Source organism: Oncorhynchus gorbuscha, linkage group LG09 (genome assembly GCF_021184085.1).
Source record: "Oncorhynchus gorbuscha isolate QuinsamMale2020 ecotype Even-year linkage group LG09, OgorEven_v1.0, whole genome shotgun sequence".
NCBI classification, from domain to species: Eukaryota; Metazoa; Chordata; class Actinopteri; order Salmoniformes; family Salmonidae; genus Oncorhynchus; species Oncorhynchus gorbuscha.
This window is the reverse complement of record NC_060181.1, coordinates 7,513,631-7,585,719: the sequence shown is the minus strand read 5'-3', so window position 1 is coordinate 7,585,719 and position 72,089 is coordinate 7,513,631. Positions and strand designations below refer to the sequence as shown.

At 45.0% G+C, this 72,089-nt stretch overlaps 1 protein-coding gene across 3 annotated transcripts; it reads right to left on the bottom strand.

Moving 5' to 3' along the window:
* Positions 1-30,209: 30,209 nt before the first annotated feature.
* LOC124043139 (KH domain-containing, RNA-binding, signal transduction-associated protein 1-like) lies at positions 30,210-68,895 on the bottom strand. Of its 3 annotated transcripts, XR_006840275.1 has the most exons (11): positions 68,553-68,895; positions 65,835-65,959; positions 56,962-57,078; positions 55,732-55,878; positions 43,677-43,828; positions 43,312-43,552; positions 38,262-38,329; positions 37,662-37,720; positions 37,215-37,412; positions 34,856-34,960; positions 30,210-31,068 (listed from the first exon to the last, which is right to left on the bottom strand). XR_006840275.1 is itself a non-coding variant. In XM_046361370.1 (9 exons), exons 1-9 carry the CDS (start codon positions 68,647-68,649, stop codon positions 37,306-37,308), a joined length of 1,113 nt encoding a protein of 370 aa, XP_046217326.1. In that variant the 5' UTR covers positions 68,650-68,895; the 3' UTR covers positions 36,010-37,305. The 3 variants fall into 3 exon arrangements, 2 of the variants coding, with proteins under 2 accessions (XP_046217326.1, XP_046217327.1); XM_046361370.1 differs by lacking the exons at positions 30,210-31,068; positions 34,856-34,960 and having other exon boundaries at positions 36,010-37,412; XM_046361371.1 differs by lacking the exons at positions 30,210-31,068; positions 34,856-34,960; positions 38,262-38,329 and having other exon boundaries at positions 36,010-37,412.
* Between the last annotated feature and the right edge of the window lie 3,194 nt (positions 68,896-72,089).

Sequence of the window (72,089 nt, the reverse complement as noted above, 5' to 3'; positions counted from 1 at the left end):
TGAGCTTTAACCCTACAGCATGAACTGATCAATGGACTGCTGAATGTATAATTATTGATCTTGCATTTTTTTTCTTCTCTTTTCCATATTATGTCTATATCTGATAAGCTACACAGGAAGGACTTGAGTCCATATTAATATAGGCAGCCTTAGAAATAAGGTTCATGAAATTAATAACTAGCTAACATCAGATAACATTCATATATTAGCCATTTCTGAGACTCACTTTAGATAATTAATTTGATGATACAGCAGTAGCAATACAAGGATATAACATCTATAGAATAGACACAAACGCTTATGGGGGAGGTGTTGTTGTATATATTCAGAGCCGTATCCCTGTAATGCTTAGATGAGATCTCATGTCAAGTGTTATTTGTGGTTGTAGGTTCACTTGGCACATCTAAAGCCTGTTCTTTTGCGGTGTTGCTGTAGTCCGTCAAGTGCTAACAGTCAGTATCTTATTAATATGTGTGAAATGCTTGATAGTGTATGTGAAGTAAACTGAGAGGTCAAGTTTCTTGGGGACTTGATAATTGACTGGTTTTCAATCAAGCTGTCCGCTCAAGAGGAAGCTTCTTACTGTAACCAGTGCCTGTAATCTGGTTCAGGTTACTAATCAACCTACCAGGGTGTTTACAAACACTAATTATACCCTGATGAAGACAGCTTGGCTGTCAAAACGTTGGTAATTACATTTTTGCATCTGAGCTCCTAGAGTGTGCGGCTCTCTTTTATTTACAAACACTACAGGAACAAGATCATCCACATGTATTGGTCACATGTTTACTAATACTGTAGAACTTTGTTCTATAGCTGTATCCGTACTCATGTTTACTAATACTGTAGAACTTTGTTCTATAGCTGTATCCGTACTCATGTTTACTAATACTGTAGAACTTTGTTCTATAGCTGTATCCGTACTCATGTTTACTAATACTGTAGAACTTTGTTCTATAGCTGTATCCGTACTCATGTTTAGTAATACTGTAGAACTTTGTTCTATAGCTGTATCCGTACTCATGTTTACTAATACTGTAGAACTTTGTTCTAAAGCTGTATCCGCACCCATTGGATGCAGGGATCACAATGTAGTGGATATATACAGGAGAGCCAAAGTTCCAACAGCTGGGCCTTAAATAATGTATAAGAGATCAAAACATTTAGCTGTGACTCTTATGTGGATGAAGTCAAACATATTTGTCGGTCTGATGTGATTAATGAGGAGCATCCAGATGCTGCACTTTATGAATTTATGAAATTGCTTCTTCCAATTATTGATAAACCTGTTAAGAAACTGACTGTTAGATCTGTTAAGGCTCCATGGATTGATGAGTGATTGACTAAATGTATGGTGATGTCTGGTTGAAAGAGACGGGGTAAAAGGAGTGGCTGATAAGTCTGGCTGCACATCTGACTGGCTGACTTACTGCAAATTGAGAAATGATGTGACTAAACTCAACAACAAAAATAAGAAGAAACTATATTATGATCAATGATATAAAGAATGTTGGAAAGTTAACTTTGGATGATGATGGGCAGAAAAACAAATTCAACTCTTTCATCTAATCAGATCATCAGATGGCTTATTCATCACAAAAACATTTGATGTTGCCAATTATTTTAATGACTACTTCATTGGCAAAGTGGGCAAAATTAGGCAGGAAATGCCAACAGCGAACAGTGAGCCATAGTATTCATACATAAAAAACATAGAATGAAAGAAAAGCATTGCAAGTTTGACTTTTGTAAAGTTAGTGTGGGAGAGGTAGAAAAAGGATTATTATCGATCAATAATGACAAGCCTCCAGGCATTGACAACTTAGATGGAAATCTACTGAGGATGGTAGCTGACTCTATAGTCACTCCTATCTGTCATATCTTTAATCTGAGCCTAGAGGAAAGTCTTTATCCTCAGGCCTGGAGGGAAGCCAAAGTCATTCCGCTACCCAAGAGCCTTTACTGGTTCTAACAGCAGACCTATCAGCTTGCTGCCAGCTCTTAGCAAACTGTTGGAAAAAATAGTGTCTGACCAAATACAACGCTATTACTCTATAAAAAATGAACAACAGACTTTCAGCATGATGTTAGAGGACACTCAACATGTACTGAAACTGACACAAATGACTGATGATTGGTTGAAAGAAATTGAAAATAAGAATATTGTGAGAATACTGTTATATTTCAGTGCATCCTTTGATATTATTGACCATAACCTATTGTTGATAAAACATACAGTACTCTGAAAAAGTTTTAGGCAGGTGTGAAAAAATGCTGTAAAGTAAGAATGCTTTAAACAATAGACATGTTAATAGATTATATTTATCAATTAACTAAATGCAAAGTGGGTGAACAGAAGAAACATCTAAATCAAATCCATATTTGGTGACCCTTTGCCTTCAAAACAGCATCTATTCTTGTAGGTCCACTTGCACAATGTCAGGGCTTTTGTAGGCATGTAGTCAGGTAAATGACTAAACAATTACACCAAACAGGTGCTAATGATCATCAATTCAATATGTAGGTTGAAACACAATCATTTAGAAGAAAACTAAATGCACAACTATTTAGGCTCGGTGCTGGCTAGCGGAGTAGAAAACTTGTAAATAAAGGAGAGCCGCACACTCTAGGAGGTCAGATGCAAACATTTAATACCAACGTTTCGACAGCCAAGCTGTCTTCATCCGGGTATAATCACAAACACTGCGGGATGACTCGTTTATATAGTGTCAAAAGACACAGGTGTCTGTAATCATGGCCAAGAGTGGCCTAATATCATTGGTTAATAAACAAATATTAAAATGGCATACAAAGAACAGCATACAAACAACAAATGGATAGCATACGATCATAGATTAATTTGACTACACAAGCTTACAAACAATTACAATGGCAAAGTCACAATAATCACAAGAATGGCTTCAGATCAAAGTCTACGTTGAGACCGAAGGGCGCAAGGGTCTTTAAATTAAAGATCCAGGCAGCCTCTCGTTTTAACAATAAATTATCAAGGTCACCCCCTCTCCTAGGGAGGGTTACATGTTCAATGCCAATGTAACGCAGAGACGAAATCGGGTGGCCTGCCTCTAAGAAGTGGGCCGCAACTGGATAAGTAAAGTTTTTACACCACATCATTTTTAGCACAAGGATAAGTTATAAGATAAATAACTGCCTTAGTGGAGCACGTAATAACACCTTTTATTGGGATCTGTTTCCCTGTTTGTGGGTGTTTGAAGGATCTACATTTATAAGTGCCATTGCATTGAGCACAGCCATTACATTTGTAATTTCCTGCCAGTAGGGTGCAAATAGACGTTGTTCAGGAATATCTTGGGGTGGTAAATCAGAGTTTACCAATTGGTCTGAGATTTCTGCCCCGCGAGAATACGACCAAGGGAAGGTCCCGAAAACCCTTCTTGGAGGCAGGCCACTCGATTTCGTCTCTGCGTTATATTGGCATCGAACGTCACCCTCCCTTGGAGAGGGCGTGACCTTTATCATTTATTGTTAAAACTGTTTGTTGTTAAAACTGCCTGGAACTTCAATTTAAAGACCCTTGCTCCCTTTGGTCTCAACATAGACTTTGATCTTTGACTTGGATCTAAAGCCATTCTTGTGATTATTTTGACTTTGCCATTCTAATTGTTTGTAAACTTGTGTAGTCAAATTAATCTATGATCGTATGCTATCCATTTGTTGTTTGTATGCTGTTCGTTGTATGACATTTTAATATTTGTTTATTAACCAATGATATTAGGCCACTCTCGGCCATGATTACAGAGACCTGTGTCTTTTAACACTATATAAACGAGTCATCCCGCAGTGTTTGTGTTTATACCCGGATGAAGACAGCTTGGCTGTCGAAACGTTGGTATTAAATGTTTGCATCTGACCTCCTAGAGTGTGCGGCTCTCCTTTATTTACAAGTTTTCTACTCTGCTCCGGTAGTTATACTGCATCAGCAAGGTCTCTCCCAGGCAGACATTAAGGCAGACTGGTCTCTCAGGCAGGTCTCTCAGGTCTCTCCCAGGCAGACATTAAGGCAGACAGGTCTCTCAGGTCTCTCCCAAGTAGACATTAAGGCAGACAGGTCTCTCAGGTCTCTCCCAGGCAGACATTAAGGCAGACAGGTCTCTCAGGTCTCTCCCAAGCAGACATTAAGGCAGACAGGTCTCTCAGGTCTCTCCCAGGCAGACATTAAGGCAGACAGGTCTCTCAGGTCTCTCCCAGGCAGACAGGTCTCGCAGGTCTCTCCCTGACAGACATTAAGGCAGACAGGTCTCTCAGGTCTCTCCCAGGCAGACATTAAGGCAGACAGGTCTCTCAGGTCTCTCCCAGGCAGACATTAAGGCAGACAGGTCTCTCCCAGGCAGACATTAAGGCAGACAGGTCTCTCCCAGGCAGACATTAAGGCAGACAGGTCTCTCAGGTCTCTCCCAGGCAGACATTAAGGTAGACAGGTCTCTCAGGTCTCTCCCAGGCAGAAATTAAGGCAGACAGGTCTCTCAGGTCTCTCCCAGGCAGACATTAAGGCAGACAGGTCTCTCCCAGGCAGACATTAAGGCAGACAGGTCTCTCAGGTCTCTCCCAGGCAGACATTAAGGTAGACAGGTCTCTCAGGTCTCTCCCAGGCAGACATTAAGGTAGACAGGTCTCTCAGGTCTCTCCCAGGCAGACATTAAGGCAGACTGGTCTCTCAGGTCTCTCCCAGGCAGACATTAAGGCAGACAGGTCTCTCCCAGGCAGACATTAAGGCAGACAGGTCTCTCAGGTCTCTCCCAGGCAGACATTAAGGCAGACAGGTCTCTCAGGTCTCTCCCTGACAGACATTAAGGCAGACAGGTCTCTCAGGTCTCTCCCAGGCAGACATTAAGGCAGACAGGTCTCTCAGGTCTCTCCCAGGCAGACATTAAGGCAGACAGGTCTCTCCCAGGCAGACATTAAGGCAGACAGGTCTCTCCCAGGCAGACATTAAGGCAGACATGTCTCTCAGGTCTCTCCCAGGCAGACATTAAGGTAGACAGGTCTCTCAGGTCTCTCCCAGGCAGACATTAAGGCAGACAGGTCTCTCAGGTCTCTCCCAGGCAGACATTAAGGCAGACAGGTCTCTCCCAGGCAGACATTAAGGCAGACAGGTCTCTCAGGTCTCTCCCAGGCAGACATTAAGGTAGACAGGTCTCTCAGGTCTCTCCCAGGCAGACATTAAGGTAGACAGGTCTCTCAGGTCTCTCCCAGGCAGACATTAAGGCAGACTGGTCTCTCAGGTCTCTCCCAGGCAGACATTAAGGCAGACTGGTCTCTCCCAGGCAGACATTAAGGCAGACTGGTCTCTCAGGTCTCTCCCAGGCAGACAGGTCTCTCAGGCAGGTCTCTCCCTGACAGACATTAAGGCAGACAGGTCTCTCAGGTCTCTCCCAGGCAGACATTAAGGCAGACAGGTCTCTCAGGTCTCTCCCAGGCAGACATTAAGGCAGACAGGTCTCTCCCAGGCAGACATTAAGGCAGACAGGTCTCTCAGGTCTCTCCCAGGCAGACATTAAGGCAGACAGGTCTCTCAGGTCTCTCCCAGGCAGACATTAAGGCAGACAGGGGATTCCATATGTTCTATCCAAGCTTTTGAAGAAGCACAAAGAAACTGGCAACGTTGAGGACCGTAGACACAGTGGTTGGTCAAATATTCTTACTGCAGCAGACGAGACACATCATGTTTACTTCCCTTCACAATCAGAAGATGTCCAGCAGTGCCATCAGCTCAGAACTGTCAGAAAACAGTGGGACCCTGGTTCACCCATCTACTGTCCACTGAAGTCTGGTAAGAAGTGGCCTTCGTGGAAGACTTGCGGCCAAAAAGCCATACCTCCGATGTGGAAACAAGGCCAACTATGCACAAAAACACAGGAGCTGATGTGCAGAAAAATGTCAGCAGGTGCTCTGGACTGATGAGTCAAAATATTTGAAATATTTGTCTGTAGCAGAAGGCAGTTTGTTCACCGAAGGGCTGGAGAATAGTGATACACAAATTAGTGTCTGCAGGCAACAGTGAGGAATGGTGAAAGTTCCTTGCAAGATTGGGGCTGCATTTCTGCAAAGAGAGTTGGGGATTTGGTCAGAATTAATGCTGAGATGTACAGGCAGATACTTATCCATCATGCAATACCATCAGGGAGGCATCTGATTGGCCCCAAATGTATTCTGCAGCATGACAACGACCCCAAACATACAGCGAAAGTCATTAAGAACTATCTTCAGCGTGAAGAAGAACAAAGAGTCCTGGAAGTGATGGTACGGCCCCCACGGATCAACATCATACAGTCTGTCTGGGATTACATGAAGAGAGAGAAGCACCTGAGGCTTGTGGCTAAATCCACAGAACAACTGTGGTTAGTTCTCTAAGATGTTTGAGCCAACCTACCTGCCGAGTTCTTTCAAAAACTGTGTGCAAGTGAACCTAGAAGAATTTTGATGCTGTTTTAAAGGCAAAGGGTGATCATGCCAAATATTGATTTTATGTAGATTTTTATTCCATTCAATCACTTTGCTATTAGTTAATTGATAAATTTGTAAGTCGCTCTGGATAAGAGCGTCTGCTAAATGACTTAAATGTTAAATGTAAATTATAAATACAATCTATTAACATGTTTATTTTTGTAAGCATTCTTACTTTACAGCATTTTTTCACACCTGCCTAAAACTTTTGCACAGTACTGTATGTGTTATGGCTTTTCAACCTCTGCCATGTCGTGGATTCAGAGCTATCTATCTTAGAACTCAAAGGGTTTTCTTTATGTATTGTGACACCTTAGGGAAGCCATAGAAAAAGGAATCTGGTTGATATCCCTTTCACTGCTCAATAGGGACGCATAGGAATGCAGAGGTTTCTAAATAAGAGTCACTTCCTGATTGGATTTTTCTCAGGCTTTCGCCTGCAATATCAGTTCTGTTATACTCACAGACAATATTTGTACAGTTTTGGAAACTTTAGAGTATCCTAAGCTGTCAATTATATGCATATTCTAGCATCTTGTCCTGACAAAATAGCTCGTTTACTTAGGGAACTTTATTTTTCCAAAAATGAAAATAGTGCCCCCTAGATTCAAGAAGTTAAACAAAGAATGTGTGTCCATGTATGCTGATGATTGAACCCTATACTCATCAGAAACCACAGATAATGAAGTCACTAAAACACTTAACCAAGAGTTGCAGTTTGTTTTGGAATGCGTGGCCACTAATAAACTGGTCCTGAACATCTCTAAAACTAAGAGCATTGTATTTGGAACAAATCAAGTTCTAGACCTGGTAATGAATGTTGTGGCTGTTGTACAAGTTGAGGAGACTAAATTACTTGGCGTTGCCTTAGATTGTCAACTGTCATGGTCAAAACATAGATTCAATGGTTGTAACCATGGGGAGAGAACTGTCAGTAATAAAGAGAGGGGGAGAGGTCTGTATGTAATATAGAGATGGGGAGAGGTCTGTCAGTAATATAGAGATGGGGAGAGGTCTGTCTGTAATATAGAGATGGGGAGAGGTCTGTCTGTAATATAGAGATGGGGAGAGGTCTGTCTGTAATATAGAGATGGGGAGAGGTCTGTCTGTAATAAAGAGATGGGGAGAGGTCTGTCTGTAATATAGAGATGGGGAGGTCTGTCTGTAATATAGAGATGGGGAGAGGTCTGTCTGTAATATAGAGATGGGGAGAGGTCTGTCAGTAATATAGAGTAATATAGAGATGGGAGGAGGTCTGTCTGTAATAAGAGATGGGGAGGGAGAGGTCTGTCTGTAATATAGAGATGGGGAGAGGTCTGTCTGTAATAAAGAGATGGGGAGAGGTCTGTCTGTAATATAGAGATGGGGAGAGGTCTGTCTGTAATATAGAGATGGGGAGAGGTCTGTCTGTAATATAGAGATGGGGAGAGGTCTGTCTGTAATAAAGAGATGGGGAGAGGTCTGTCTGTAATATAGAGATGGGAGAGAGGTCTGTCTGTAATATAGAGATGGGGAGAGGTCTGTCTGTAATATAGAGATGGGGAGAGGTCTGTCTGTAATATAGAGATGGGGAGAGGTCTGTCTGTAATATAGAGATGGGAGAGAGGTCTGTCTGTAATATAGAGATGGGGAGAGGTCTGTCTGTAATAAAGAGATGGGGAGAGGTCTGTCAGTAATATAGAGATGGGAGGAGGTCTGTCTGTAATATAGAGATGGGGAGAGGTCTGTCAGTAATATAGAGATGGGAGGAGGTCTGTCTGTAATATAGAGATGGGGAGAGGTCTGTCTGTAATATAGAGATGGGGAGAGGTCTGTCTGTAATAAAGAGATGGGGAGAGGTCTGTCTGTAATATAGAGATGGGGAGAGGTCTGTCTGTAATATAGTAATATAGAGATGGGGAGAGGTCTGTCTGTAATAAAGAGATGGGGAGAGGTCTGTCAGTAATATAGAGATGGGAGGAGGTCTGTCTGTAATATAGAGATGGGGAGAGGTCTGTCTGTAATATAGAGATGGGGAGAGGTCTGTCAGTAATATAGAGATGGGGAGAGGTCTGTCTGTAATAAAGAGATGGGGAGAGGTCTGTCTGTAATATAGAGATGGGGAGAGGTCTGTCTGTAATAAAGAGATGGGGAGAGGTCTGTCTGTAATATAGAGATGGGGAGAGGTCTGTCTGTAATAAAGAGATGGGGAGAGGTCTGTCAGTAATATAGAGATGGGGAGAGGTCTGTCTGTCTGTAATATAGAGATGGGGAGAGGTCTGTCTGTAATGAAGAGATGGGGAGAGGTCTGTCAGTAATATAGAGATGGGGAGAGGTCTGTCTGTAATATAGAGATGGGGAGAGGTCTGTCTGTAATATAGAGATGGGGAGAGGTCTGTCTGTAATATAGAGATGGGGAGAGATCTGTCTGTAATATAGAGATGGGGAGAGGTCTGTCTGTAATATAGAGATGGGGAGAGGTCTGTCTGTAATATAGAGATGGGGAGAGGTCTGTCAGTAATAAAGAGAGGGGGAGAGGTCTGTCTGTAATATAGAGATGGGGAGAGGTCTGTCTGTAGTATAGAGATGGGGAGAGGTCTGTCAGTAATATAGAGATGGGGAGAGGTCTGTCTGTAATATAGAGATGGGGAGAGGTCTGTCTGTAATATAGAGATGGGGAGAGGTATAGAGATGGGAGAGGTCTGTATGTAATATAGAGATGGGGAGAGGTCTGTCTGTAATATAGAGATGGGGAGAGGTCTGTCTGTAATATAGAGATGGGGAGAGGTCTGTCTGTCTGTAATATAGAGATGGGGAGAGGTCTGTCTGTAATATAGAGATGGGGAGAGGTCTGTCTGTAATATAGAGAGAGATGGGAGATGGGGAGAGGTCTGTCTGTAATATAGAGATGGGGAGAGGTCTGTCTGTAATATAGAGATGGGGAGAGGTCTGTCTGTAATATAGAGATGGGGAGAGGTCTGTCTGTAATATAGAGATGGGGAGAGGTCTGTCTGTAATATAGAGATGGGGAGAGGTCTGTCTGTAATAAAGAGATGGGGAGAGGTCTGTCTGTAATATAGAGATGGGGAGAGGTCTGTCTGTAATAAAGAGATGGGGAGAGGTCTGTCTGTAATATAGAGATGGGGAGAGGTCTGTCTGTAATATAGAGATGGGGAGAGGTCTGTCTGTAATATAGAGATGGGGAGAGGTCTGTTTGTAATATAGAGATGGGGAGAGGTCTGTCTGTAATAAAGAGAGTAATGGGGAGAGGTCTGTCTGTAATAAAGAGATGGGGAGAGGTCTGTCTGTAATATAGAGATGGGGAGAGGTCTGTCTGTAATATAGAGATGGGGAGAGGTCTGTCTGTAATATAGAGATGGGGAGAGGTCTGTCTGTAATATAGAGATGGGGAGAGGTCTGTCTGTAATAAAGAGATGGGGAGAGGTCTGTCAGTAATAAAGAGATGGGGAGAGGTCTGTCTGTAATAAAGAGATGGGGAGAGGTCTGTCTGTAATAAAGAGATGGGGAGAGGTCTGTCTGTAATATAGAGATGGGGAGAGGTCTGTCTGTAATATAGAGATGGGGAGAGGTCTGTCTGTAATAAAGAGATGGGGAGAGGTCTGTCTGTAATATAGAGATGGGGAGAGGTCTGTCTGTAATAAAGAGATGGGGAGAGGTCTGTCTGTAATATAGAGATGGGGAGAGGTCTGTCTGTAATAAAGAGATGGGGAGAGGTCTGTCTGTAATATAGAGATGGGGAGAGGTCTGTCTGTAATAAAGAGATGGGGAGAGGTCTGTCAGTAATATAGAGATGGGGAGAGGTCTGTCTGTAATGAAGAGATGGGGAGAGGTCTGTCTGTAATATAGAGATGGGGAGAGGTCTGTCTGTAATATAGAGATGGGGAGAGGTCTGTCTGTCTGTAATATAGAGATGGGGAGAGGTCTGTCTGTAATATAGAGATGGGGGAGAGGTCTGTCTGTCTGTAATATAGAGATGGGGAGAGGTCTGTCTGTAATATAGAGATGGGGAGAGGTCTGTCTGTAATATAGTGATGGGGAGAGGTCTGTCAGTAATATAAGAGATGGGGAGAGGTCTGTCTGTAATATAGAGATGGGGAGAGGTCTGTCTGTAATATAGAGATGGGGAGAGGTCTGTCAGTAATATAGAGATGGGGAGAGATAAAGAGATGGGGAGAGGTCTGTCTGTAATATAGAGATGGGGAGAGGTCTGTCTGTAATATAGAGATGGGGAGAGGTCTGTCTGTAATATAGAGATGGGGAGAGGTCTGTCTGTAATATAGAGATGGGGAGAGGTCTGTCTGTAATAAGAGTCTGTAATATAGGGGAGAGGTCTGTCTGTAATAAAGAGATGGGGAGAGGTCTGTCTGTAATAAAGAGATGGGGAGAGGTCTGTCTGTAATATAGAGATGGGGAGAGGTCTGTCAGTAATATAGAGATGGGGAGAGGTCTGTCTGTAATATAGAGATGGGGAGAGGTCTGTCTGTAATATAGAGATGGGGAGAGATCTGTCTGTAATATAGAGATGGGGAGAGGTCTGTCTGTAATATAGAGATGGGGAGAGGTCTGTCTGTAATAAAGAGATGGGGAGAGGTCTGTCTGTAATATAGATATGGGGAGAGGTCTGTCTGTAATAAAGAGATGGGGAGAGGTCTGTCTGTAATATAGATATGGGGAGAGGTCTGTCTGTAATAAAGAGATGGGGAGAGGTCTGTCTGTAATATAGAGATGGGGAGAGGTCTGTCTGTAATATAGAGATGGGGAGAGGTCTGTCTGTAATATAGAGATGGGGAGAGGTCTGTCTGTAATATAGAGATGGGGAGAGGTCTGTCTGTAATAAAGAGATGGGGAGAGGTCTGTCTGTCTGTAATATAGAGATGGGGAGAGGTCTGTCTGTAATATAGAGATGGGGAGAGGTCTGTCTGTAATAAAGAGATGGGGAGAGATCTGTCTGTAATATAGAGATGGGGAGAGGTCTGTCTGTAATATAGAGATGGGGAGAGATCTGTCTGTAATATAGAGATGGGGAGAGGTCTGTCTGTAATATAGAGATGGGGAGAGGTCTGTCTAATATAGAGATGGGGAGAGGTCTGTTTGTAATATAGAGATGGGGAGAGGTCTGTCTGTAATAAAGAGATGGGGAGAGGTCTGTCTGTAATAAATAGATGGGGAGAGGTCTGTCTGTAATATAGAGATGGGGAGAGGTCTGTCTGTAATATAGAGATGGGGAGAGGTCTGTCTGTAATATAGAGATGGGGAGAGGTCTGTCTGTAATAAAGAGATGGGGAGAGGTCTGTCTGTCTGTAATATAGAGATGGGGAGAGGTCTGTCTGTAATATAGAGATGGGGAGAGGTCTGTCTGTAATAAAGAGATGGGGAGAGGTCTGTCTGTCTGTAATATAGAGATGGGGAGAGGTCTGTCTGTAATAAAGAGATGGGGAGAGGTCTGTCTGTAATAAAGAGATGCTCTGCTTTCTTGACACCACACACCACAAATTTCTGCATGCTCTAGTTTGATCTCCTCTTGATTAATGTCCAGTCATATGGTCAAGTGCTGTAAAGACAGAGCTAGTTAAGCTGCAGCTGGTCCAGAACAGAGCGGCAAGTCTTACTCTCCATTGTAATCATTGGGCTGATATTAGTACTATGCAAGCCAGTCTCTCTTGGCTAAGAATTGAGGAGAGACTTACGCCATCACTTCTTGTTTTTATAAGAAACATTAATGTGTTGGAAATTCCAAATTATTTGCACAGTCAACTTACACACAGCACTGACACACACACTTATCCCACCAGACATGCCACCAGGGGTCTTTTCCCAGTTCCCAGGACCAGAACACACTTACCCCACCAGACATGCCACCAGGGGTCTTTTCCCAGTTCCCAGGTCCAGAACACACTTACCCCACCAGACATGCCACCAGGGGTCTTTTCCCAGTCCCCAGGTCCAGAAGGTCTGTCACAGGTCTGTCTGTAATACCTGTAATAAAGAGATGGGGAGAGGTCCAGACATGCCACCAGGGGTCTTTTCCCAGTCCCCAGGTCCAGAACACACTTACCCCACCAGACATGCCACCAGGGGTCTTTTCCCAGTCCCCAGGTCCAGAACACACTTACCCCACCAGACATGCCACCAGGGGTCTTTTCCCAGTCCCCAGGTCCAGAACACACTTACCCCACCAGACATGCCAGAGACACTCTCCATGCAGACACCTTTATAGATTTTGTTGTGGTGTTTTTGTGGCTGTTTTTGTTTGTTTGCTTTGGCACCTTTCAACACCCTGCATTACACATGTAAACACTCACTTACACTACTGATTACACACAACATTGTTAATTGTATTAAGTTTACTTTATTTAATAAATACGTATATTTGTTATTCCTTGTCTCCACGTTGTCTCCCTTTTGTTACGAACTTCGAGCCGGTTCGTGACATAATGGGAATCCTCTCCTCCCTCCTTCTCCTCCTCCTGTCCTACTCCCCCCTTCCTCCTCCTCACCTCCTCCTCCCTGTCCTCCTCCTCTTCTCCTCCTCACCTCATCCTCTTCTCCTTCCCCTCATCCTCTTCTTCTCCTCCTCCCCCCTTCCTCCCCCTCCCTGTCCTCCTCCTCTTCTCCTCCTCACCTCATCCTCTTCTCATTCCCCTCATCCTCTTCTGCTCCTCCCCTTCTCATCTTCCTCTCCTCCTCCTCCCCTTCCTCCTCCTACCCCTCCTCCTCTTCTCCTTCCCCTCTTCTTCTCCTCCTCCCCCTCTCATCCTCTCCTCCTCCTCCCCTTCCTCCTCCTCTTCTCCTTCCCCTCTTCTTCTCCTCCTCCTGTCCTCCTTCATCCTCTCTTCCTTACATGTATCTAAAACGTTTGTATATATTTTTCTATATATATAATACATGCTAAATGTATTATATGGAAATGTTATTATAAGTAAATGATATGTAAATTAAATGTAAATGTTAGCCGCCCATAGAAGTCAGATAACACAATGATATACCATGAATTTCTTACAAGTTCCATGTCGAACATATAAGAAAATTATTTAAATGTGTTTATATCTTTTCAATCTTTCTCTATATGAGATTTTGCTCCAGAGATTGAATTCCTACAGTACCGCAACACAGCAGTCTTGAACTTCATAGCTATGGGGCCGGGTGTTTGACCGACCAACGCGCGCACACGCACACACACACACACACGCACACAAACACGCACGCACACACACACACACACACACACACACACACACACACACACACACACACACACACACACACACACACGCACACAAACACGCACGCACACACACACACACACACACACACACACACACACACACACACACACACACACACACACACACACACACACACACACTCTCTCTCTTCAGGTCTTTCCATAGAAACAACCCTGTCTTTCCATAGAAACAACCCTGTCCTCTAAGAAACCCCTGTCTTTCCATAGAAACAACCCTGTCTTTCCATAGAAACAACCCTGTCTTTCCATAGAAACAACCCTGGGGCCAAGATCCATCACCTTTATATAGCTGGCCTACTTTGACCACTAGACCAAGGATTCATCCCAAATGGCATCCTATTCCCTATGTAGTGCATATAGATGCTATGGCCCTAGTTAAAAGTAGGGCACCATGTAAGGAATATGGTAATATTTGGGACGTAACCTGGCCCATATCCTCAAAGTGTCTCTGAGTATAATGAGTGTTGATAGAATCAGATCCTCTATCCATGTGATTCTATTTATTGTGATCTAGAAGGCTTTGTCCTTATGGGTGTATTGTGTGTAGATAGGTGAGGGGGGGGGGGATCAATTTAATCCAATTCAAATTCAGGCTGTAGCATAAAAAAGGTTGTTCTGAAGGCACTGCAGGACCATCAAGTACGAAACACATATTACTTTGTGAGTATATACTGTAGGGAGATTACTTTGTGAATATATACTGCAGGGAGATTGTGAGTATATTCTGCAGGGAGATTACTTTGAATGAGTATATACTGCAGGGAGATTACTTTGTGAGTATATACTGTACAGAGATTACTTTGTGAGTATATACTGCAGGGAGATTACTTTGTGAGTATATACTGTACAGAGATTACTTTGTGAGTATATACTGCAGGGAGATTACTTTGAATGAGTATATACTGCAGGGAGATTACTTTGTGAGTAGACACTGTACAGAAATTACTTTTGAGTATATACTGCAGGGAGATTACTTTGTGTGAGTATATACTGCAGGGAGATTACTTTGTGTGAGTATATACTGCAGGGAGATTACTTTGACTGAGTATATACTGCAGGGAGATTACTTTGACTGAGTATATTCTGCAGGGAGATTACTTTGAATGAGTATATACTGCAGGGAGATTACTTTGTGAGTATATACTGTACAGAGATTACTTTGTGAGTATATACTGCAGGGAGATTACTTTGTGTGAGTATATACTGCAGGGAGATTACTTTGAATGAGTATATACTGCAGGGAGATTACTTTGTGAGTAGACACTGTACAGAAATTACTTTGTGAGCATATACTGCAGGGAGATTACTTTGACTGAGTATATACTGCAGGGAGATTACTTTGTGTGAGTATATACTGCAGGGAGATTACTTTGAATGAGTATATACTGCAGGGAGATTACTTTGTGAGTATATACTGTACAGAGATTACTTTGTGAGTATATACTGCAGGGAGATTACTTTGTGTGAGTATATACTGCAGGGAGATGACTTTGTGTGAGTATATACTGCAGGGAGATTACTTTGTGAGTAGACACTGTACAGATATTACTTTGTGAGTATATACTGCAGGGAGATTACTTTGTCTGAGTATATACTGCAGGGAGATTACTTTGAATGAGTATATACTGCATGGAGATTACTTTGAATGAGTATATACTGCAGGGAGATTACTTTGTGAGTATATACTGCAGGGAGATTACTTTGTGAGTATATACTGCAGGGAGATTACTTTGTGTGAGTATATACTGTAGAGATTACTTTGTGTATATACTGCAGGGAGATTACTTTGTGAGTATATACTGTAGGGAGATTACTTTGTGACTATATACTGCAGGGAGATTACTTTGTGTGAGTATATACTGTAGAGAGATTACTTTGTGTATATACTGCAGGGAGATTACTTTATGAGTATATACTGCAGGGAGTAAGTCGCTCTGGATAAGAGCGTCTGCTAAATGGCTTAAATGTAAATGTAGATTACTTTGTGAGTATATACTGCAGGGAGATTACTTTGTGAGTATATACTGCAGGGAGATTACTTTGTGAGTATATACTGCAGGGAGATTACTTTGTGAGTATATACTGCAGGGAGATTACTTTGTGAGTATATACTGCAGGGAGATTACTTTGTGAGTATATACTGCAGGGAGATTACTTTGTGAGTATATACTGCAGGGAGATTACTTTGTGAGTATATACTGCAGGGAGATTACTTTGTGAGTAGACACTGTAGGGAGATTACTTTGTGAGTATATACTGCAGGGAGATTACTTTGTGGGTATATACTGCAGGGAGATTACTTTGTGAGTAGACACTGTAGAGAGATTACTAAGTATCTTCATTGCCTTCATTTTACTCACCTAATAAAATGACGACGACAGTTTTAAGGACATTTTCTCATCTCGTTGAGACAGCAGACAGTGATAAAAATGTCAGCTAAGGTGTTTATTGACGAACAATGATTGATTGGTGATATTTGATGATTGATGGATATTGCTTTTGGCAAGGTGCTGTTTTTTCCAGTTCTCACAGACAGGAAGTGAAAAACGGCTGAAGACAATACATCATCAAGACAACTATGTCAGAGATGCTGTCTGTCTGTCGGAAACTTTGGGTGGAAGTTATGCTGTGTTTAGTGTAGCGTTTGATAACTCTTTAAAAGGGACAGTAGAATGGAGTTTGCAGTTTTGTGATTTTGTCTCTACGAGGATTGGGTTAAGATTTTGGCGGATGTAAATTGAACCTAGATCAGGTTTTATCTAGAGTAAAGGAATGGGGAAAATGAGCTGAACAGACGTGACTTTGAACATCATCATCCTCTTCCTCAGTGAGATATCAGGCTGTGAATATGTCAGGAAATAAAGAAAGCAGCCTATCACCAACCCCAGTGACGGATGTATCGTTAGGCAGAAGAGGCAATTGGCTCAGGCCTCACATCATCAAGGGGCCTAGTGGGTTGAGCATCATTTAAAATATATATATATACTAATAATGATTAAAAATATATATATAATAATCCATTCACTTACTCTGCGTCTCACAAAGACACAGCGTTTGGAACCAAAGAATCTCAAATTTGGACTCATCAGACCAAAGGATAGATTTCCACAGGTCTAAATGTCCATTGCTCGTGTTTCTTGGCCCAAACAAGTCTCCGCTTATTGGTGTCCTTTAGTAGTGGTTTCTTTGCAGCAATTCGACCACGAAAGCCTGATTACACATAGTCTCCTCTGAACATTTGATATTAAGATGTGTCTGTTACTTGGGCTGCAATCTGAGGCTGGTAACTCTAGTGAACTTATCCTCTGCAGGAGAGGTAACTCTGGGTCTTCCTTTCCTGTGGAGGTCCTCATGACAGCCAGTTCCATCATTGTGCTTGATGATTTTTGTGACTGCACAAGTTCTTGACATTTTCCAGGTGGACTGATCTTCACGTCTTAAAGTAATGATGGACTGTCATTTCTCTTTGCTTATTTGAGCTGTTCTTTCCATAATATGGACTTGGTCTTTTACCAAATAGGACTATCTTCTGTATACCACCCCTACCTTGTCACAACACAACCGATTGGCTCAAACACATTGAGAAGGAAAGAAATTCCACAAATCAACTTTTAAAAAGGCACATCTGTTCATTGAAATATATTCCAGGTGACTACCTTATGAAGCTGGTTGAGGGAATGCCAAGAGTGTGCAAAGCTGTCATCAAGGCAAAGGGTGGCTACTTTGAAGAATCTCAAATATATTTTGATTAAAATATATAATATAAAATATATTTTGATAGTTTTAACACTTTTGTGATTACTGAATGATTCCATATGTGTTATTTCATAGTTTTGATGTTTTCACTATTATTCTACAATGTAGAAAATAGTTTTAAAAAATCAAGAAAACCCTTGAATGAGTAGGTGTGTCCAAAATTTTGACTGGTACTGTATATATTTCATATCAATATTATCCAAGTTTTTCTCATAATAGTAGAAACGCTTGTCAATAATCACCCACCAACTGGTTAGAAATAATGGACTATTCCTCCCTGACAGAGTTGGACTATTCCTCCCTGACAGAGGTGGTCTATTCCACCCTGACAGAGTTGGACTATTCCACCCTGACAGAGATGGTCTATTCCTCCCTGACAGAGTTGGACTATTCCACCCTGACAGAGTTGGACTATTCCACCCTGACAGAGTTGGACTATTCCACCCTGACAGAGTTGGACTATTCCACATTTACATTTACATTTAAGTCATTTAGCAGACGCTCTTATCCAGAGCGACTTACAAATTGGTGCATTCACCTTAAGACATCCAGTGGAACCCTGACAGAGTTGGACTATTCCACCCAGACAGAGTTGTACTATTCCACCCTGACAGAGTTGGACTATTCCACCCAGACAGAGTTGGACTATTCCACCCAGACAGAGTTGGACTATTCCACCCTGACAAGAGTTGGACTTTTCCACCCAGATAGAGTTTTGTGCATTGTTTCCTTATGAAATGACTTCAAACATGACTTTCATTGAAATGAAGCTGCAGCAATGCTTTTCCGGTGAGATCGTTTCAGCCACTTGCAAATTGAAAGAAAGTTGCAGAGGTGCTGGAATTCATTTGGAGGAAGGTGCAAAAGGTAACCTTGGCTGACTTACCCAAACTCCTTTGCTCCTACATCTTCATCATCATGAAGCCCACAGACTTGAGTCTGGATACCTCGCTGATGATCGTCTGATTGGTCCCAGAAACCAATGGGTTGGACCAGAGCCAGAACACACGTGGATTAAGCAGCGATTTGAAAATGTGTGACTGACATTTTGATAGTCTGATTGGTTGGAGATGATCAGTGGAAGAATTCACTTTCAGTCGGCAAAACAAAAAATGTAACCTACTTTTATAGAGTGATGTGTTTGACCATCGGATAAAAACATCATGACTGGTTGTGTTCGTGGCACGTTAAAAGGTCATTCATTTTTTTTACAGGTCACATGACTGGGGAGGACTGGCCTCTGCCCTGGTCCTCCAAATGACTAAATCCATCCCTGACAAACCCACACAGCTCAAGAGTGACTTTGACATTGGAAGTCTATCCACTAGGGGCAACAGTGAGCCTTATTACATTCAAGTCGGCTTGAGTTTTGCGAGAGCGCTGTGGATGCGGGGGGTGGCAGATGGGTGTAATTCCACCATTCTGGATTAGAAGGTTGTGAGTTTGATCCCATTTAACCCTAACTCCAAACGTTAACCCTTACCGTTAACATTTGGAATGCGTACGTAAACTTTATGTTTTAACCCTGTCCAAAACCGTACCCTACATTTGGCAGATGGGTGTAACCCCATAAGAATGGATCTGTTTAATCTCAGTGGTGAAAACTTGTTTTGAATGTTTTGTTTTTAAACTATCCTAAATGTTAACCCTTAATGTTGACCTTAACTATTCTGAATCAGTGACTACACGTTAACCCTTAATGTTGACCTTATCTATTCTGAATCAGTGACTACACGTTAACCCTTAATGTTGACCTTATCTATTCTGAATCAGTGACTACACGTTAACCCTTAATGTTGACCTTAACTATTCTGAATCAGTGACTACACGTTAACCCTTAATGTTGACCTTATCTATTCTGAATCAGTGACTACACGTTAACCCTTAATGTTGACCTTAACTATTCTGAATCAGTGACTACACGTTAACCCTTAATGTTGACCTTAACTATTCTGAATCAGTGACTACACGTTAACCCTTAATGTTGACCTTATCTATTCTGAATCAGTGACTACACGTTAACCCTTAATGTTGACCTTATCTATTCTGAATCAGTGACTACACGTTAACCCTTAATGTTGACCTTAACTATTCTGAATCTGAATCAGTGACCTTATCTATTCTGAATCAGTGACTACACGTTAACCCTTAATGTTGACCTTATCTATTCTGAATCAGTGACTACACGTTAACCCTTAATGTTGACCTTATCTATTCTGAATCTGAATAATGTTGACCTTATCTATTCTGAATCAGTGACTACGTTAACTTAATGTTGACCTTATCTATTCTGTTTAATGTTGACCTTATCTATTCTGAATCAGTGACTACACGTTAACCCTTAATGTTGACCTTATCTATTCTGAATCAGTGACTACACGTTAACCCTTAATGTTGACCTTATCTATTCTGAATCAGTGACTACACGTTAACCCTTAATGTTGACCTTATCTATTCTGAATCAGTGACTACACGTTAACCCTTAATGTTGACCTTATCTATTCTGAATCAGTGACTACACGTTAACCCTTAATGTTGACCTTATCTATTCTGAACCCTAATGTTGACCTTATCTATTCTGGAATCAGTGACTACACGTTAACCCTTAATGTTGACCTTAACTATTCTGAATCAGTGACTAACTATTCTGAATCAGTTAACCCTTAATGTTGACCTTAACTATTCTGAATCAGTGACTACACGTTAACCCTTAATGTTGACCTTAACTATTCTGAATCAGTGACTACACGTTAACCCTTAATGTTGACCTTATCTATTCTGAATCAGTGACTACACGTTAACCCTTAATGTTGACCTTAACTATTCTGAATCAGTGACTACACGTTAACCCTTAATGTTGACCTTATCTATTCTGAATCAGTGACTACACGTTAACCCTTAATGTTGACCTTATCTATTCTGAATCATCGACTAAATGTTAACCCTGACCTTAACTATTCTGAATGAGTGACTAATCTTAATGTTTATACCATATCCCAGAACCATTCAAAATGAGTGACTAAACTTAATGTTTATGCCATATCCCATAACCATTCAGAATGAGTGACTAAACTTAATGTTTATGCCATATCCCATAACCATTCAGAATGAGTGACTAAACTTAATGTTTATACCATATCCCAGAACCATAACATTTACATTTTACATTTACATTTAAGTCATTTAGCAGACGCTCTTATCCAGAGCGACTTACAAATTGGTGCATTCACCTTATGACATCCAGTGGAACAGTCACTTTACAATAGTGCATCTAAATCTTAAAGGGGGGGTGAGAGGGAATACTTATCCTATCCTAGGTATTCCTTAAAGAGGTGGGGTTTCAGGTGTCTCCGGAAGGTGGTGATTGACTCCGCTGTCCTGGCGTCGTGAGGGAGTTTGTTCCACCATTGGGGGGCCAGAGCAGCGAACAGTTTTGACTGGGCTGAGCGGGAGCTGTACTTCCTCAGTGGTAGGGAGGCGAGCAGGCCAGAGGTGGATGAACGCAGTGCCCTTGTTTGGGTGTAGGGCCTGATCAGAGCCTGGAGGTACTGAGGTGCCGTTCCCCTCACAGCTCTGTAGGCAAGCACCATGGTCTTGTAGCGGATGCGAGCTTCAACTGGAAGCCAGTGGAGAGAACGGAGGAGCGGGGTGACGTGAGAGAACTTGGGAAGGTTGAACACCAGACGGGCTGCGGCGTTCTGGATGAGTTGAAGGGGTTTAATGGCACAGGCAGGGAGCCCAGCCAACAGCGAGTTGCAGTAATCCAGACGGGAGATGACAAGTGCCTGGATTAGGACCTGCGCCGCTTCCTGTGTGAGGCACGGTCGTACTCTGCGGATGTTGTAGAGCATGAACCTACAGGAACGGGCCACCGCCTTGATGTTGGTTGAGAACGACAGGGTGCTGTCCAGGATCACACCAAGGTTCTTAGCGCTCTGGGAGGAGGACACAATGGAGTTGTCAACCGTGATGGCGAGATCATGGAACGGGCAGTCCTTCCCCGGGAGGAAGAGCAGCTCCGTCTTGCCGAGGTTCAGCTTGAGGTGGTGATCCGTCATCCACACTGATATGTCTGCCAGACATGCAGAGATGCGATTCGCCACCTGGTCATCAGAAGGGGGAAAGGAGAAGATTAGTTGTGTGTCGTCTGCATAGCAATGATAGGAGAGACCATGTGAGGTTATGACAGAGCCAAGTGACTTGGTGTATAGCGAGAATAGGAGAGGGCCTAGAACAGAGCCCTGGGGGACACCAGTGGTGAGAGCGCGTGGTGAGGAGACAGATTCTCGCCACGCCACCTGGTAGGAGCGACCTGTCAGGTAGGACGCAATCCAAGCGTGGGCCGCGCCGGAGATGCCCAACTCGGAGAGGGTGGAGAGGAGGATCTGATGGTTCACAGTATCGAAGGCAGCCGATAGATCTAGAAGGATGAGAGCAGAGGAGAGAGAGTTAGCTTTAGCAGTGCGGAGCGCCTCCGTGATACAGAGGAGAGCAGTCTCAGTTAAATGACTAGTCTTGAAACCTGACTGATTTGGATCAAGAAGGTCATTCAGAGAGAGATAGCGGGAGAGCTGGCCAAGGACGGCACGTTCAAGAGTTTTGGAGAGAAAAGAAAGAAGGGATACTGGTCTGTAATTGTTGACATCGGAGGGATCGAGTGTAGGTTTTTTCAGAAGGGGTGCAACTCTCGCTCTCTTGAAGACGGAAGGGACGTAGCCAGCGGTCAGGGATGAGTTGATGAGCGAGGTGAGGTAAGGGAGAAGGTCTCCGGAAATGGTCTGGAGAAGAGGGGAGGGGATAGGGTCAAGCGGGCAGGTTGTTGGGCGGCCGGCCGTCACAAGACGCGAGATTTCATCTGGAGAGAGAGGGGAGAAAGAGGTCAGAGCACAGGGTAGGGCAGTGTGAGCAGAACCAGCGGTGTCGTTTGACTTAGCAAACGAGGATCGGATGTCGTCGACCTTCTTTTCAAAATGGTTGACGAAGTCATCTGCAGAGAGGGAGGAGGGGGGATTCAGGAGGGAGGAGAAGGTGGCAAAGAGCTTCCTAGGGTTAGAGGCAGATGCTTGGAATTTAGCGTGGTAGAAAGTGGCTTTAGCAGCAGAGACAGAGGAGTAAAATGTAGAGAGGAGGGAGTGAAAGGATGCCAGGTCCGCAGGGAGGCGAGTTTTCCTCCATTTCCGCTCGGCTGCCCGGAGCCCTGTTCTGTGAGCTCGCAATGAGTCATCGAGCCACGGAGCGGGAGGGGAGGACCGAGCCGGCCTGGAGGATAGGGGACATAGAGAGTCAAAGGATGCAAAGAGGGTGGAGAGGAGGGTTGAGGAGGCAGAATCAGGAGATAGGTTGGAGAAGGTTTGAGCAGAGGGAAGAGATGATAGGATGGAAGAGGAGAGAGTAGCGGGGGAGAGAGAGCGAAGGTTGGGACGGCGCGATACCATCAGAGTAGGGGCAGTGTGGGAGGTGTTGGATGAGAGCGAGAGGGAAAAGGATACAAGGTAGTGGTCGGAGACTTGGAGGGGAGTTGCAATGAGGTTAGTGGAAGAACAGCATCTAGTAAAGATGAGGTCAAGCGTATTGCCTGCCTTGTGTGTAGGGGGGGAAGGTGAGAGGGTGAGGTCAAAAGAGGAGAGGAGTGGAAAGAAGGAGGCAGAGAGGAAAGAGTCAAAGGTAGACGTGGGGAGGTTAAAGTCGCCCAGAACTGTGAGAGGTGAGCCGTCCTCAGGAAAGGAGCTTATCAAGGCATCAAGCTCATTGATGAACTCTCCGAGGGAACCTGGAGGGCGATAAATGATAAGGATGTTAAGCTTGAAAGGGCTGGTAACTGTGACAGCATGGAATTCAAAGAAGGCGATAGACAGATGGGTAAGGGGAGAAAGAGAGAATGACCACTTGGGAGAGATGAGGATCCCGGTGCCACCACCCCGCTGACCAGAAGCTCTCGGGGTGTGCGAGAACACGTGGTCGGACGAAGAGAGAGCAGTAGGAGTAGCAGTGTTGTCTGTGGAGATCCATGTTTCCGTTAGTGCCAAGAAGTCGAGGGACTGGAGGGAGGCATAGGCTGAGATGAACTCTGCCTTGTTGACCGCAGATCGGCAGTTCCAGAGGCTACCGGAGACCTGGAACTCCACGTGGGTCGTGCGCGCTGGGACCACCAGATTAGGGTGGCCGCGGCCACGCGGTGTGGAGCGTTTGTATGGTCTGTGCAGAGAGGAGAGAACAGGGATAAACAGACACATAGTTGACAGGCTACAGAAGAGGCTACGCTAATGCAAAGGAGATTGGAATGACAAGTGGACTACACGTCTCGAATGTTCAGAAAGTTAAGCTACGTAGCAAGAATCTTATTGACTAAAATGATTAAAAATGATACAGTACTGCTGAAGTAGGCTAGCTGGCAGTGGGTGCGTTGTTGACACTACACTAATCAAGTCGTTCCGTTGAGTGTAATAGTTTCTACAGTGCTGCTATTCGGGGGCTAGCTGGCTAGCTAGCAGTGTTGTTTACGTTACGTTGCGTTAAAAGAACGACAATAGCTGGCTAGCTAACCTAGAAAATCGCTCTAGACTACACAATTATCTTTGATACAAAGACGGCTATGTAGCTAGCTATGTAGCTAGCTACGATCAAACAAATCAAACCGTTGTACTGTAATGAAATGAAAATGTGATACTACCTGTGAATGCGACCGGGTTGTTGAGTCTATTCAGAAGACGTTGGCTAGCGTTGGCTAGCTAGCAGAGTCTCCTACGTTAAGGACGACAAATAGCTGGCTAGCTAACCTCGGTAAATTAAGATAATCACTCTAAGACTACACACTCTAAACCTAAACAACACAATTATCTTGGAACGAAGATACAAAGACAGCAAAGACAGCTATGTAGCTAGCTAACACTACACTAATCAAGTCGTTCAGTTGAGTGTAATAGTTTTCCCAGTGCAGCTAATCAGTGGACGTTAGCTAGCTGGCTAGTGAAGACTACGTTAGGACGGCGAAATACGATAATTACGCAATTATCTTTGATACAAAGACGGCTATGTAGCTAGCTGAGAAGAAATTGCTAAGATTAGACAAATCAAACCGTTGTGCTATAATGAAATATAATGAAATGTAATGAAAAAGTTATACTACCTGCGGGAGCGAAGTGCGATGCGACCACTCGCTCCAAACCGGAAGCTGTGAGTAAACTTAATGTTTATACCATATCCCAGAACCATAACCATTCAGAATGAGTGACTAAACTTAATGTTTATACCATATCCCATAACCATTCAGAATGAGTGATTCAATTTAAGGAGCGGGCTGCCTTTTTAAAGCAACAAATCCATTTAAATTGTGGCATCGATATGAGTCAGAATCAGGTATTCCAGCGTCAGAATTAAACTACAAAGTGTAAATAGGATAATGTCGGTCATAAAGTCATTCTTGTTTAAAACAGAGTTTGGTGATCGTTCTCTATCCAATATATTACACAGTGAGACAGACCTGCTCAGCAGCTCCGACTGTTTAGATAAGACAATAAGTCGCAAATATTTTTACTTTAGAAATACTGTACCTTAGATGTAAAATTGCGCAACTAAACACATGAAATGGCAAAAATGACAAAATTAATTACAGATTTCTTAAGATTCCTCCTGGGGATTTTGAGGAAGTGAAATAGGCTTCAACATCTACAGTGTCTCGTGAGGGTAAAACATTACGGGGGACAAAATATCATGAACCAAACACGGAATCGGTCTGGAAACACACCTCCAAGACTGGACTCTTGTTTTTCAAATGGGCAACAGAAAAACACACGTGCCAATCGGCGCGTTCAGCGGCTCTTTTAACCAACGCTGTCCAAAAACCTTGAACCTTGACCTCATGAACTTGACATTTGGAGCAACAGAACAATGCTGAGCAGGAGTCATCCCAGGGTGTCAGAAACGCAACGAAATTGAACCTTTGGCGGAACTTCGAAATGTGACGTTTGGAGAAACGTCTAATTCTACAGTGAGATAGTGAAAGCTTGTTGGCCTGGCCACAGGTCCACACCACAGTAACACATCCTCACTAACACAGGTCCACTCTATCACAGGTCCACACCACAGTAACACATCCACACTAACACAGGTCCACTCTATCACAGGTCCACACCACAGTAACACATCCACACTAACACAGGTCCACTCTATCACAGGTCCACACCACAGTAACATCCATAACACACACTAACACAGGTCCACTCTATCACAGGTCCACACCACAGTAACACATCCTCACTAACACAGGTCCACACTAACACATCCACAATAACACATCCTCACTAACACAGGTATACACTAACACAGGTACACACTAACACATCCACACTAACACAGGTACACACTAACACAGGTACACACTAACACATCCACACTAACACAGGTACACACTAACACATCCACACTAACACAGGTACACACTAACACATCCACACTAACACAGGTACACACTAACACAGGTACACACTAACACATCCACACTAACACATCCACACTAACACAGGTACACACTAACACAGGTACACACTAACACGGGTACACACTAACACGGGTACACACTAACACATCCTCACTAACACATCCACACACTAACACAGGTACACACTAACACAGGTACACACTAACACAGGTCCACACTAACACATCCACACTAACACAGGTACACACTAACACAGGTACACACTAACACATCCACACTAACACATCCACACTAACACAGGTACACACTAACACAGGTACACACTAACACACATAACCACACTAACACAGGTTATCCCTCCCCCCTCCCTTCCTCCCCCTCCCTCCCCACCCCCTCCCTCCCCCACTAACACATCCACACTAACACAGGTCCACTCTAACACAGGTACAAACTAACACATCTACTAACACATCCACAGTAACACATCCACACTAACACAGGTCCACTCCAGGTACACACCCTAACCATTCCTAACACAGGTCCCTCCACAGGTCCACCTATCACAGGTCCACACCCAGTCCCTCCTAACACAGGTACACCCTAACACAGGTACACCTAACACATCCACACTAACCAGGTACACCTTCCACCTAACACCACTAACACATCCACCTAACACAGGTCCCTCTAACACAGGTACCCATCTACTAACACCCCTCCAACACAGGTCCCCCTCCCCCCCTCCCTCCCTCCCTCCCCTCCCTCCCTCCTGCCTTCCTTCCTCCCCCCCCCTCCCTACTTCCTTCCTCCCTCCCTCCTCCCTCCCTCCCTTCCTCCCCCCCCTCCCTCCCTCCCCTCCCTCCTTCCCTCCCCCCTCCCTACCCCCCCTCCCTCCTCCCCCCCCTCCCCCCCTCCCTCCCCCCCCCCTCCCTCCCTCCTGCCTTCCTTCCTCCCCCCTCCCTACTTCCTTCCCCCCCCCCCTCCTTCCTTCCTCCCCCTCCCTCCTTCCTTCCCCCTCCCTCCTCCCCCCCCCCTCCTTCCCTCCCTCCCCCCCCTCCCTCCCTTCCCTCCCCTCCTTCCCCCCTCCCTCCCTCCCTCCCCCTCCCTCCTTCCTCCCCCCCCTCCCTCCCTCCCCCCCTCCCTCCTCCCTTCCCCCTCCCTCCTCCCCATTCCCATTCCCCCTCCCTCCCTTCCCATCTTCCAGTTGTTACATGGACACAGAGGACGGCTGCGTGTCAACTGGCAGCCTATTCCCTATACATTCGGCCTATGGGCACTAGTCAAAAGTAGTGCACTATAAAGAGAATAGGGAAGTCATTTGGGATGCTGATTAAGCCTCACATTGGGGACAGATTGATTAAAAAATGTTTAATACAGTAATGCACAGTTACTGTACTAACATTGTCAGCACACACACACACACACACACACACACACACACACACACACACACACACACACACACACACACACACACACACACACACACACACACACACACACACACACACACACACACACACACACACACACACACACACACACACCCTACTCCAGGGAATTGACAGATGGCCATTAGTAGTAATTGGTAGAACTGACTGAATGAAGTAATAGAATAAGCAGGATAGACGGGAGGCAGGGGAAGCAGGAGAGAAAGGAGGAAGGGAGAGAGTCTGGGGAGAGCAGGAGAGAAAGGGATAGAGACAGGGAAGAAAGGAGGTAGGGAGAGAGTCTGGGGAGAGCAGGAGAGAAAGGGATAGAGACAGGGAAGAAAGGAGGTAGGGAGAGAGTCTGGGGAGAGCAGGAGAGAAAGGGATAGAGACAGGGAAGAAAGGAGGTAGGGAGAGAGTCTGGGGAGAGCAGGAGAGAAAGGGATAGAGACAGGAGAGAAAGGGATGGAGACAGGAGAGAAAGGGATAGAGACAGGGGAGGGTAGGGAGGAGAGAAAGGGATGGAGACAGGAGAGAAAGGAGGTAGGGAGGGGGTCTGGGGAGAACAGGAGAGAAAGGAGGAAGGGAGAGAGTCTGGGGAGAGCAGGAGGAGAAGGGAGAGAGTCTGGGGAGAGCAGGAGAGAAAGGGATAGAGACAGGGAATAAAGGAGGTAGGGAGAGAGTCTGGGGAGAGCAGGAGAGAAAGGGATAGAGACAGGAGAGAAAGGAGGTAGGGAGGGGGTCTGGGGAGAACAGGAGAGAAAGGAGGAAGGGAGAGAGTACGAGAGACAGGAGAGAAAGGGAGGGAGACAGGGGAGAAAGGGAGGGAGACAGGGGAGAACTGGAGGGAGGGAGAGAGTACGAGAGACAGGAGAGAAAGGGAGGGAGACAGGAGAGAAAGGAGGTAGGGAGGGGGTCTGGGGAGAACAGGAGAGAAAGGAGGAAGGGAGAGAGTACGAGAGACAGGAGAGAAAGGGAGGGAGACAGGGGAGAAAGGGAGGGAGACAGGGGAGAACAGGAGGGAGGGAGAGAGTACGAGAGACAGGAGAGAAAGGGAGGGAGACAGGAGAGAAAGGAGGAAGGGAGAGAGTACGAGAGACAGGAGAGAAAGGAGGGAGGGAGAGAGTACGAGAGACAGGAGAGAAAGGGAGGGAGTCTGGGGAGAACAGGAGGGAGGGAGAGAGTACGAGAGACAGGAGAGAAGGGGGGGGGGGGTGTCAGCGGAGGAGCCAGAGAGGTAGAGAGCAAATGCTGGTAACCTATCTCCTTCACACACACATCCCTCACAGCCAGATCTCACAGCATTATCAGACTTGGACGTTGAGCAAGCCAACATTTGTTGCGAAAGCTTTGCACATTTGAGCGGAAAGGACATGCAAATGCAGTTCACATTAGCATTTCATATCTTTAGGGCAACATAGGCTGGGTTATGCCAGGGATTGTCTGTTGTACGTGCGTGCGTGCGTGCGTGTGTGCGAGTGAGTGATATTCGGTGTGTGTGAACGACGTGGCGAGCAGCAGAGGACTCGAGCAGAACAGAAACAGGATTCACTCTTAGCGGGCGTCTTGATTTCACAAGCACATAGCATCATTTACCCTGATATTTAAAACCATAAAGAGAAAACAGAAATGGACACAGGCTGTATCTGTTAAAGAGTATAATTAACAATTAATGTGTTTATGAGGGGGGGGGCAGAAAGTACAAATGTTTTCAACCCTTCACAGAAAATAAGACAACCAATTAAAGGGAAATGTAAACCAATTTCACAGCTGGTTACAGCCTGGGTGGTCATTGTCATAGTACATTTCCATAGCAACGAACTGTAAAAGGTCTTGGAAACTGTTCACATTACAAAACAATAGAAAAGTGATTCATATTAAAACAAAAAGTGCCTTAGCAGTGAATAAGCAGTACGGTATCAAAACACCACAGTCAAACATAGACATCACAAGCATAGCTTCACGGTAAAGTGTCATAGCTTCACGGTAAAGTCTCATAGCTTCACGGTAAAGTCTCATAGCTTCACGGTAAAGTGTCATAGCTTCACAGTAAAGTGTCATAGCTTCACGGTAAAGTCTCATAGCTTCACAGTAAAGTGTCATAGCTTCACGGTAAAGGGTCATAGCTTCACAGTAAAGTGTCATAGCTTCACAGTAAAGTGTCATAGCTTCAGTAAAGTGTCATAGCTTCAGTGTCATAGCTTCAAGGTAAAGTGTCATAGCTTCACGGTAAAGTGTCATAGCTTCACGGTAAAGTCTCATAGCTTCACGGTAAAGTCTCAAAGCTTCACGGTAAAGTCTCATAGCTTCACGGTAAAATCTCATAGCTTCACGGTAAAGTCTCATAGCTTCACAGTAAAGTGTCATAGCTTCACGGTAAAGTCTCATAGCTTCACAGTAAAGTGTCATAGCTTCACAGTAAAGTGTCATAGCTTCACAGTAAAGTGTCATAGCTTCACGGTAAAGTGTCATAGCTTCACGGTAAAGTGTCATAGCTTCACGGTAAAGTGTCATAGCTTCAAGGTAAAGTGTCATAGCTTCACGGTAAAGTGTCATAGCTTCACGGTAAAGTGTCATAGCTTCACGGTAAAGTCTCATAGCTTCACAGTAAAGTGTCATAGCTTCACAGTAAAGTGTCATAGCTTCACAGTAAAGTGTCATAGCTTCACAGTAAAGTGTCATAGCTTCACAGTAGTGTCATAGCTTCACAGTAAAGTGTCATAGCTTCACAGTAAAGTGTCATAGCTTCACAGTAGTGTCATAGCTTCACAGTAGTGTCATAGCTTCACAGTAAAGTGTCATAGCTTCACAGTAAAGTGTCATAGCTTCACAGTAAAGTCATAGCTTCTGTCATAGCTTCACAGTAAAGTGTCATAGCTTCACAGTAGTGTCATAGCTTCACAGTAAAGTGTCATAGCTTCACAGTAAAGTGTCATAGCTTCACAGTAAAGTGTCATAGCTTCACAGTAAAGTGTCATAGCTTCACATTAGTGTCATAGCTTCACAGTAGTGTCATAGCTTCACAGTAGTGTCATAGCTTCACAGTAAAGTGTCATAGCTTCACAGTAAAGTGTCATAGCTTCACAGTAAAGTGTCATAGCTTCACAGTAAAGTGTCATAGCTTCACAGTAGTGTCATAGCTTCACAGTAGTGTCATAGCTTCACAGTAAAGTGTCATAGCTTCACAGTAAAGTGTCATAGCTTCACAGTAAAGTGTCATAGCTTCACAGTAAAGTGTCATAGCTTCACAGTAGTGTCATAGCTTCACAGTAGTGTCATAGCTTCACAGTAAAGTGTCATAGCTTCACAGTAGTGTCATAGCTTCACAGTAGTGTCATAGCTTCACGGTAAAGTGTCATAGCTTCACGGTAAAGTGTCATAGCTTCACGGTAAAGTGTCATATCTTCACAGTAAAGTGTCATAGCTTCACAGTAAAGTGTCATAGCTTCACATTCCAGAATCTTCTCCCCTCATCCAGATTCTAATACAGAGCCTCATAGAACCACCCCTCTTATTTTTCTAGTGGGGCCAAGGCTCCCTTCTCTCTCCTCTGTAGGCTACATCTGCTCTCTGGTCCTCTGGGCAGCCTGCCCTCCTTCCAGACTGCTCTACCCCAGTATTGGTGCCCTCTACTGGGTCAGTTCTTCACTGTGGAGCCTGACGGCGATCCAGTGCTCTGTCATGTAGAGCCCTGCTGCTCCTGCAACACCTCACTGCAGAGGGGAAAAAAGAGAACACAACCAATTTCTTACAAGAACCAATCTACATTGATAGTATTAGACTATTAGCTGACCAGGATCTTTATTGGCAGTATAAATGAGCATTGGATCAAGGCTGGAAGCCTTTATCTCTCCAAGAGGATGGTTGGTCATTCCTCCCCTCTACTTCAACAACAGCCATCTATCTGGCTATACCAGGAAGGGCTGAAGAACAGCTCGTTTAAAACCACCACCCACCGCTAAGAAAAACTAGTTTCGCAAAATAGTTCTGATGTTATTGTCACTTGAAATTTTTACTGCTAGTAGCCCTTTCCTGCAGGTTCAATTTCCTGTCACAATCCCTCAGGGCTCCATGGTTACTGTCCTGAAACAACACCCCAGTGCTCCATAGTTACTGTCCTGTCACAATCCCCCAGGGCTCCATAGTTACTGTCCTGTCACAATCCCCCAGGGCTCCATGGTTACTGTCCTGTCACAACCCCCCAGGGCTCCATGGTTACTGTCCTGTCACAACCCCCCAGGGCTCCATGGTTACTATCCTGTCACAACACCCCAGGGCTCCATGGTTACTATCCTGTCACAACACCCCAGGGCTCCATGGTTACTGTCCTGTCACAACCCCCCAGGGCTCCATGGTTACTGTCCTGTCACAACCCCCCAGGGCTCCATGGTTACTGTCCTGTCACAACACCTCAGGGCTCCATGGTTACTGTCCTGTCACAACCCCCCAGGGCTCCATGGTTACTGTCCTGTCACAACCCCTCGGGGCTCCATGGTTACAGTCCTGTCACTACCCCCCATGGTGCCATGATTCTGGTCCTGTCACAACCTCACAACTCTAGAATCTGTACATTCTCATTAGTCCTGTTCCCAAGGTAACTGCTGACACCAACTGAGCATACTCACTGACTGGGACTGGCTACTGGAGAACAGCTATTGGGGAAAGTGTCTATGAAAAAGCAGGTCTGCGTTACCAAATGGCCCCATTTTCCCTTTATATTGCACATCATAGGGAATAGGGTGGGACGCAGATCCTGTCATCACTGCAGCATGATCCTTGGCTCTCCAGGGTGGTGCTACGAAATGTACCAAAAGCCACAACTATAGTACAAGTGTAACACGCTAACTTGGCTGTGAAGGCTTGGAACCAAACCTCCACAAGAGCCTTATAAAAGAGAGCCTTACAGGTTCTGACAGCGCGTAGGGTTCCGGACAGCGCCTAGGGTTCCGGACAGCGCCTAGGGTTCCGGACAGCGCCTAGGGTTCCGGACAGCGCCTAGGGTTCCGGACAGCGCCTAGGGTTCTAGAAATAACATGTGTATTGGTTTATCAGCCACACACACTCCTGGAATGTGGAGTTTCAGTATCAGTATAGCTGACATTATAGCTATAAATCTGGACCTGTATTCATAGTGTCTCAGAGCAGGAGTGCTGATCTCGGATCAGGTCCTTCCTGTCCATATTACTTAAGTATTCAGACCCTTTGCTATGAGACTCAAAATGGAGCTCAGGTGCATCCTGTTTCCATTGATCATCCTTGAGATGTTTCTACAACTTGATTGGAGTCCACCTGTGGTAAATTCAATTGATTGGACATGAATTGGAAAGGCACACAACTGTCAATATAAAAAGGTCCCACTGTTGACAGTGCATGTCAAAGCAAAAACCAAGCCATGAGGTCGAAGGAATTGTCCGTAGAGCTCCGAGACAGGATTGTGTCGAGGCACAGATCTGGGGAAGGATAACAAAACATTTCTGCAGCATTGAAGTTCCCCAAGAACACAGTGGCCTCCATCATTCTTAAAACGGAAGAAGTTTGGAAAAACCAAGACTCGTCCTAGATCTGGCCGCCCGGCCAAACTGACCAATCAGGGGAGAAGGGCCTTGGTCAGGGAGGTGACCCGATGGTCACTTTGAGCAAAGTACAGACAGATCCTTGATAAAAACCTGCTCCAGAGCACTCAAAACCTCGGAAGGTGAACCTTCGCCCAAGTCTAACAGGACAACAACCTCAAGCATACAGCCAAAACAACACAGGAGTGGCTTCAGGACAAGTTTGAATGTTCTTGTGTGACCCAGCCAGAGCCCGGACTTGAACCTGTCCAAACATCTCTGGAGAGACCTGAAAATAGCTGTACAGCAACGCTCCCCATCCAACCTGACAGAGCTTGAGAGGATCTGCAGAGAACAATGAGAGAAACTCCCCAAATACAGGTGTGCCAAGCTTGTAGCATCACACCCAAGAAGAATTGATGCTGTAATCATTGACAAAGGTGCTTCAACAAAGCACTGAGTAAAACATCTCTGTTTTAGGGTCTGAATACTTTTTATGTCTAAAAAAAACAGTGTTTTCTTTGTCATTACGGAGTATTGTTTGTAGATTGCTGGAACAAAACAATTTGATCAATTTTAGAATAAGGCTGTAACAAAATTTGCAAAAAGTCAAGAGGTCTGATTACTTTCCATTGTAGGAGCATCGTTATATCTCAGATCTGTTTCCAAAACCATTTTGATTCAATGTTGCACTTTAAAACGCTTGCAATCTAACGCCTGCCTCAGATCCCTCGTAGATCAGCACAGTACGTCGGTAGATGCTTCTTACACCCCCCCCACGTCACTTTGTTTCTTAAAAGTCTCAGTCATTGGGGAGGGGGGGGGTTCTAAGATGGGTATTATGACCATAAAACAGTCGTTGGGGAGGGGGGGTTCTAAGATGGGTATTGTATGACCATAAAACAGTCGTTGGGGAGGGGGTTCTAAGAAGGGTATTATGACTCATATGTATGACCATAAAACAGTCATTGGGGAGGGGGGGGTTCTAAGATGGGTATTATGACCATAAAACAGTCGTTGGGGAGGGGGTTCTAAGATTGTTTTGGTATTATGACTCATATGTATGACCATAAAACAGTCGTTGGGGAGGGGGGTTCTAAGAAGGGTATTATGACTTGTTTAAAAAGTATTATGACTCATATGTATGACCATAAAACAGTCGTTGGGGAGGGGGGGTTCTAAGCCGGCATTCGGAATTGTTTTAAGATGGGTATTATGACTCATATGTATGACCATAAAACAGTCGTTGGGGAGGGGGGGTTCTAAGCCGGCATTCGGAATTGTTTTAAGATGGGTATTATGACCATAAAACGTAGCAGTCAAACAGGGAAAATGGTTCCAATAGTTTTTGCACCATTCATTGTTCCCATAGGTGATGTTAGAAACACTTAAAATATGGGCTGTGTTTCGCGTAGGCGTGACATTTTGATAACCATGTAAAAACTCTCTCGGACAAGGAGACCTAGGCCTTTTTCAATTACGTAGAAATACATGTTAAGTTCAATCAATTGAGTTCTATTTTTCTACTTGTAGGCTACCATCTGAAAATTGTCTCAATATATTTAACGATGTGTAAAGTGTGCAATCATGTGCCAGATCTGAGATTAGTGCATTATAGGGCATAAGCATTAGAATAAGCCGCCTCAATATATGTAGCCGTAGGTGGTAATACCTCTCTAGGAGCTCATGTTGAAATAACTATAATGTTAAGGCAAGATTTGAACGGAGAAAACTGATCCGAGAGCAACGCACCCTTTCTTTCCAGCCTATCAGCTCCAACGATGTAATTTGCGACCGTTCTCTCTGCAAGGTGTTTTGGGAAACTAATGTTACATCTTCAGCCGTTGCCGGAAAGATGCATCGTTAAAAAAAAAACACTTGTTTTAAATTCAAATTAGAAGTTTAAAAAAAAGCTTAAATTCCATCGATACCTGAAACAAATGCCTACCTGAGGTATGTATAGTATCATCTCTCCAGTAAGCCGACCTCTGATTGGTTCTCTCTCTCCAGTAAGCCACCCTCTGATTGGTCCATGACTGACTAATAGTTGGACCTGAGGGAAGAGACACACTAAAGCCATAACCAATGGGAAAACACTAGTGGACAGTTCAGTTAAAATCATGCAAACTGGACAGAGTAGTTGTAGTCATGCAACTCAAAAGCTTTAGTCCATTACGTTCTACAAAATATGTAAAACGTGTTACAGTATATGCAATGTTTACACAAATATCGCAAAGAAAAAGTAGCAGCAGCTCAACTGGTTCAGAAGATATTGATAAAAGATTCGGCTTTGCAGATTTTCATTTTAGCTAGAGTTGCATTATTAACACTATTGTAGGATATTTTGTTAGTACACAGAACATTTATTTTAGTAAATCTACAACTACAGTAATATTTGGAAGTTACTTTACTTTAGATGTTTTGTTGTTGTTGTTGTTGACGACATGACTAGAATTCTTCTTTTACTAAATTGCACGCATTTACCAGCCGCTTAATTCAATATATAAAACACACTATCAAAAATGACACATTTAGGGTTAAGGTTACCTTTATAGTGGAACGATTACAGATTAAACCATCGTCTCCCATTACTCTCTTTCCTAAAGAAGCCACCGCGTCGGCCACTACACATGACATGTGAACATCGAGGTCAAACCCTGAAACCTACAAGACTTCAAAATGGTTGGAGTCCAGTTAATTTATTAACAAGAGTCTTAGCAATGCATTTCTCATTAAAGTTGTTCTACGACCACAGGTAAGATGGATTGAGAAAAGTCTTTATACATACCCAAGGCACTCAATGCTTTAGAGCTTTAAAACACATTAGGAACCAGGTTATTTTACAGGATTTACCTCTGGCTCCTTTTTAAAAAAGTATAGAAAGAGAGAGAAAGAATAAGTTGTGTTGCTTTTTAAATAAAATCAATCAAGACATCATTTAGTATATGTTAAGGGCTACAATACAAATCATTTAAATTTAAAAACAAAAAAAAAAGTTTTTTTTTTTTGTTGTTGTAGAGAAATACAAATAACAACACCTCTAACTACCAGGCTGTTAAAGGTTATTTAAAAATATTCAAGAAATAAACCAAGTTACGGAAGTTTCATAGAAAAAAACAAACTAAATCTTTATTGACAAACTGCTACAAAACATCTTCTGGGTAGATGTAGTAGTACCTATTTAGACAAGCCTTTACACATAGAGCATAATGCATTTTTAATGGAGAGGGTACATGTACCAGTGGCAGAATAGTGGATAGGTACAGTTTGGACGTTTATTTTTATAAGTATGTACAAAGACACCAGATTAATGAACTGCAGGATCCCTTCTCTGTGGAAAGAGAAAACCCATGTGGAGATTTTTGTCCCAATCCTTCATTTGCGTCATTTTTTTTTTTTACATGCAGTTTATAGACTCAGATTCAACCAATAAGATCCTGTAGTAAGACGTGTTGTTTTCTCTTTATCATCATATATTATCTACTTCTAAGAAGTAGAATAACACAGAGACATAATAAAAATGTACTTTAAAATGTTGAACAACTTTAATAAACAAGTGAAGTATGTGAGGACAGTCCATCTCAACAGTGGTTATTAGGCCTATATTTCAAAACTCTAAATGTACAATGACAAAATATCATTTATATAATCCCTTGCTGCCTAAATCTAAATGGACAACTTTTAATTAAAATATTATTTAAAACAAATGGGAATTATAAATCAAGAATGAATAGATCGCTGCTAGAAATTCCATTACCATTTGCTTGTTTTTACTGTTTCCTTTGACTTGAGTTGACGTTTTTTTTGTTTGGTTACATAACTGAAACAGCGTTGAATTTTCTTTTACTTCGCTTTTACTTATTAAAACAGAATTTTGAAATGTAGCCTAAATGGGAATCTGCAATTGTCCCTTAACAAAGTATTTTTTTAACAAAATAATTAAAAATGGTTTTCTTAAGATGGTCTAGAAGAAAAGATCTTAAGATCTTCTTAAGATGCTAACAAGTGGATAAGCAGTCTCCAACTCCACTCGAAATGAGTTTAAATCCAAAATGTAAAAATAAAAAATAAAATAAAGTTTACGGTCAACAATGCAAAAAAAAAGCCAAGGGAGATAAAAAACAGATTAACTAAAACTTCAAACTAAAATACAGTTATATTCTCTAACCCATCTAAAAAAATGCTTTAGGGTTTTGCTCTGAATGAAATATCAAACCAGCTTCAATAAGTCAAGATCCTCATTTTCTGTTTGTAAAAGTCCATCGTAGTAGAAAATACCAAAACAAAAACAAAAAACGGACAATTACTTTTTTCGAGGGTTTTGCTTAGAGCGAGAGCTGCCGTGGTAGACAGGTTGGTTGGTTGTCAGGGCAACTCGTTAGCGTTGTCATGGTGAGTTCAGTATTGTCTATAGGGGTGTTCTCGGTAAGGGCCCTTAGCCGCTCTGGAAGGTGGGGCCTTCCCCGCCGGTGCCGCTCTCTGGGCTCCGTTCCAGTCATCCTGGGCTGGAAGGGTGAACCAGACAGAACAGAGGGACAAAAACAGAAATGTCATTACAAAACGAACTTGCCTGTCACGTAGACATCTCCAACCAAAACACCATTTCCTTCCGTTTCCCAAGAGCACTTCAACAAGGATGTATTGAACACGATGTTGTTGTCGGCATTATTCATGAAATTTACCGACTACAGAACCAAACCAAACGTTGGCACATACTGAGAGCATATAATCAAACGAGAGTAGTAATGTCTTACCGTAGGGTTCATATGCCTCCTGTACCTCTCCATGTCCGTAGTCGTAGTACTCTGGCTCTCTAAGAGAAGAACAGAGGGGAAAGAACATTTCAAATAGCAGCACACCAAGCTAGCAGGCTAAACAAGCTAACCAGGTAGGTTGCTAACTAGCTCATCAAGCTAACCAGGTAGGTCGCTAACTAGCTTATTACAGCTAGCCAGAAACACAAGCTAGCCAGCAAACCAAGCAAACCAGCTGTCATCTTTGAGTTACATTTCATTCATAAAATCACTTAATATGTAAATAGAATAGCTTTAATAACAGATGTTAGCCAAGCGATAACCTAGCCACAGTTAGCTGAAACAGCAGCCCATATCTTTCTCCGATTAACACGTAGACTCAAAATAATCCAACCAAAGAGGTAGGAAAGTTAATCCATATGAACTCAAAAATATAGCCTATTTCAGTCCCTACAGTCCCCATAACTCAATAATCCAGTTTGTAAGTAGGGTAAGTGCAACCGTGAAGAGCAAGGAGGTGAGAGAGCAAGACCATGCGCGAGTGTATATGCGCTAGTGTGTGTGTTGTTTGTTGCCAATAGAGAGAGATGGGTGACTCACGCCTGTGGTTGACTGTAGTAATTGTCGTATGACTCGTACGCTGGCTCTGTGTAGCCCTCATCATAAGCCTAGTGAGAAGGGGAGAGCGAGAGAGAGACAGAAAGAGTGGGAGGGGGTCAGAAAGAGTAGCAGAGAGAGAGAGTAAAAATAAACATAAAGGCCTTTATTTGATCCTTGACCTGTGAATTGATGATTATGCAAGATGGCGCGGACAGATGGGGCAGCTCTGCTTCTAGCTCCTAAGCAACTTTGCAGTATATATCTTTTTTTTGTGTGTCATTTCTTACGTTATTAGCCCAATATTTTTTGGGTGTTATTACATACAGCCTGAAATAACTTTTGGATATCAGAGCAGCAGTAACTCACCAGCATTGCGGCCGGGAATACGACTTTCCCGAAATTGTTCTTACCGCCCAGGACAATTGAACTGATTCCAGAGGCTGATCCAAAACACAGCCGGTGGAGGTATTCGGACACCACCCACCGCTTCCGAGTATATTACTCGCTAATGTTCAGTCTATAGATAATAAAGTAGACGAGCTCAGGGCGAGGATCTCCTTCCAGAGAGACATCAGGGATTGTAACATACAGAAACATGGCTCTCTCTGGATATATTGTCTTTGTCCATACAGCCAGCTGGGTTCTCAGTATATCTCGCAGACAGAAATAAAGGGAAGAACAAAGGCGGGGATGTATGTTTCATGATTAACCACTCATGGTGTGATTGTGATAACATACAGAAACTCAAGTCATTTTGTTCACCCGACCTAGAATACCTCACAGTCAAATTCAGACCGTATTACCTCCCAAGAGAAATCTCTTCGGTTAAAGAACTTCACTAGAAACCACATATCCTGAGGCTGTATTTATTGTAGTTGGAGATTTTAACAAAGCAAATTTGAGGAAAACGCTACCTAAGTTCTACCAACACATTGACTGTAGTACTCGCGCTGCTAAAACACTCGACCACTGCTACTCCAACTTCGGGGATGCCTACAAGGATCTCCCCACCCTCTCTTCAGCAAATCTGACCACAACTTACTTTTGCTCCTCGCTTCCTATAGGCAGAAACTCAAAACAGCAGGTACCCGTGCTAAGGACTATTCAACGCTCGTCTGACCAATCGGAATCCACGCTTCAAGATTGTTTTTGAGCAAGCAGACTGGGATATGTGCCGGTCTAGCCTCTGAAAATAACATAGACAAATACATGGATACGGTGACGGGGTTTAATCAGTAATTGTATAGGAGATTATACCAACTGTGACTATTAAAACCCTACCCTAACCAGAAACGGTGAATTGATGGCAGAATTTGCGCAAAACTGAAAGCTCGAACCACCGCATTTAACCATAGAAAGGTGACTGGGAATATGGCCGAATACAAACAGTGTAGGCAATCCAACAGACAAAGTGGACCCGCAATTCAACGGCTCAAACACGAAACGTATGTGGAAGGGTTTACAGACAATCACGGATTACAAAGGGAAAACCAGCCACGTCGCAGACACCGACTTCTTGCTTCCGGACGAGCTAAACACCTTCTTCTCTCGCTTTGAGGATAACACAGTGCCACAGACGCGGCCCGCTACCAAGGACTATGGGCTCTCCTTCTCCGTGGCCAACGTGAGTAAGACATTTAAGCGTGTTAACCCTTGCAAGGCTGCCGGCCCAGACGGTATCCCTAGTCACGTCCTCAGAGCATGCGCAGACCAGCTGGTTGGTGTGTTTACGGACATATTCAATCTCTCCTAAGACCAGTCTGCTGTCCCCACATGCTTTAAAGATGGCCACCATTGTTCTTGTACCCCTGAAAGCAAAGGTAAATTAACTAAATGACTATCACCCCGTAGCACTCACTTCTGTCATCATGAAGTGCTTTCAGAGGCTAGTTAAGGATCATATCACATCCACCCTACCTGAAACGCTCAGCCCACTTCAATTTGCTTACCGCCCCAATAGATCCACAGACGATGCAATCGCCATCACACTGCGCTATCCCATCTGGTTAAGAGAAATATCTATGTAAGAATGCTGTTCATTGATCATAGTTCAGCATTCAACACCATAGTATCCTCCAAGCTCATCATCGAGCTCAGGGCCCTGGGTCTGAACCCCGCCCTGTGCAACTGAGTCCTGTACTTCCTAACGGGCCACCCCCAAGTGGTGAAGGTAGGAAACAACACCGCCAATTCGCTGATCCTCAACACAGGGGCCCCACAAGGGTGCATGCTCAGCCTCCTCCTGTACTCCCTGTTCACCCATGACTGGCACACCAACTCAATCATCAAGTTCGCAGATGACACTACAGCAGTAGGCTTGATTGCGAACAATGACAAGACAGCCTACAGAGAGGAGCTGGGGGCTCTGGGATTGTGGTGTCAGGAAAAACAACCTCTCACTCAACGTCAACAAAACAAAGGAGACGATCGTGGACTTAGGGAAACAGCAGAGAGAGCGCGCCCCTATCCGCGTCGACGGGACCGTAGTGGAGAAGGCGGAAAGCTTCAAGTTCCACGGCATACACATCACTGACAAACTGAAATGATCCACCCACAGACAGTGTGGTGAAGAAGGCGCAACAGCGCCTCTTCAACCTCAGGAGGATGAAGAAATTTGGCTTGGCACCTAAAACCTTAAAAAGAAAAAATAGAAGACCATCACGGACATCATCCAGTAGGCGAGGTCAGTACCGGTGCATCAAAGCAGGGACCGGGAGACTGAAAAACAGTTTCTATCATCTCAAGCCATCAGACTGTTAAATGGCCATCACTAGCCGGCTACCACCCAGTTACTCAACCCTGCACCTTAGAGGCTGCTGCTCCATATACATAGACATTGAATCACTGACCACTTTAATAATGGAACACTAGTCACCTTAATAATGTTTACATATATATATTCTACTGTATTTTAGTCTATGCCACTAAGACATTGCTCATCCTGAAATTCCTTAATTCCAATATTTATTTTTAGGTTGTGTGTATTGTTGTGAATTGTTAAGACATTACTGTACTGTTGGAGCTAGAAACACAAGGATTTCACTACACACGCAATAACATCTGCTAAACATGTGACTGTGACGAATAAAATGTGATTTGAATTCCATTCACCTGAAGATGAGTTCTAGACTGTAAATAAATTGGCAAAGAAGAACTTCCATTAAAACCTCTTGGAACTACCCATCCCGGATCCGGGAGAATTGTCATCAACTACACTAATTAGCATAGCGCAACAGCCAAATAATATTACTAGAAAATATTCATATTCATGAAATCACAAGTGAAATATAGCGTAACACAGCTTCGCCTTTTGTTAAGGGGTAATCAGTCTGTTAGAGCTGGTTTTACCGCAATGTTGTGTACCTTGAGCAGCCATTACCAAACCTTAACCCAGAGGTACTGAGCGGTCATTACCAAACCTTCACCCAGAGGTACTGAGCGGTCATTACCAAACCTTCACCCAGAGGAACTGAGCTGTCATTACCAAACCTTAACCCAGAGGTACGGAGCGGTCATTCCCAAACCTTAACGCAGAGGTACTGAGCTGTCATTACCAAACCTTAACCCAGAGGTACTGAGCGGTCATTACCAAACCTTAACCCAGAGGTACTGAGCAGTCATTCCCAAACCTTCACCCAGAGGTACCGAGCGGTCATTCCCAAACCTTCACCCAGAGGTACTGAGCGGTCATTCCCAAACCTTAACCCAGAGGTACTGAGCGGTCATTCCCAAACCTTCACCCAGAGGTACTGAGCGGTCATTCCCAAACCTTCACCCAGAGGTACTGAGCGGTCATTCCCAAACCTTCACCCAGAGGTACTGAGCGGTCATTCCCAAACCTTCACCCAGAGGTACTGAGCGGTCATTACCAAACCTTCACCCAGAGGTACTGAGCGGTCATTACCAAACCTTCACCCAGAGGTACTGAGCGGTCATTACCAAACCTTCACCCAGAGGTACTGAGCAGTCATTCCCAAACCTTCACCCAGAGGTACTGAGCGTTCATTACCAAACCTTCACCCAGAGGTACTGAGCGGTCATTACCAAACCTTAACCCAGAGGTACTGAGCGGTCATTACCAAACCTTAACCCAGAGGTACTGAGCGGTCATTCCCAAACCTTAACCCAGAGGTACTGAGCGGTCATTACCAAACCTTAACGCAGAGGTACTGAGCGGTCATTACCAAACCTTAACCCAGAGGTACTGAGCGGTCATTACCAAACCTTAACCCAGAGGTACTGAGCGGTCATTACCAAACCTTAACCCAGAGGTACTGAGCGGTCATTACCAAACCAGAGGTAGATAAAATAAACGTGAATCCAAATATAAAACACAGTGGTTCTTTAAAATGTCACTGTACCAATGTCTTATAAAAAGGTAGACCAGGCAAGGTAGACCAGGCAAGTTAGACCAGGCAAGGTAGACCAGGCAAGTTAGACCAGGCAAGTTAGACCAGGCAAGGTAGACCAGGCAAGGTAGACCAGGCAAGGTAGACCAGGCAAGGTAGACCAGACAAGGTAGACCAGGCAAGGTAGACCAGGCAAGGTAGACCAGACAAGGTAGACCAGACAAGGCTGTTGCTTCACTATAATAATAATATAATATAGCCACCAGGCAAGGACTTACAGTCATGTGTGCATACAACGTATGGGTGGTAGACCAGGCAAGCGCCATGCTCTACCAACTGAGCTACAGAAGGACCACTAGATTTGCTCTCTTCAATAAACACATTACTAGTCGACTCCCACTACTAGTACTGTCTTGACCTAGATCTGATCTCCCCTGGTGAAATAGAGTTCAACTAACCTGGATAAATGAGGGTTAACTAACCAGATTACATTCTTATCTATTCCTTATCAGCTTCAAAGCTTTCCACGATGAAGGTGTTCTCTGTATCCTAGTATGGTCATTGTTACAATGTATCTTCGTAACTACAACATGATTGGTTGGAGAAAAAAGAATCTGACGTCATAGAAGAATACATGTTTCATGCATGGAATGATAAAGGACTGAACAGTCATTTTAAAATGAATTGATATTTTAACTTACATATTCCTCATATTGTTCCGGTCCAGGGCCGTGTTGGTGCTGGTGGGGGGGTGGATGGGGCATCCTCGGTGGTCCCCCAGGGGCAGGGGGTCTGGCTCGGGGCGTTGCTGCCCCTCGGGCGGGGGCAGCTGGAGGTCCCCCTCTTCCTGCCGGTGACCCCCTCACTACCCCAACTCTCGCTGGCCCTCCGCGGGGCGCACCTCCCCTTGTGACACCTCCACGTGGGAGCATACCTCTACCCCTGGAGAGATGGAGGAAGAGAAAATGAAGGAAAGAAGGGGACCAGACATAGATAGACCAGACAATACATTCTCACCAGCCACCTTGATAAATGTCATCCTGAGTCTGTCTGTCTGTCTGGTTACCTGGATGCCCCCGTCTGACCCGGTGGCCCTCCTCGGCCCCTGGGGCCCGGTGGTCCGCCTCTACCTCGTGGGGCCCCTGGCCCGTGCTCCTGGCCCCCGTTCAGATAACCCATCTCCATGAACTGTTCCTGACAGATGTCATCCATCATGTCCTGCACAGACAGAGAAAGAAGGGAGCGAGAGGAAGAGGACAGACAGAGAGGAGGAGGGTTGGTAGTAAAGAGGGAAGGAGGATAGGGAGGATAGGGAAGAGAGGAAGAGGACAGACAGAGAGGAGGAGGGTTGGTAGTAAAGAGGGAAGGAGGATAGGGAGGATAGGGAAGGGAGGAAGAGGACAGACAGAGAGGAGGAGGGTTGGTAGTAAAGAGGGAAGGAGGATAGGGAGGATAGGGAAGAGAGGAAGAGGACAGACAGAGAGGAGGAGGGTTGGTAGTAAAGAGGGAAGGAGGATAGGGAGGATAGGGAAGAGAGGAAGAGGACAGACAGAGAGGAGGAGGGTTGGTAGTAAAGAGGGAAGGAGGATAGGGAGGATAGGGAAGGGAAGGGAGGAAGAGGACAGACAGAGAGGAGGAGGGTTGGTAGTAAAGAGGGAAGGAGGATAGGGAGGATAGGGAAGAGAGGAAGAGGACAGACAGAGAGGAGGAGGGTTGGTAGTAAAGAGGGAAGGAGGATAGGGAGGATAGGGAAGGGAGGAAGAGGACAGACAGAGAGGAGGAGGGTTGGTAGTAAAGAGGGAAGGAGGATAGGGAGGATAGGGAAGGAGGAAGAGGACAGACAGAGAGGAGGAGGGTTGGTAGTAAAGAGGGAAGGAGGATAGGGAGGATAGGGAAGGGAGGAAGAGGACAGACAGAAAGGAGGAGGGTTGGTAGTAAAGAGGGAAGGAGGATAGGGAGGATAGGGAAGAGAGGAAGAGGACAGACAGAGAGGAGGAGGGTTGGTAGTAAAGAGGGAAGGAGGATAGGGAGGATAGGGAAGAGAGGAAGAGGACAGACAGAGAGGAGGAGGGTTGGTAGTAAAGAGGGAAGGAGGATAGGGAGGATAGGGAAGAGGGAAGAGAGGGAAGAGGAGGAGGAGGGTTGGTAGTAAAGAGGGAGGAGGGAGGATAGGTAAAGAGGAAAGGAGGATAGGGAGGATTGGGAAGAGAGGGAAGGAGGATAGGGAGATAGGGAAGAGAGGAAGAGGACAGACAGGAGGAGGGTTGGTAGTAAAGACGGACGGAGGATAGGGAGGAGAGGAAGAGGACAGACAGAGGAGGAGGAGTAAAGAGGGTTGGTAGATAGGGACGGACGGAGGATAGGGAAGGAGGTAAAGAGGGAAGGTAATTACAAAGCTCAATACAAACCATTCCTCTAATGACTAAAAGAAGAGGACAGACAGTGTGTGTGTGTGTGTGTGTGTGTGTGAGGAGGGTTGGTAGTAAAGACGGACGGAGGATAGGTAAAAGAAGAGTAAAGAAGTGGTAAACAGACATTCCTCTGTTTAGGAGAGGTTTAAAAACAGATAAAAAAGACGGACTGGAGGATAGGGAAGTCTTTCTCCAGAGTGTCAAGAGAGGGAAGAGAGGAAGAGGACAGGGAGGATAGGGAAGAGAGGGAGGATAGGGAAGGAGGTAAGAGAGGGAAGGTAATTACTAAGCCGCTCAATACAAACCATTCCTCTAATGACTAAAAGAGCGAGGCAGCAATAAACAGCATGTCTCATAAAGCCTTTTAAAACAGTGTGTGTGTGTGTGTGTGTGTGTGTGTGTGTGTGTGTGTGTGTGTGTGTGTGTGTGTGTGTGTGTGTGTGTGTGTGTGTGTGTGTGTGTGTGTGTGTGTCACGCAAAGCGTGTCAACGCAGCACCCCAGTCCCTACAAGGTAAAAGAACTAGTAAAGATCTAGTGGTAAATCTTCCACACATTCCTCTGTTTATTGGAGAGGTTTAAAAACAGATAAAAAATGATACATACCCCTGCAGTAGGGAACCTTTCACACACCAAGCATCAAAACATAGTCTTTCTCCAGAGTGTCATTTTGAGGGGGCTAGCCTCCCCCTCTAACCACACGGTCCGATGCTGTGTCTCAAAACACCACCATCTTTATACTGTTCCAACTACTATGGGCCCAGGCTACTGCATGCATTATGGTTATTTAGTATTTTATTTTACCTTTATTTAACTTTGGCAAGTCAGTTAAGAACAAATTATTATTTTCAATGACTGTTAACCAAGGGCCTCCCCCTCTAACCACTAGGCACCCTGAACGGCTACCCTGCCTCCCCCCTCTAACCACAGATTTGTACCTTGTCTGCTCTAGGGATTTGAACTTGCAACCTTCCGGTTACTAGTCCAACGCCTCCCCCTCTAACCACTTGGCTACCCTGCCTCCCCCTCTAACCACTAGGCTACCCTGCCTCCCCCTCTAACCACTAGGCTACCTGCCTCCCCCCTCTAACCACTAGGCTACCTGCCTGCCCCCCTCTAACCACTAGGCTACCTGCCTCCCCCTCTAACCACTAGGCTACCCTGCCTCCCCCTCTAACCACTAGGCTACCCTGCCTCCCCCTCTAACCACTTGACTACCCTGCCTGCCCCCCTCTAACCACTAGGCTACCTGCCTCCCCCCCTCTAACCACTAGGCTACCCTGCCTCCCCCTCTAACCACTAGGCTACCCTGCCTGCCCCCCTCTAACCACTAGGCTACCTGCCTCCCCCTCTAACCACTAGGCTACCCTGCCTCCCCCCTCTAACCACTAGGCTACCCCTGCCTCCCCCTCTAACCACTAGGCTACCTGCCTCCCCCTCTAACCACTAGGCTACCCTGCTACCCCTCCCCTCTAACCACTAGGCTACCTGCCTCCCCCCTCTAACCACTAGGCTACCCTGCCTCCCCCCTCTAACCACTAGGCTACCCTGCCTCCCCCTCTAACCACTAGGCTACCCCTGCCTGCCCCCCTCTAACCACTAGGCTACCCTGCCTCCCCCTCTAACCACTAGGCTACCCTGCCTCCCCCTCTAACCACTAGGCTACCCTGCCTCCCCCTCTAACCCTCACCCCTCTAACCACTAGGCTACCCTGCCTCCCCCTCTAACCACTAGGCTACCCTGCCTCCCCCTCTAACCACTAGGGCTAGGCCCTGCCTCCCCCTCTAACCACTAGGCTACCCTGCCTCCCCCTCTAACCACTAGGCTACCCTGCCTCCCCCTCTAACCACTAGGCTACCCTGCCTCCCCCTCTAACCACTAGGCTACCCTGCCTCCCCCTCTAACCACTAGGCTACCTGCCTCCCCCTCTAACCACTAGGCTACCCTGCCTCCCCTCTAACCACTAGGCTACCCTGCCTCCCCCTCTAACCACTAGGCTACCCTGCCTCCCCCTCTAACCACTAGGCTACCCTGCCTACCCCCCTCTAACCACTAGGCTACCCTGCCTCCCCCTCTAACCACTAGGCTACCCTGCCTCCCCCTCTAACCACTAGGCTACCCTGCCTCCCCCTCTAACCACTAGGCTACCTGCCTACCCCCCCTCTAACCACTAGGCTACCTGCCTCCCCCTCTAACCACTAGGCTACCTGCCTCCCCCTCTAACCACTAGGCTACCCTGCCTCCCCCTCTAACCACTAGGCTACCCTGCCCTCCCCCCTCTAACCACTAGGCTACCCTGCCTCCCCCTCTAACCCTGCCTCCCCCCTCTAACCACTAGGCTACCCTGCCTCCCCCTCTAACCACTAGGCTACCCTGCCTGCCCCCCTCTAACCACTAGGCTACCCTGCCTCCCCCTCTAACCACTAGGCTACCCTGCCTCCCCCTCTAACCACTAGGCTACCTGCCTCCCCCTACTAACCAGGCTACCCTGCCTCCCCCTCTAACCACTAGGCTACCCTGCCTCCCCCTCTAACCACTAGGCTACCCTGCCTCCCCCTCTAACCACTAGGCTACCCTGCCTGCCTCCCCTCTAACCCCCTCTAACCACTAGGCTACCCTGCCTCCCCCTCTAACCACTAGGCTACCCTGCCTCCCCCTCTAACCACTAGGCTACCCTGCCTCCCCCTCTAACCACTAGGCTACCCTGCCTCCCCCTCTAACCACTAGGCTACCCTGCCTCCCCCTCTAACCACTAGGCTACCCTGCCTCCCCCTCTAACCACTAGGCTACCCTGCCTCCCCCTCTAACCACTAGGCTACCCTGCCTCCCCCTCTAACCACTAGGCTACCCTGCCTCCCCCTCTAACCACTTGACTACCCTGCCTCCCCCCTCTAACCACTAGGCTACCCTGCCTCCCCATGAATTAGGGAGCCCTTTGGGGAGCCATGTTCTCCACTCATCTGTAGAGTGACAACACACAGAACACCACCATTTGTCTGATTATGTATTAATTCACATTGCCTTTGTTTGTTTGAACAATTTAGACAGTTAATACATTGGATCACTTCTACCTAGGCTAACTAATTATTAAGACTAAACAGAGGGGGGGGGGGGAGAGAGACAGTGCCTTCCCCCAGCTTAGAAAAATCAAACCACTTCAGACTAGACAAATGAATCTCGCTAACCTAGAATAATTTTCAGAGGGATAAGTAAATGGGTGTAATATGGAGCACTCCACTCCAATCTAAACAAGTCTGGGAAATCACACTGTTACACCAAATCACTACATTGACCCATGTGAACCAAACCAACAAGGCTAACCAACAGTACCGGTCAAAAGTTGACAAACCTAACCAGCTAGGATGGGCTTCCTGCTGAGTGGAGACTCTTGTGCTCGACGGAGAGAAATCAAGCTAGCTTCAATAAAACACTAAAGCAAAGGCTCCCAGAATGAGAGTTGTCAGCCAGAGCTTTCAGAGCCCATTAAATTACAGATCATTATTTGATTCTCCACATGTGCATGTCTCCAGTGGTGAGTATGAAAGAAGTGTGTTCCTCAGAGTGTCAGGCTAACCAACAGAACCAGTCAAACGTTTGGATACACCTACTCGTTCAAGGGCTTTTCCTTTATTTTACACATTGTAGAATAATAATGAAGAAGACATTAAAACTAAATAAATCATTTATTTAGCGTGTTAAGATAGAGATTCTTCAAAGTAGCCATCCTTTGCCTTGATGAAAGCTTTGCACACATTTGGCATTCTCTCAACCACCATGACCTGGCAAGTTTTCCAGCAGTCTTGACGGAGTTCCCACATATGCTGAGCACTTTTCGGCTGCTTTTCCTTCACTCTGCAGTCCAACTCATCCCAAACCATCTCAATTGGGTGGAGGCCAGGTCATCTGATGCAGCACTCCCATTTACTCTCCTTCTTGGTCAAATAGCTCTTACACAGCTTGGAGGTGTGTTGGGTCATTGTCCTGTTGAAAAACAAATGATAGTCCCGCTAAGCGCAAACCAGATGGGATGGCATATCGCTGCAGAATGCTTTGGTAGCCATGCTGATTAAGTGTGCCTTGAATTCTAAATAAAATCACTGACAGTGTCACAAGCAATGCAGCCCGACAGCATCACACCTCCTCCTCCATGCATCATGGTGGGAACCACACATGCAGAGATCATAATTTCACCTAATCTGCATCTCACAAAGACATGGCGGTTGGAACCAGAAATCTCAAATTTGGACTCATCAGACCGAAGGACAGATTTCCAGAAGTCCATTGCTCATGTTTCTTGGTCCAAGCAAGTCTCTTCTTCTTATTGGTGTCCTTTAGTAGTGGTTTCTTTGCAGCGATTCAACCATGATTCACGCAGTCTCCTTTTAACAGTTGATGTTGAGATGAGTCTGTTACTTGAACTGCGTGAAGCATTTATTTGGGCTGCAATTTCTGAGGCTGGTAACTCTAATGAACTCATCCTCTGCAGCAGAGATACCTCTGTGTCTTCCTTTCCTGTTGAGGTCCTCATGAGAGCCACTTCCATTATAGCGCTTGATGTTTTTTGCGACTGCACTTGAAGAAACTTTAAAAGTTCTTGAAATTTTCCTGGATCGACTGACCTTATACTTGTTAACTGACGTTAAAAGCTTTCTCTACCCTTAACCTTGTTCTGAACACCTACAAAACAAAGGTCATGTGGTTTGGTAAGAAGAATGCCCCTCTCCCCACAGGTGTGATTACTACCTCTGACAGTTTTGAGGTTGAAGTAGTCACCTCATACAAGTACTTGGGAGTATAGCTAGATGGTACACTGTCCTTCTCTCAGCACATATCAAAGCTGAAGGTTAAATCTAGACTTGGTGTTCTCTAGTGTAATCTCTCCTCTTTCACCCCAGCTGTCAAACAAACCCTGATTCAGATGACCATCCTACACATGCTAGATTACGGAGACATACTTTATAGATTGGCAGGTAAGGGTGCTCTAGAGCTGCTAGATGGTCTTTACCATTCGTCCATCAGACTTGCCGCCAATGCTCCTTATAGGACACATCACTGCACTCTATACTACCATGTAAACTGGTAATTTTTGTATACCTGTTGCAAGACCCACATATTTATGGTTATTTATAAAACCCTCTTAGGCCTCACTCCCCCCAATCTGAGATACCTACTGCAGCCCTCATCCGCAACATACAACACCAATTCTGCCAGTCACATTCTGTTAAAGGTCCCCTAAGCTCACACATCCCTGGGTTGCTCCTCTTTTCAGTTTTGCTGCAGCTCGCGTCTGGAACGAGCTGCAAAAAAAAACTCAAACTGGACCGCTTTATCTCCATCTCTTCACTCAGACTCAATCATGGACACTCTTACTGACAGTTGTGGCTGCTTCGTGTGATGTATTGTTGTCTCTACCTCCTTGCCCTTTGAGCAGTTGTCTATGCCCAATAATGTGTGTACCATATGTTGTGCTGTCATGTGTTACTGCCGTGCTATGTTGTCATCTTAGGTCTCTCTTTGTGTCGTGATGTGTGTTTTATCCTCCGTTTTAATTTGATGTTATATTTTCAATCCCCCGTCCCCGCAGGAGGCCTTCTGCCTTTTGGTAGGCCGTCATTGTAAATAAGAATTTGTTCTTAAATGACTTGCTTAGTTAAATCAAATATAAATAAAAACCTTAATGTCTTAAAGTAATTATGGGCTGTTGTTTCTCTTTGCTTATTTGAGCTGTTCTTGCCATAACATGGACTTGGTCTTTTACCAAGTAGGACGATCTTCTGTATCCCACCCCTACCTTATCACAACACAACTGATTGGCTCAAACGCATTAAGGAAATAAATTCCACAAATGAAATTAGCAAGGCACACCTGTTAATCGAAATACATTCCAGGTAACTACCTCATGAAGCTGGTTGAGAAAATGCCAAGAGTGTGAAAAGCGGTCATCAAGGCAAAGGGTGGCTAATTTGAAGAATCTCAAATATAGTTTGATTTATTTAACACTTCTGGTGACTCCATGCTTCTACAGGTGTTATTTCATTGTTGAATAATAGTGAAGACATCAAAACTATGTAGAAACTAGTAAAAAAATCAAGAAAAACCCTGGAATGAGCAGGTGTCAAAACGTTTGACTGGTATTGTATATGATTTGTGCATCTTCTTTACAGAGAAATTAAGATATGCAATTAGTGCATAGGTAGAATATCAATAACCAAACAACTTCTGCAGCATATAGGAATAACAACAGTGTAACAAATTGTCATGACTGTCTTGTGAGGATCAGAATGGGTTCGATCAGCTTGGCAATGGATGACAGTAACCAGACCCTCTCTCACCCACAGAGGGGGGAGGAGGAGGGAGCTGCTGGAGGGGTTGACACCCTGTTGTAAATTACAGCAGAAGGGGACTCTTTCTCCCCCCTCCAGTATGAACAAAAGGAATGTCTTTGTTAGCAGGCTTTTCCTCACAAAACTCTAACACGTTCAAAAGTGAATACTGGAACATTATTTCTAACATAAGAATGTGGGGAATGCTGAGTGGGGAGCTATAGAAAACTAATGTCATGTTTTATTTATTTTGTGATGTCATTAAAAATGGTATAAACAAAATACTGTAACTTGGAAAGAATATCCCCTTTATCTGTCATGTTTCCATCCAATACTATGTGCATATAATATGCCAAATGATGAATGTATTATTGTTAAGATAGGAATGTAATTGAAGGAGTCATAAGAGATCATTTGCTATCATATACCTTTGCATAGTAAGTAGCCAGGCCCCGAGTGAGGTCAGAGAGTGTGCCTGCCTGATGGAACCCTCCTTTTCGACCAGAGTGCATAAAAGGACTAGCTAAGAATTAACATACTAGACGAGAACATTGCCAGGTTGCAGCTGTGCGTGTAAAGTGGCCTGAATCCTGAACACTGAAAATCAACATGAGGTGTAGGAGAGAAGCTCATTTCCCAGACAATCACCAGTATGGCTGATTAGCTGTCCTAAGTCAGATATCAAGAAAAGTGAATTTAAGTGGTACCATACTACAACTATTCAAACCATTCCATCCTACTACCTTTCAAACCATTCCATCCTACTACTATTCAAACCATCCCATACTACAACTATTCAAACCATCCCATCCTACTACTATTCAAACCATCCCATCCTACTACTATTCAAACCATCCCATCCTACTACTATTCAAACCATCCCATCCTACTACTATTCAAACCATCCCATCCTACAACTATTCAAACCATCCCATCCTACAACTATTCAAACCATCCCATCCTACTACTATTCAAACCATCCCATCCTACTACTATTCAAACCATCCCATCCTACTACTATTCAAACCATCCCATCCTACAACTATTCAAACCATCCCATCCTACAACTATTCAAAATCCCATCCCATCCTACTACTATTCAAACCATCCCATCCTACTACTATTCAAACCATCCCATCCTACAACTATTCAAACCATCCCATCCTACAACTATTCAAACCATCCCATCCTACAACTATTCAAACCATCCCATCCTACAACTATTCAAACCATCCCATCCTACAACTATTCAAACCATCCCATCCTACAACTATTCAAACCATCCCATCCTACTACTATTCAAACCATCCCATCCTACAACTATTCAAACCATCCCATCCTACTACTATTCTCAAATCATCGTATTCTCCAACTGGCATCACAGACGGGAACCGTCGACACGGCTGGCTAACCATTACCCTAGGAGCATCGTCCAGAGTGAACAGCAGAACGAAGACGGGGAAAAGGAGGGGAACCCTGAAAGGCAAAAAACAAACACTCTTCCAAAGGAGGGCTGGTTCCGAGATAAACGGCATAAATACATTTCTTACTTTTAATACTTTGACTGTTTTATGGATATGATAGGTAAGGACCTTTTGGTTTTAATTCGGGAGATGGTCACACTTTAAACAACCGCTCTCGTGGTGCCCCAAATTCCTAATAGGTTAATAATTACATGATTAATTTAAAATCGGGTAACAATTATACACAGTTGATTCGATAAATAAACATCAAATGAATTAAAGTAAAGTCACAACAAAATACTGCATAGCTACAGACATAGGATATTCATTTGACCAGTTTCTCACAGTAGGAAAATATTCCTGTGGCCAGAGGAAATGGGAATTATCGTGGACCTTTTTGTAGGGGTTGATACATTTTTCGTTAGGGCAAATTAAGTCAGAAATGTTCAAGTGGAAATTACAAACTTTCGAAGCCTCGAACACACTACAAGTTCACATTTCCTTCTATACAGGACATTTCCTATAACTACAGGTTGATCAAATTAATATCCTACATCTGTAGGATAACAATATTAAAACGAGGTCATCAGATTCCAGAATTCCAACCATAATTCTCCAGCTTCGAATCCTTCCAAAAGTATTAGAGATAACATGGCAGTCCCCAATGCTACAGGAATGGGCCACCAGAGTTGAGCTGGGGGACATTTTCTCAGAATGCTGTTACTTGAGGTCTCCACAGAAACAGATCTGGGATAACAGCAACCTCTATATGCAAAACGTTTAAGAATTTTTCTAAATATTAGGAGGTACCTTTTTTTTGTAGTATCAGTGCTATGCTCTTGGCCTATGCCGAACAAACGCCTTCACAACCTGCATGTGTAACCTGTTCATTTCAATGAAACAACCTGGGAGTAAAGCAACACAGCTTCGCGAGACGTTCGCACTGCACAGTGTAAAATTCACACTCTATTTTCAAGAATTCCGCTCATGCTGGCATAGCTCCGGATCCAGAGAAGCAGTTAAAAGACAACTATTTTCCAGATGCCCCAGTGTAACTCTGCAGTTAGAGGAGTGTCTCTGGGCAGCACTGCCCTCCTCTTCTAACACAGGAGGCTTACAGATATTTAGAGCCATATGGGGGCACCCTGCTGGCGCGGTGAAAGTGACCCAATTCTTTTTAAGCCGATTGTTTAGAGGCTCAGACTCGCTGCCCTATCAAGGCTGGTTATTCCAGGTGAGCCGACGCATCGTCGGTCAGTCCATCGAATGACGTGGTGCTTGCTTTGTGTATCGTGTCAAACTGTTCAAACAGACCAATCACTAGCATTTTGATAAGTGTTAAGGGAACCAGAACCATTTCTTCCAAATAATGAAAAAATATGCTATTTTTTTTGTCTTGAAAAGTAGCCTGCACTTTGCCTAATAAAAATACTACAGGTTTTTTTTGCAACTGATCATGACCTTGACAAGGTACACTGTTTCTTAAATGGTTCTTCCTCAGCTCTTAAGGTTCCTTGGAGAGCTCTTGCCCGATAAAATAACCTTTGGGTGAAGTGTGGGGTTCTTGACATGGCATCAAATGGTTCTTCAGAATTCTAAAAGGTTCTTGAAAATGTATGGAAGCCTGCAGCTGTGTCCCTTTCATAGCACACAGCAAATTGGGCAGTCTTAGCTAGTGTTGATTTTTCAGTGTAAAGTTTCTAGTGTTGATCCAAGAGTTAAATCTGGTGGTGTAAAAAGAACCCCAGTGTTGGTGTTAATAACCAGCGTTTAACCACACATCATATTTCCCAGCATGCTCTATTGCAGGTTGATTTTTTAGAAGTGTTTGTTTCAATATCTGTTTCTGCAGGTACATTGATTGATTGATTGATTAATTAATGTTATGCTTCTCAAATATGTTTTATTTAATCTTTATTTAACTAGGCAAGTAAGTCAAGAACAAATTCTTCTTTTACAATGGCAGGCTACCCCGGCCAAACCCTAACCCGGACGACGCTGGGCCAATTGTGTGCCGCCCTATGGGACTCCCAATTACCACCGGGAATCGAACCAGGATCTGTAGTGACACCTCTAGCACTGAGATGCAGTGTTTTAGACCGCTGCACCACTTGGAAGCCCCTAAACATAAATAAAAACATTTTTCTAAACGATTCCAATCTGTTACTTGGACTTATTGCACCTGTTGCTGAAATGCTAGTTCCAGTTTAAATGGTTTATGTAGTGTGATATTTTAAATCCTACCCTGGCAGTCATTCTGATTGCATGTTGCAGGTGAATAACAAATCCAAATGTTGGATATTCCCACACATACTTCGCAAGCCAGTATAATGTGATTTGCAGTTTGATGCAGCCTGTAAACTAGGCCCTTAAAAAGGGAGTAAACTAGGAATATCAGGATACTGTATCAGGGTAAAACTAGGCCCTTAAAAAGGGAGTAAACTAGGAATATCAGGATACTGTATTAGGGTAAAACAAGGCCCTTAAAAAAGGCCTTATGAAATATGTATTTTAATTTGAATAACAACATTCACTTAGGAGGCCACAAGACTAAAAATTAATACAACAATCATGTCTGTCACTAGCAAACACAGCCATGGTGGTAATAGTAACTTGAAAATTCACTAGAAAAAGTGACCCTGGGAAATATGTAAATAAGGCGTAAAACCACACAGCAACTCTGGTCCTAGAGGGCCGAAACGTTTCAGGTTTTGTTTGGTTCTTCATAGAACCTTCCCATTTTGTGTTTTTTTTTCAGAGACACTAAAATGGTTCCCGTACAGCACTGCTCTGAGGATCCATAGTTGGATTCAACTTGCAACTTTATTATTATTATTTTTTAGGGGCAGACAGGGAAAATAAAAGTTACGAAACAAAGCACTGGAACTTACAGAACCACCACACTTAAAAGTCTACTTCTACTCACAGGAAACAGGAACTTCTTGACTTCCTCCATGGCGTGCGCCATGCGTAGGTAAGCCTCGGGCACGGGGGCAAACACCTCGATGAAGACATGCAGCTCCATAGACAGGTGTGCGTACTTGGCCTCGCCACCTTTCCTCAGACCCTCCTCCTGAAACACAACACAGGACAGTTAGAGTTAATTGAGGAAGACCAGCCACCTCGGTCTGGGTGTGTAACGTGCCAGGTGTCTGTAACGTGCCAGGTGTCTGTAACGTGCCAGGTGTCTGTAACGTGCCAGGTGTCTGTAACGTGCCAGGTGAGTGTAGCGTGCCAGGTGAGTGTAGCGTGCCAGGTGAGTGTAGCGTGCCAGGTGAGTGTAGCGTGCCAGGTGTCTGTAACGTGCCAGGTGTCTGTAACGTGCAAAGGTGTCTGTAACGTGCAAAGGTGTCTGTAGCGTGCCTGGTGTCTGTAGCGTGCCTGGTGTCTGTAACGTGCCAGGTGTCTGTAACGTGCCAGGTGTCTGTAACGTGCCAGGTGTCTGTAACGTGCCAGGTGAGTGTAGCGTGCCAGGTGAGTGTAGCGTGCCAGGTGTGTGTAACGTGCCAGGTGAGTGTAGCGTGCCAGGTGAGTGTAGCGTGCCAGGTGAGTGTAGCGTGCCAGGTGTCTGTAACGTGCCAGGTGGGTGTAGCGTGCCAGGTGGGTGTAGTGTGCCAGGTGTCTGTAACGTGCAAAGGTGAGTGTAGCGTGCCAGGTGAGTGTAGCGTGCCAGGTGAGTGTAGCGTGCCAGGTGTCTATAACGTGCCAGGTGAGTGAAGCGTGCCAGGTGAGTGTAGCGTGCCAGGTGTCTGTAACGTGCCAGGTGGGTGTGTAGCGTGCCAGGTGAGTGTAACGTGCCAGGTGTCTAACGTGCCAGGTGAGTGTAGCGTGCCAGGTGAGTGTAGCGTGCCAGGTGTCTATAACGTGCCAGGTGAGTGTAGCGTGCCAGGTGAGTGTAGCGTGCCAGGTGTCTGTAACGTGCAAAGGTGAGTGTAGCGTGCCAGGTGAGTGTAGCGTGCCAGGTGGTGTAGCGTGCCAGGTGAGTGTAGCGTGCCAGGTGAGTGTAGCGTGCCAGGTGAGTGTAGCGTGCCAGGTGAGTGTAGCGTGCCAGGTGAGTGTAGCGTGCCAGGTGGGTGTAGCGTGCCAGGTGGGTGTAGCGTGCCAGGTGCGTGTAGCGTGCCAGGTGAGTGTAACAGGTGTGCATCAGCTCACTCACCTTCGCCTTGTCCCTCATGGAACCTTTGCCCAGTACAGAGATCTTGGCCCCAGTCTCTTCCTGAAGGCGTTTGATTGTGTTGCCCTGAGGGCCAAGAATCTTCCCCACAAAGTTGAACTGGAAACAGGACAAACAAGACAGGTTTAGACCACAGAATATCTGCGAGGTTCCTTGTGTACCAGTGTGCAGGGAAGCATATGGCTGTGTGTTCTGTACTTGTTGCATAAACCACAGTGTTTCAGTGTGGGTCATTAGTGGTGCATGGTTCACCCGCACCCACACGTAACTGCTAATAACCCACACGTAACTGCTAATAACCCACGTAACTGCTAATAACCCACACGTAACTGCTAATAACCCACACGTAACTGCTAATAACCCACACGTAACTGCTAATAACCCACACGTAACTGCTAATAACCCACACGTAACTGCTAATAACCCATGTAACTGCTAATAACCCACATAACTGCTAATAACCCACATAACTGCTAATAACCCACATAACTGCTAATAACCCACACGTAACTGCTAATAAACCCCACACGTAACTGCCCGACTATACATGTAATTAAGTGGAAGTCAGAGTCCACACCCCCTGTAGGATACAGTCAGAGTCCACACCCCCTGTAGGATACAGTCAGAGTCCACACCCCCTGTAGGATACAGTCAGAGTCCACACCCCCTGTAGGATACAGTCAGAGTCCACACCCCCTGTAGGATACAGTCAGAGTCCACACCCCCTGTAGGATACAGTCAGAGTCCACACCCCCTGTAGGATACAGTCAGAGTCCACACCCCTGTAGGATACAGTCAGAGTCCACACCCTGTAGGATACAGTCAGAGTCCACACCCCTGTAGGATACAGTCAGAGTCCACACCCCTTTAGGATACAGTCAGAGTCCACACCCCTGTAGGATACAGTCAGAGTCCACACCCCCTGTAGGATACAGTCAGAGTCCACACCCCTGTAGGATACAGTCAGAGTCCACACCCCTGTAGGATACAGTCAGAGTCCACACCCCCTGTAGGATACAGTCAGAGTCCACACCCCTGTAGGATACAGTCAGATTTTTAGACACCCCTGTAGGATACAGTCAGAGTCCACACCCCTGTAGGATACAGTCAGAGTCCACACCCCTGTAGGATACAGTCAGAGTAGACACCCCTGTAGGATACAGTCAGAGTCCACACCCCTGTAGGATACAGTCAGAGTAGACACCCCTGTAGGATACAGTCAGAGTCCACACCCCCTGTAGGATACAGTCAGAGTCCACACCCCTGTAGGATACAGTCAGAGTCCACACCCCCTTAGGATACAGTCAGAGTCCACACCCCTGTAGGATACAGTCAGAGTCCACACCCCTGAAGGATACAGTCAGGTAGACACCCCTGTAGGATACAGTCAGAGTCCACACCCCCTGTAGGATACAGTCAGAGTCCACACCCCCTGTAGGATACAGTCAGAGTAGACACCCCTGTAGGATACAGTCAGAGTCCACACCCCTGTAGGATACAGTCAGAGTAGACACCCCTGTAGGATACAGTCAGAGTCCACACCCCTGTAGGATACAGTCAGAGTCCACACCCCTGTAGGATACAGTCAGAGTCATAAAGGGATAGAATGAATGATGTCATAAAGGGATAGAATGAACACCCCTGTAGGATACAGTCAGAGTCCACACCCCTGTAGGATACAGTCAGAGTAGACACCCCTGTAGGATACAGTCAGAGTAGACACCCCTGTAGGATACAGTCAGAGTCCACACCCCTGTAGGATACAGTCAGAGTCCACACCCCCTGTAGGATACAGTCAGAGTCCACACCCCCTGTAGGATACAGTCAGAGTCCACACCCGACCCCGACCTGCTAATATAGAACGTGCTCTGTAGGATACAGTCAGAAACTGCAAAATTACTTTTTGACAGGGGGGTGCACGATTTTTTGACAAGGGGTGCACGATGTTTTACAAGGGGGTGCACGATTTTTTGACAAGGGGGTGCACGATTTTGACAAGGGGGTGCACGATTTTGACATATAAAGGGGGTGCACGATTTTTTGACAAGGGGGTGATTAACGATTTTTTGACGGGGGGGGGGTGCACGATTTTTTGACAGAACTGGGGGGGGGGGTGCACGATTTTTTGACAGGGGGTGCATGATTTTTTGACAGGGGGTGCACGATTTTTTGACAGGGGGTGCACGATTTTTTGACAGGGGGTGCACGAGTTTTTTGACAGGGGGTGCACGATTTTTTGACAGGGGGTGCACCATTTTTTGACAGGGGGGTGCACCATTTTTTGACAGGGGGGTGCACCATTTTTTGACAGGGGGTACCCCATTTTTGGGGGCCTAAATTAGATGTTTCCGCTTAGAATTCCCAACATTTTTGGTAGGCTATTTGATAGTGAACTTGTCTATAATTAGATAGATGCAGCTTCTCTTCTGTCGTTACATGTTGCCCTATAGAAAACTAAATAAACTCTTGCTCAATGAATGATGATGATGTCATAAAGGGATAGAATGAATGATGTCATAAAGGGATAGAATTTTTATTTATTTATTTTACCTTTATTTAACCTGGCAAGTCAGTTAAGAACACATTCTTATTTTCAATGACGGCCTGGGAACAGTGGGTTAACTGCCTGTTCAGGGGCAGAACGACAGATTTGTACCTTGTCAGCTCGGGGGTTTGAACTCGCAACCTTCCGGTTACTAGTCCAACGCTCTAACCACTAGGCTACGCTGCCGCCCCATGATGTCATAAAGGGATAGAATGAATGATGTCATAAAGGGATAGAATGAATGATGTCATAAAGGGATAGAATGAATGATGTCATAAAGGGATAGAATGAATGATGTCATAAAGGGATAGAATGAATGATGTCATAAAGGGATAGAATGAATGATGTCATAAAGGGATAGAATGAATGATGTCATAAAGGGATAGAATGAATGATGTCATAAAGGGATAGAATGAAGGCTTCAATCTAGTTGACGTCGATACATTTCTCTGTCATTTCTTCTTCTTTTGCAGAGCAAAGATGTAAAAAAATTCTGCCTGTTCCCAAAACTATTTGGCGATTAGACTGTAGGCTATTTCGCATGCGTACAGTTAGGACCTAAAGGTTAGGCTTACGCACTAGGCCAGATAGCCTAAAATAATGGAGGGGAAAAACCTTGATTTAGCCAAAATATATAACATTGCACAATAAATATGCATTTATGGATTTTTTTAAGGTATCGTTTTTGGTCTTTTACCCACCCTTCATCCACGCAACATGTCATGACGCAGACTGGTAGAACGGCTGTACACCCACACCCTGTGGTCACAGGCAGCCCGTGGTCACAGGCAGCCCGTGGTCACAGGCAGCCCGTGGTCACAGGCAGCCCGTGGTCACAGGCAGCCCGTGGTCACAGGCAGCCCGTGGTCACAGGCACCCCGTGGTCACAGGCACCCCGTGGTCACAGGCACCCCGTGGTCACAGGCACCCCGTAATCACAGGCAGCCCGTGGTCACAGGCAGCCCGTGGTCACAGGCAGCCCGTGGTCACAGGCAGCCCGTGGTCAGGCAGCCCGTGGTCAGGCAGCCCGTGGTCAGGCAGCCCGTGGTCAGGCAGCCCGTGGTCAGGCAGCCCGTGGTCAGGCAGCCCGTGGTCAGGCAGCCCTTGGTCACACATCGTGCAATGTTCTGCCTACCATGTAAATATAAATAGAGTTTTAGTGCTACTTAAAATAACAAGGGACCAGGAAATTGATTAATAATCCATTTCATAATAATAAAAAAACACTTCTTATTCTCATTCTCTCTCCTTCTAATCAGCTGCTGACTCAGAACTGGGACCCTGGGTGACCAGAATCTCTGACCGATTAGGGAACCTTACTCAAATACAACCAGAACTACTCTAGACATCAAAGCTCTGATTTAAGGAACCCTGTCTAGAGAAAGTTGTCTCCCTGGTCTAAGTGGAGTCACCTACTGTATCCTAGTCTGTTCTACTGTATCCTAGTCTATTCTACTGTATCCTAGTCTATTCTACTGTATCCTAGTCTATTCTACTGTATCCTAGTCTATTCTACTGTATCCTAGTCTATTCTACTGTATCCTAGTCTATTCTACTGTATCCTAGTCTATTCTACTGTATCCTAGTCTATTCTACTGTATCCTAGTCTATTCTACTGTATCTTAGTCTATTCTCTTTGGAGTTGTGTGTGTATTGTTGTTAAAGTGTTAGACATTACCTCACTGTTGGAGCAACACAAGCATTTCACTACACCTACAATAACATCTGCTAAACACGTGTATGTGACACATCAATGTATCGGTCCACCAAGCTAAAGCCTAGAGCTTTTGAAGCCTACACAAGCCTGCCGTCTCAGGAAGTAAAACATTACTCATCACGGAAGGAACCACGGCGAACCCCTTTTAACTACACTTAAATTTGTCATATTTGTCATATGCCTACTAGTGATGGGAGGCATCAATACAGGTACATATTGGGAAATAATGTTTGACGATGTATCGTATAGTTGTGACAATATTGCAATATTATTGTTTTTTGCGCTAGTTGGCTACATCTGCTCTAAAACTCCAGTATTTTTCATTCATAGCTTGTTCTCCATCATTTAAACAGGGAGACAATTCATTTTCAGTACTTTTATTTCCATGACTGATTAAAGCTGGTTTTTCCTCTTGTCCCTCTGCAGCAGACATATGATGAGCAATATTTATTTTATTTTATTTTTTATTTCACCTTTATTTAACCAGGTAGGCTAGTTGAGAACAAGTTCTCATTTGCAACTGCGACCTGGCCAAGATAAAGCATAGCAGTGTGAACAGACAACACAGAGTTAAACATGGAGTAAACAATTAACAAGTCAATAACACAGTAGGAAAAAAAGAGAGTCTATATACATTGTGTGCAAAAGGCATGAGGAGGTAGGCGAATAATTACAATTTAGCAGATTAACACTGGAGTGATAAATGATCAAATGGTCATGTACAGGTAGAGATACTGGTGTGCAAAAGAGCAGAAAAGTAAATCAATATAAACAGTATGGGGATGAGGTAGGTAAAAATGGGTGGGCTATTTACCGATAGACTATGGACAGCTGCAGCGATTGGTTAGCTGCTCAGATACCAATTTCAAACATCTGCTGAGGGAGATAAAAGTCTCCAACTTCAGCAATTTTTGCAATTCGTTCCAGTCACAGGCAGCAGAGAACTGGAACGAAAGGCGGCCAAATGAGGTGTTGGCTTTAGGAATATGTTTGGAACATTGAACTGCAGTAAACTCACAGTATCGAATCACATATAGAATCATGAGGAACTATATACATATCGTATCGGCACTTTGGGGGAGGGGGGGTCAAACAATAGTAAGTTGGCCAACATTTAGACACTCCTACTCTGTAATCTCGTTTGACCCCCCCAGTCACCCATGCATTTCAAGCCCTGCTGCTGAATGAAGGGGAAAAGAGGGGTAGAAGGCTTACCCTCAGATACTGTTTGATGGGTGAATGAAGGGGAAGAGAGAGGTGGAAGGCTTACCCTCGGATACTGTTTGATCCCCCCCCCCAGTCACCCATGCATTTCAAGCCCTGCTGCTGAATGAAGGGGAAAAGAGGGGTAGAAGGCTTACCCTCAGATACTGTTTGATGGGTGAATGAAGGGGAAGAGAGAGGTGGAAGGCTTACCCTCGGATACTGTTTGATCCCCCCCCCCAGTCACCCATGCATTTCAAGCCCTGCTGCTGAATGAAGGGGAAAAGAGGGGTGGAAGGCTTACCCTCGGATACTGTTTGATGGGTGAATGAAGGGGAAGAGAGAGGTGGAAGGCTTACCCTCGGATACTGTTTGATCCCCCCCCCCAGTCACCCATGCATTTCAAGCCCTGCTGCTGAATGAAGGGGAAAAGAGAGGTGGAAGGCTTACCCTCGGATACTGTTTGATGGGTGAATGAAGGGGAAAAGAGAGGGGTGGAAGGCTTACCCTCGGATACTGTTTGACGGGTGAATGAAGGGGAAAAGAGAGGGGTGGAAGGCTTACCCTCGGATACTGTTTGATGGGTGAATGAAGGGGAAAAGAGAGGGGTGGAAGGCTTACCCTCGGATACTGTTTGATGGGTGAATGAAGGGGAAAAGAGAGAGGTGGAAGGCTTACCCTCGGATACTGTTTGACGGGTGAATGAAGGGGAAAAGAGAGAGGTGGAAGGCTTACCCTCGGATACTGTTTGACGGGTGAATGAAGGGGAAAAGAGAGGGGTGGAAGGCTTACCCTGGGATACTGTTTGATGGGTGAATGAAGGGGAAAAGATAGGTAGAAGGCTTACCCTCGGATACTGTTTGACGGGTGAATGAAGGGGAAGAGAGAGAGGTGGAAGGCTTACCCTGGGATACTGTTTGACGGGTGAATGAAGGGGAAAAGAGAGAGGTGGAAGGCTTACCCTCGGATACTGTTTGACGGGTGAATGAAGGGGAAAAGAGAGGGTGGAAGGCTTACCCTCGGATACTGTTTGACGGGTGAATGAAGGGGAAGAGAGAGAGGTGGAAGGCTTACCCTCGGATACTGTTTGACGGGTGAATGAAGGGGAAAAGAGAGGGGTGGAAGGCTTACCCTCGGATACTGTTTGACGGGTGAATGAAGGGGAAAAGAGAGAGGTGGAAGGCTTACCCTCGGATACTGTTTGACGGGTGAATGAAGGGGAAAAGAGAGAGGTGGAAGGCTTACCCTCGGATACTGTTTGACGGGTGAATGAAGGGGAAAGAGAGGGGTGGAAGGCTTACCCTGGGATACTGTTTGACGGGTGAATGAAGGGGAAGAGAGAGGTGGAAGGCTTACCCTCGGATACTGTTTGACGGGTGAATGAAGGGGAAAAGAGAGAGGTGGAAGGCTTACCCTCGGATACTGTTTGACGGGTGAATGAAGGGGAAAAGAGAGGGGTGGAAGGCTTACCCTCGGATACTGTTTGATGGGTGAATGAAGGGGAAAAGAGAGGGGTGGAAGGCTTACCCTCGGATACTGTTTGACGGGTGAATGAAGGGGAAAAGAGAGGGGTGGAAGGCTTACCCTCGGATACTGTTTGACGGGTGAATTAAGGGGAAAAGAGAGAGGTGGAAGGCTTACCCTCGGATACTGTTTGACGGGTGAATGAAGGGGAAAAGAGAGGGGTGGAAGGCTTACCCTCGGATACTGTTTGACGGGTGAATGAAGGGGAAGAGAGAGGGGTGGAAGGCTTACCCTCGGATACTGTTTGACGGGTGAATGAAGGGGAAAAGAGAGAGGTGGAAGGCTTACCCTGGGATACTGTTTGACGGGTGAATGAAGGGGAAGAGAGAGGGGTGGAAGGCTTACCCTCGGATACTGTTTGACGGGTGAATGAAGGGGAAGAGAGAGGTGGAAGGCTTACCCTCGGATACTGTTTGACGGGTGAATGAAGGGGAAAAGAGAGAGGTGGAAGGCTTACCCTGGGATACTGTTTGACGGGTGAATGAAGGGGAAGAGAGAGGGGTGGAAGGCTTACCCTCGGATACTGTTTGACGGGTGAATGAAGGGGAAGAGAGAGGTGGAAGGCTTACCCTCGGATACTGTTTGACGGGTGAATGAAGGGGAAAAGAGAGAGGTGGAAGGCTTACCCTGGGATACTGTTTGACGGGTGAATGAAGGGGAAGAGAGAGAGGTGGAAGGCTTACCCTCGGATACTGTTTGACGGGTGAATGAAGGGGAAAAGAGAGGGGTGGAAGGCTTACCCTCGGATACTGTTTGACGGGTGAATGAAGGGGAAAGAGAGAGGTGGAAGGCTTACCCTCGGATACTGTTTGACGGGTGAATGAAGGGGAAAAGAGAGGGGTGGAAGGCTTACCCTCGGATACTGTTTGACGGGTGAATGAAGGGGAAAAAGAGGGGTGGAAGGCTTACCCTCGGATACTGTTTGACGGGTGAATGAAGGGGAAAAGAGAGAGGTGGAAGGCTTACCCTCGGATACTGTTTGACGGGTGAATGAAGGGGAAGAGAGAGGGGTGGAAGGCTTACCCTGGGATACTGTTTGACGGGTGAATGAAGGGGAAGAGAGAGGTGGAAGGCTTACCCTCGGATACTGTTTGACGGGTGAATGAAGGGGAAAAGAGAGAGGTGGAAGGCTTACCCTCGGATACTGTTTGACGGGTGAATGAAGGGGAAAAGAGAGGGGTGGAAGGCTTACCCTCGGATACTGTTTGATGGGTGAATGAAGGGGAAAAGAGAGGGGTGGAAGGCTTACCCTCGGATACTGTTTGACGGGTGAATGAAGGGGAAAAGAGAGGGGTGGAAGGCTTACCCTCGGATACTGTTTGACGGGTGAATGAAGGGGAAAAAGAGAGGTGGAAGGCTTACCCTCGGATACTGTTTGACGGGTGAATGAAGGGGAAGAGAGGGGTGGAAGGCTTACCCTGGGATACTGTTTGACGGGTGAATGAAGGGGAAAGAGAGGGGTGGAAGGCTTACCCTCGGATACTGTTTGACGGGTGAATGAAGGGGAAAAGAGAGAGGTGGAAGGCTTACCCTGGGATACTGTTTGACGGGTGAATGAAGGGGAGAGAGGGGTGGAAGGCTTACCCTCGGATACTGTTTGACGGGTGAATGAAGGGAAAAGAGAGAGGTGGAAGGCTTACCCTCGGATACTGTTTGACGGGTGAATGAAGGGGAAAAGAGAGAGGTGGAAGGCTTACCCTGGGATACTGTTTGACGGGTGAATGAAGGGGAAGAGAGAGGGGTGGAAGGCTTACCCTCGGATACTGTTTGACGGGTGAATGAAGGGGAAGAGAGAGGTGGAAGGCTTACCCTCGGATACTGTTTGACGGGTGAATGAAGGGGAAAAGAGAGAGGTGGAAGGCTTACCCTCGGATACTGTTTGACGGGTATGAGCACTCGTTCCTTCAGTTTGATATTCTTGACGGTGAAAAGGTCCAGATACGCGTCTCCTCCGTCCTTCTTGGGTTCACCTTTCTGGATTCTCTCGATTTCTACAAGGGAGAATTAAATTCATTCTCACACGAAATCTTACTATGTTATAACAATTTAGATACCATTTAATGTAATTACTGTGAAAACATGAAAGCCGCAATAGGTCATTTTTTTGGGGGGGGGGGGGGGGGCGACCTGACCAAATTCACATAGAAATGCGAGTGATAGATCTGTAGATACGATCTATGTGAGATATTTCTATGCTCTCTTATTCTTACTTTTACTTTCAATTTTGTACATCAGCTCCAAACAGCTGAAAATGTAAGAATTTTTGGTCGTTGAAAATATTTATCACAGCGGTTAAGATGGTACAATGATTCTCTACACACTATACTAGATGTTTTTTTTTTTTTGGTCAAATAATTTCAGTTTATCTAAACTAGTCCAAGTTTTGCAACCAGGAAATGGCAGAGCTATTTCCTGCATATTGCACCTCTAATTGCCAGACCATTGACTTGTTAGAAGTCATACAGCCATGCAAGAGCCTTAAAGTCTATAGTACAGTACAACGCCATTCATTTCGGACCGCCGCCTCACTCCCTGCGATGACAGTGTCTCAACATGCCACATGCAAACGTGTCAACTACACTACCAGCTGGGAGCCAGAGGTATGTTAGCAGCTGTGTCTGGGTGGCTGCTGTGTCTGGGTGGCTGCTGTGTCTGGGTGGCTGCTGTGTCTGGGTGGCTGCTGTGTCTGGGTGGCTGCTGTGTCTGGGTGGCTGCTGTGCTGCACACTACATTGAACCATGTGCCACTATGCATCTATTGTTCTGTACTTATCCAGCCAGTCACAACACTACTACAGTCATGTACAGGCTCTGTAGCATGCTAGTCATATCTAGCACTACAATCTGAATGATTATAAAGTCTGGACAAAGGTTCCACGGTGAGATATACAGTAGCTAACTTCTGCAACCTGTTTTACACCGGTCATACAGCCTGTATAGTAGGCATGTATATAGCCATATCGTTCAGACAGCATTTGGTTGACATTTACATTTTTAAAAGGTGACAGGATAAAGTCACATCCGGGTCCCAGTCTGGGTCTTTGGGATGAGCTCGTGACAGATTATCTTTATCGAGGTCAGTAACATCAAACACGGCGTCGGGCTGATTTAACCTGGCATTTCCAGGTTGCATTGTGATTCACTGCGATACATTTATCTAGCAGCAATGAAGAAGCACGCCTTCATGTGTGATCACAAAAGACACTGACTGGTATTGATAGTGTTGCACACGCGTCCCAACAACACACGCACACAATTTAGGAAATGACTGACTAGCGCTTTTTTTCTCTCTCACAATTCAGGCCATCCGGCTACACAATTATCTATAAAACTAGATCCGCACCCCCATCAAATGGTAGGCTCGAGTGCCAGTGCTAGATTTTAATTCCAGAAGGTCCGTGTTGTAATGAGAAACACATGGTTGGAAAGGACCTATGGAGAAAACATATTTCATCATGGAAAAAGAGTCAGATCCAGCTGGAAGTCGTGGCTATACACCTTCCGGATACGTTTAACAACTCACTGCTGTGCTTCTCCGGACAAAAACCTTTCAACGTCTTATCTGTAATATTTTGATCGTCTGATTCAACAGAAGGGGCGGGTTTCCAAAACACAAATTAAGCGCAGGCCTGGACTAAAACCTATTGTAATTTCAATGAGGAATGTCCATTGAAGGTCATTTTTTGGTCCAGGACTAGACATCAACGGTGTCCAGGAAACCGGCCCATAAACACATAGCGTCTATCACTGACCGAATAGGAACAAGACACGTGTTTTTGCAGACAAACGCTACCATACATTCTTACACTGTGGCGATACAAATATTGTTACACACGCAGTTACAACGTGTCAACATATCGACGCACAAGTTATAATGTATCAAATTGAAGCTCTTACAAAAAAACGTAGCCTAGTTGTCTTTTCCACGCTCACAACTTTCGCTTCAATAGTAGGCTATACAAAATAAACGACAACTGGTTATACACATGTCAAAGTGACCTACATCCAGCTCTGAATATCATTATTTCTATCCAAAATAAACTATATTTTAGGCCTACCAACCAGAGAACAGCAAACATACGTTTCAGTTTTGGTGATAGTGATTTACTGTGACCTACTATACCACACACACACACACACAATAAAGGGCTGTACTGTATCTGCCAGACAACAACAAAAAAGACCCGAGAGCATCCTATCATACTCCCTCTCGTTCGAGTTCGGTTAGGCTACTTCTTGCGCATTTTCAAGTGAGTTCGCTATTTCAGAAAGGGAAAGTTCGCAAACTCGACTAGAATTGGTTCCCATTCAACCATTAGTTTCCAACGCTTGCTAAAACCGTGTCTAGATCACGTGTCACACTGTAGCCGAACTGCGGTGTGGTGACGGGTCGTAGAAAGGCTATGAAAGGATGTGTTGTTTTACAGAACCGCTCTACCCGTCCCGTTTGGTGCACACAATCCAGCCAGGGTGCGTCCTTTTCAAAACGCACAAAACAACAACAAAAACGTATCGCTATCCATAAAATATACATCCTTTTGAACGAAGGACGCGGCAAAATGTTGCTAATGACATTTGTTTTTACCTGCAGATAAAAGTTTCATCGCGTGCGTAAATGACACGTCCAGACTGTCTTTCTCCGCGAGGAGCTCCGGGAGATATTTGCCTTCTTGATTCTCCATTTTGAGTTGGAAATCAGTTAGAAATGCGAATTGGGCAATTACAAACAAACTTCGGGTGGATAGAAAACATAAACAACAACAGTAGAATAAATAGTCCAGTAAAATGATGTAATCAGTGCGTGAATATCCACTTATTCGTGCAGATTAATTTCGCTGCTTCGCATGTATTGCTCTCGCTGTTACCGCACGGCTGCTGACGAGGGCGGCTGGGTGCTCCTGTCGCGGCGCTTTGCCTGTTGAAAATGGAGACGGATGCATGCGACTGTCGAATAAAGAATTAACGGAAGTGAGCTCAGTGAGATAGGTTTACTGCCCGCTGCTTTGGCGCCACCCAGTGTCGATTTTTCCATATAAATCTTGGTGGGGCAACAAAAAAAGTGGTGTGCATTCCAGCATATCCACTACACAACACAACACAACACTAAACAATACATTACATTACATTAGTTGCACCATAACAGTGACAAACGGTGCCCACAAATGGCCTACATAAAGCTGTCCCAACATCTTACCACTGCAACACCTGGCTATCAGCAGAACCTTGTCTGGCAGCAAAACAGTTCCTTCAGCCTCATTTAGTGCCTTTAAAAAAACATAGCTGATATGGCTGACTTGCTTAAAGAAATGTTGTTTCTAATGACAATTGAAATGTACAAACTATGGCATAATGGGACGACAAGCGGATAAGAGGCAATCCGTAATTTTGATGAAGACATTATTGAGCGAGCTCGGACAGACATAGTCAATATAACTATTTGTTTAGCACTTTTGAAATGTACAGCGACAGAATTCAGAACATGGGCCGTTCTTACAGTATTCTTCCTGTACACCAAGTCAGAAATGTAGAATAAGTAAAGGGGGCATAAAAGCAGACAATGAAAGCTCTTACAATATTCAATGATTACATGCCTCTTAAACAGGCTATAGGCTACATGTGCACCACCAAGTCAGAACAGTAGGTGAAATTAAGAGGGGTAAATAGACCAAATTCTTAGGGTAAGACACATGGGCTACTAACATCTTACTACACAACATACACTTAGTATTACATTCTTAGCTACAGTGTACACATCTCCCTGGCATATTACATAATTTATGCAGCAGCATACAAGGCATTTTTGGACTCACCTCGTTGTGCTGTTCTCACATGAACAGGAAGGTGGGCAGGGTGGTCCGTCATGGGCAAAATTTGTCGTCAAAGCCTGGCATTCTCTGGATTTATGGAGCTTTGAAGACAACTGGGAAAAAAAACAAGGTTGAATCATGATGTGGTCCTTCTGTAGCTCAGTTGGTAGAGCATGGCGCTTGTAACGCCAGGGTAGTGGGTTCAATCCCCGGGACCACCCATACGTAGAATGTATGCACACATGACTGTAAGTCGCTTTGGATAAAAGCGTCTGCTAAATGGCATATATTATATGATGACGGCCTTGATCTTCAGGTCTTAGCTCTAGAAAGGACGGATTTACAATTCCATTCAATACATATTTTTTCCCAGTTTTCTTGAACTCACTGAAGTGAAGTTTTCGAAGTTCCGAGTTAACAGCTATTTTTAGCACGGCACAAATCATGCTAAATTGACAGCATGACCAATGTTGAATGTTTATAATTTTAACTTGGTAAAGAGCCCCTTAAACCCAGATTTGGGACCACACAGCCACTCCACTGTACAGCAGGCTAGTGATTGCATTGCAATGTTTGTAGTTAGCCACTGTCACTGATTCCTTCCAAACCACTTACTGTTGAATTTGCAATTTCCAATTTCCAAATTTCCAATACGTTTCTATCTATAATTTATCTTCCTTATTTCTCTTCATATGAAGGATTTAAAAAGGATTTACCAGTAGATTGTCGACTTGATTCATGATGATGACTACTAGCAAAGGTGATGAAAGTATGACGTTGACATGATCTGTCCAATCAAAGCTGCTGTACATACGTTATTTGACGTCATTTGTGGCCAATGACTTTGAGACTTCTTGGATGGGCACTTCTAATGTAACTCTATAGCAGCACCCAAGGGGCTAGAATTTTATAGCTCTTCCCTTAGACTTGGCGGTGACGTAGTGTCCCCTTGAGTGACAGAACACTGAGCCAATCACGGAGCAACGCTCCATATTTTCTGCTGGCTTGCCCCGCCCTCACACAAAGCACTGAGGCAGGATGAAACACATGCATTTTGGAGCTGCCTTACTCAAGAAAACAAAAAATAGACCATGTTTGTATGCAGCGTTATTAACTAAACTAAATTATATATATTTATTTTTACACTGTTTGCAAACTTATATGTGACAGGTATTAGTGCCAAAATACCATGCAAAAACAGAAAAAAGTTTCATATATTTTTTGGGGCATATTTTCTTGCTAAAATGTGGGTCTCAATACAGGTGGGGCTCTGCCAGAATGGATTTAACTCATCGGTTCAGCAAAGGCCAAACATTGATATATAGGGCTCTGAGTGCCTTGCAACATTCAGAACATTTGAGATGCTTATCTCTCTCTCTCTCTCTCTGTCTCTCTCTCTGTCTCTCTCTCTGTCTCTCTCTCTGTCTCTCTGTCTCCCTCTCTGTCTCCCTCTCTGTCTCCCTCTCTGTCTCTCTGTCTGTCTGTCTGTCTGTCTGTCTGTCTGTCTGTCTGTCTGTCTGTCTGTCTGTCTGTCTGTCTGTCTGTCTGTCTGTCTGTCTGTCTGTCTGTCTGTCTGTCTGTCTGTCTGTCTGTCTGTCTGTCTGTCTGTCTGTCTGTCTGTCTGTCTGTCTGTCTGTCTGTCTGTCTGTCTGTCTGTCTGTCTGTCTGTCTGTCTGTCTGTCTGTCTGTCTGTCTGTCTGTCTGTCTGTCTGTCTGTCTGTCTCTCTCTCTCTCTCTCTCTCTCTCTCTCTCTCTGTCTCTCTCTCTCTCTCTCTCTCTCTCTCTCTCTCTCTCTCTCTCTCTCTCTCTCTCTCTCTCTCTCTCTCTCTCTCTCTCTCTCTCTCTCTCATATAGTTGATGGATTGGCGTAGAAGCAGCCAGAATATCATAACAGTTGAACCACTAGATTTTAAATGTGCACATGATACTGTCTCCCCCGGGGACAATAAAGTCAGTAAACATGAAGTAGATATAACTCTTAACTCTGCTACTGAGCAGCTGACAAGTTTCCATATTCTACACCTCTCAATACACTCAAAGGAAAGAGAGGTCGTGGAAAGGCAAAAAGGTCAAAACCAGATCAGAGTCCAGGAGGTACAGAGTGCCAGACAGGCTCGTGGTCAAGGCAGGCAGAGCGGTCAGGCAGGCGGGTACAAACTCCAGAAACAGGCAAAACAGGGTCAAAACTGGGAGGACTAGAAAAAGGAGAATGCAAAATGCAGGAGAACGGGGAAAAACATTGGTTGACTTGAAAACATACACAACGAACTGGCACAGAGAGACAGGAAACACTAGGATAAATACACTGGCACAGA

Excerpts from the sequence above, each read along its gene's own strand:
- LOC124043139 (XM_046361370.1), bottom strand. The coding sequence starts at position 68,649 with ATGGAGAATCAAGAAGGCAAATATCTCCCGGAGCTCCTCGCGGAGAAA. Across the intron at positions 57,079-65,834 it reads CCGTCAAACAGTATCCGAGG|TTCAACTTTGTGGGGAAGAT; the intron begins GTAAGCCTTCCA and ends TCCTGTTTCCAG. Across the intron at positions 37,721-38,261 it reads TACTACAGTCAACCACAGGC|AGAGCCAGAGTACTACGACT; the intron begins GTGAGTCACCCA and ends TTCTTCTCTTAG.